Source organism: Manacus vitellinus, unplaced genomic scaffold (genome assembly GCF_001715985.3).
Source record: "Manacus vitellinus isolate BGI_N305 unplaced genomic scaffold, ASM171598v3 scaffold_3_pilon, whole genome shotgun sequence".
NCBI lineage: Eukaryota > Metazoa > Chordata > Aves > Passeriformes > Pipridae > Manacus > Manacus vitellinus.
Window position 1 is genome coordinate 25,737,677 of NW_021940535.1, and position 70,432 is coordinate 25,808,108.

Genomic DNA, 70,432 nt, shown 5'->3' on the forward strand with positions numbered 1-70,432 from the left:
CCATTTGACATGCAAGGTGTGCATTGAGCAGAAGAGGTGAGGTAGAGAGTGGACAGGTGGACTCTTGTGTAACAGGGAAGGAGAGTTTCCAGCCTCTTAACCCAGAAGGATCAGCAGGAATACAGCACTTATCCAGAAAAAACTTCATTGGCCAAACTTCTTAACTCTTAACATTAATTGTGTAATTTTATTTATTTAAAGGATGATCAGTGTATATTTATATGCTTCAGTATTTTAAGCTTGTTTTGGGAAAAATAATCAATCTAAACTTAGAGCAGTAAAAGCAAAATAGACTACGTAAAGTTCCTTTTAAAAAAATTTAAGAAAATCTCAAGAGTTTTCTTGTGAGTACTGCAGTAAATTGTTGTGTAGATTCACTACAATTATTTTTACATAGTCTGAAGTGGCAGTGGAGCTCAGGGTTTTGTTTTACTTTGCCCTTTTGGGCTAAGGAAGGAAAAAGGAGAAAGGATAAGAAGAAAGACGTTAAAAAGAGACCTTTAGTGATGTTAGGAAATCATAATATGCAGAACTCTTCAAAACCCTCTTTGACATGTCCTTCAGTTGATTGCTGTAACTTTTCCAGATGGGAGAAGGTAGCTACAGAGTTGTTGATGGTTTATTTTACAACTGTTAAATATTTCTCTGAGTACTGTAACATAACAATTTCTCTGGAGTGAAATTGGCACTCCAGTTGGTACAGCTTTCTAATTTTACTTGTCATGCTAGTGAAGAGACAGTAATTTGAAACCTAAAATAATGTTTTTAATCACTTGACAAAAATGACACTCACCTTAATTGTAGAAAGGTTTATATGTGAACATGCTCCATTTACACTCAAAATGGAAGTCAAATTAAAAGGCAGATGTGTAGAATTAACAAAATTAAACTTGACATCTACTTTATATGTAATCTCTGACAATTTTTTTTAATGTGAGCCCAGAGGAGGCATTAAATACATTTGGTATAGCATATTAGAAAAACTCTAATAGTTTCAACTACCCAAATGGAAAGCAGTGGTTTGATTATCAATGTCTTGTTTGGGACAGGTCAGCTACAGTAATTTTTAACGTACGAATGGACAAATGTAATTTGATGAACACAGTAAAGGAATTGTAAGCAAAGAAACATGTTTTTATTTTTAAATGACACTGTTCTTTCAAAGTTCAAATTATTTTGTTGGAACCATTACATTTGAAACCAGTCATAATCAGCAATCTTCCCAAGTGGTACAGGTCTGTCGGATGCTGCTGTAAGACTTAAGTAGTATTCTGCTGAAGCTTTAAGATTGACAAGTAGGTGATTCCACAGCCTGACTTTTCTGTATGGGTGTTCTTTATTTCCTCTTGTACTGCATCTCCAACCTTGGAACCACAGTTACTCTGAACATGTGGGGAAATTGTGAAGAGAGACAAGTGCTGGGAACAGCTTTTTGCTGGAGTGAGAGTACAGTGGCACCTGGAGCCTCGAGAGAAAACACGTGTGTCCGCTGTTTGGCGGCACCGAGGAGGACAGGAAGAACCTGTCATCTGGACTTCTGGAGTAGCACTTGTTTTGCACTAAACTAGAGACACTTGTATATCTTACTGCCAGTTGCAGGCTAAAATTGACAGCACTAGTTTAAATCCAAACAACAAACCTATGTTACCCTGGTGAATCATTTTAAGAGAAAGGTGTGTCAAGGCTGAGGATTTTGCTTAAAGATGGGAGAGAGGCAAAGGTCTGAAAGCTTTGTCAGCTGGATTAGGCAAACAAGAAACCTCCTGGAGCTACCTGTAAGATATAATTATGCTTTTTATGGGAATAAATAATTGGTGTTGTGGATTTATATAAGGTCCTGTGTGAATGGTCATGTTAAGTCACATAGTCAGTCTTAGCTTAGCACTGCTAGCCATAAGGGTATGCAGCTAAGACCATCAAAATGTTGCAGTGATTTGCTGGATTTCAAAATTTGGATATGAGAAAAAGAAAACTGCTAGGTTTAAACAAAAACCTTGGGCTGACAGAGACTGGGAAAAAACCTCCATCAAGATTTGTTAACCTGGGTTTTCCCTTGATGTCATCCCTGTGAAAACCCTTGTTTAGAATAAACCCAGACTCCTTATGAATATGCCACCATGAGTACCTCAGACCTAGAAAAATACCAGTTTTGTACGAATAAAAGCATTCCAGCTTCTTGCCTCCCTGAGATCATCTTAGTTTTATTGACCTCCGCAGTGGTTAGGAAGCAGGAACCAAAGAAAGAGAAAGCAGATGTATATAAGAAAGCAAATCTTAATGTACTACTTTTAGTAGTTGGCTGTATACTGTGGGAAAAGAGTTCAGTGCGAAAAACCTGGTAAAAAAAACCCAACTGGTGGTGTCATTAAGGTGATAGTCTTGTTGTCTCTAAAAGCTGAATCAAACACGTGTTAGTATTCACCTGTGTGTGTTTGTTCTCACCTGATAAGGCTCTGCAGTGCACTGTTTGAGCCTACAGACAACCCTTTACTTCAACTGCAATTTAATTTGCTAAACCAGTTCCATACTGTACAAAGTTACCGTGTGTGACCATGATGCTCCATTAGCCCACTGTATATATAACCTTAGTAATACACTGCAGAACTCTGTGAAATCTTAGACTTGAAAGCTAAGAAGTGGTGATGGTGGGGCAAACATACGGTATCTGTAGTGGTGGTAAGCAAAAATGGCTACAACTGGTGAGGTGGAACAGTTGTTCTGCAATAAAGATCCTTTATCCATGTGTGCATGTGTGTATGGACACGGTATGTACCTAAACATGCCTACCACGGGACTAAGGCTTGTGTACTTCTTTAGCCTTTAGGTAACTGTCCCTCCTTCCTTTAAAGTCAGTGAACAGCACTATGCCAGTTCAGCTTGAAAGTTTGCCCTTCCAACCTAGGGCATGTCAGCTTCTCTTAAAGGGTCTGCATGGCTGTGACTTAAATGCCAGCATTTATACCATTTATTCAGAAGACTGACTTGTTCTTTCTGTCAAGAGTAATAAGCAGTTAACTTTAGTAAGGCTAGACAGAGCTTTAGTAAATCTGTGAATCTTCTAAAAAAATAATATCATAAAACTGATTTGGAAATAAGTTGCAAGCGGAGTTTGAATTTAAATACCTGAACCTATTTTTATACTGATCAGCTGTGTAGTCATATTTGTGTAATGTTTAGATATTCTTTTATTAGTTGATTTTGATGTGTTTAAGGAACTTTACGCTAAGTTTTCATTTTTTTTCCTAGGAGTTATACTGCTGACGTGCCTTTTAGAAGTGTAAAGTTAGCAGAAGTTTTTTTTACAGTCAGCCAAAAGGGTACCATCCTGATGATTAAATCCCTTTGAATGTCTCAAAATCTGTAAGACTATAAACTACACATTTAGAGTATACAAAAATTGGGCCAGTATCTGTTGTACTTGCTGCAGTGTACCAAGTTGTATAATTTTAAGAAATCCTATTAAAATACCAAATGAGATTTGAATCTCTGTAGCCATATGCTAAATTGCAAAACTAGAGCAGAGGACAAAAGGTTACTGTTTTATTTGTTAGAGTTATAGAACTTTCTTTGTTAATTATGCATTCATCCAACTCTGAATATGCATCCTGCCATCTAGTTTAATTAAGTCATTTAGAGTGCTTACCCCATATTTAGAACTCAAACTTTTTAAAATGACACCATTAAGCATACTGGTTTTTTGACCAAAAAAAAGATCCTGATTAAATGTTATTTTCTGTGTGCATATCTTCCTTATCTTCCTGATGCTTGTAGTGTTCTGTAGAAGTTTTAAAATGTATTTCTGAGGGCATAATTAGGCAGAGCCTTCTTTTTATATTGAAATTTAGATGTACAGTGAGATCTTGTTTTCACTTTAATTGTTGCGTTACCCAGGTTGTTTTGGTTTTTTTGTTTGTTTGTTTTTGTAGATTGGCATGTCTCTCTTCTCTACCCTCCGAAGAGTTTATCATCAAATCATAGGATGGTTTAGGTTGGAAGGGACCTTGAAAATCATCTAGTTCTAAGCCCCTTGCAATGGGTAGGAACACATTCTACTAGACCAGATTGCTCAGAGCTGGTCCCTTAAATTAAGTGGATGGGGCGTTCACAACTTCTCTGGGCAACCTGTTCCAGTGCCTCACCACCCTCATAGTAAAGAATTTTTCCCTAATATCCAATCTAAACCTACTCACTTTCAGTTTGAATCCATTCCCCCTTGTCCTGTCATGGACACACTACATGCCCTTGTAAATAGTCTCTCTCCATCTTTCCTGTAGCCTCTCTTCAGGTACTGGAAGGACACAATTATCTACTGCATTTACTTATCCTGAGTCAACAAAACAACAAAATCTACTCAATCATGATCAAGATTTTTCTTTTTTTACTGTAGCACCAATTCAGTGTTTTAGCTGTGTGGATTGTATGGTTTATATCATCTAATAAAGCACTTTTTCAGCTTGAATAGAATTGAATAACTTGCAATGCAGTATTTTAATTGCAGCACTTTAATTACACTCATCTATGTACTTGTATGTTTAATTTTTCCCAGCCTCAAAACTAAGAAAAAAGCCAGTATAGATTATATCATTTGCTAAGAAACTTAACTAGGAAGAAAATAGAATTTCATCTCTATGTTCCATTAAACTTATAACTAGGAAGAATTAAATAATTCTGATTATTACAGTTTAGATTTGTGAAACAGTCTCTCCTCAGAGTGATTTTGCTTTTTGGTGTTGCTCTCAGAAATAATCAAAGCTGCTTTATGTCAGAGTCTTCGTTGTTCATAGGATTTTTAAAACTTTGTTTTGAAAAAGTTGATTTTTTTTTTTTTTTTAATCCTGTGAAATCTAAGTAGTCCTTGAGAGCAATGGGTTGTAGCGAAGCTTCCCCTGTCTTCCATATTAAAAGCTAAAAAACAGCTCTCTGCAAATATGGTGTTCAATCTCTGCTTGTTCTCTAAATGTCAAACTGCAAGACAAGTTTATTTAAATACTTCCTTAGTGTTACTTGTTGACATAGCAGTTGTCTGAGTTCCCATCAGGGTATCATTTGATCACTGTTAGGAAAGGTGTAAATTAGACAACAAAAAGAAAAAGAAGTTGAGAACCTTAGAACTGGAACGGTTTTGGTGGCCTATAAATACTTGTCATCATTGGTTTCACACTCTTGGGACTTGGCTGAAACATGCTTTCCAGATTGAGCTAGAGACTGGGTTGAATTAAATTTATGTAAGCTTTGTTGACTGCATTGCAACATTGTGAAGGTCTAAAAACTATTGTAGCTAAGATTGGTCAGGTTTTCCCTACTGTGGTTTTTTAGGTTACCCTGCCTATACGTATATGTATGTGCTTACACACATCTGTCTATGTAGATAGATCATGTGTGTATATATGTGCGTATATAAATGCACTTATACTGTAACCTGTATTGGCACAATAACCTGAATCTTGCTGCTTTTTTTTGTATTTCTGATAGCTCCACCAGTGCAGGTGAAGCACTGTTGCATTTATGCAAAATCCCACCAATCTCACAGATGTTCTTGTGGCTGGCTTTAAGTGCCCCATGGATTTTTCAAACAACCCTTGTCTCCCCACCCCTGCCAAAGTATTTAGTCCTGCCTGCTAAACCAGATCTCTTCTAGGAATGTGGTAATGCCTGTGTGGAAAAAGTGTTAATCTGGGATCTCTTTTGCCTTTTTTTTTGTTGTTGTTGTTGTTTTTATATATATATAAAATGTCCTGGTTTTAAAAGAAAATCATACTTGGATGTTTCAAAGGATTGTTTGAATGCCCTTAATTTCTGTGGTAGTAATAGTTAGAGGTAGTAATCACTTTCCTCCCTTTTGTTTACGGGGGAGAGTAAGAATATACTTGCATGAAATATTTGGAGCACCTGTTGACCCATCTGTGACTTTACTGGAGAAAGGGACACCATTTTAGTCTTGCAACTGCTTTGGTCTAGGGAAGGAATAGCACTGCTTGGTTGTAGAAAATAACATGTTTAGGTGTGTAAAACAATGTTGTATTCTGTCTCTTCCCGTTCTGTCACAAAACCTGCTTTTTTCTTGGAAATGTCAGTGAACTTTTCACGCGGAAGGAGAAGGGAGGGATCTCAAGGAACAAAAGTGCGCAAAATGAGGGTAGAGAAGAAAAAGAAATGACACCCTAAAGGGTGATAGTTGCATCCAAAATTAGAGATGAGTAACAGTATTTGAAAGAAAAATTCTCTAATTTTGGCTTAGCTGGACTACTAGCCCACAATATAACAGGGGCATATTTGATAGCAATATAGTCTTTAAAACAACGGTAATTTTTATTTCATCAAGCAAAACTTATTTCCTATCTAATTACAATGTATCAAGCTTTGTAGAAACTGCAAATATTGCTCTGGAGATTTAAAGTTGTATGAATTTCATATTAACTGTTCCTTTTCTATGTGTTCTTCATTACAGACCAGTCTTTCCATATGGGGATGGGGAAGTCTTGGCCTTGTGCTTTTTCTAGTAACTTTTGGACCCTTCGCTATATTTTACTTTGCATTTTATATCCTCTGCTTTGTGGGTGGGTAAGTATACTACTTAGTGTTTTGTGTAATTATCTATGAAAGTAAAATTTGAATGTGAATTTTAGCAAATAACTTGCTCTGAAGATCTGTAGTGGCTTTATGTAATTAATATTTCCACATTTGAGCAGCTTTTTATGAAAATTTTTTTTTCCTTGAAATCTCAGTTTGGCTATTTATAATGAGTGTTAGAGGACAAATGCTGATGTAAAACCAATGTTTATTTCAGTTCCTACTTTCTATTACTGTGTCAGTTCTTTTCCCGGGCACTTACTAAGTAATTATGCCTCCTTTTCTATCACAATCTCATTTCCTAAGACACTTGATTCATGAGGGAAGCTAGTGGATGCTTTCTTGGGTATTTGGAAATGATGCTACACTTTGAACAAGTAGATCAGGTCAGCAACTGTAGACATTTTGTACTTTATGTAGACAGAAAAGAAGCAAACAGGTGAAGTTTTTATAGTCTTTAGCACCATTATTACATTGTATATTATAGTGTCTGCCTTGTAACCATTAAAACTTTCATTTTCGATGCCAGGTCAAAATGTCTTAATGGGCTGTTCCTCCTTCTTCTCTCTCATAAGACTAATCTGCAGAATAACAACATTTCTAGGCTGTCCAAGACCTGCCTGAATTCTAATGGGGTGTGTGGGCTACCTTTAAGTATTTTTTCCCTTTCTTTGGAACACTCTTTTAACCTTCTTATTCAATACAGTATGGAATGTATGTATATTCCTGTATGTCTCATCAAAAATGTAATAAGAGTTTTGTAGCTAGGATTAGAGATGCTATGCCTGGGTTTCAACTGGATTAAGTTCGGCATTCCATCTCTGAGAAATCAGAATAGTCAGTCTTCTAGAATGAGGATTTAGTTAACGTAAAACTAACTCCAAGTAAATGCTTTTGTCTTGTTAAGTCTTGATGCATGTATGTTTATCATATTTTACTGGCTGTTTGTCCAGAGGAAAAAGCAAGGAGTCTGTCCAAAGGGCAAGATTTCCTCTGTTTACTGTTTTGTACTACCACTTCCTTAGTATTTGCAGTATGAAAAATAAGAGCTTCTTCTTCATTCTTGCTCAATTTCAGTAGCTTGGCTTTTCAAAGCTAACAGTCAAAGCAGTGTCTCATAGAGTGTGTCTGAAGCCAGCTACAATTTGCCACCATGAGAATGCCTGTGGTGCCTGTGCTCACTCATTCTCAAGTAAACTCTGTGGTTCTTCTGCTGCTTTGGTTAATTTTTGTAGCTAGTCAGTAAACCTTCATCTTATTAAGGATAAATTCATCTAGTGGTAGTGTATCTGTTAAAGCAGAATTTGTATCCATCTCCCTATGATGTGTTTACTTGACATAGATGTCAGGTCTCAGCCCTTCCAGTAGAATGTCATCACTTCATTACTTTAACATACGCATTTTGGCTCAGGCTGTGATCTGGCCATTTTTTACACTTAATCTTTTTCAGAGTGACACACGTTAACATTCAGCACACAGAAGCGTGAGTGCCAACTAGGTCAAACAGATTTATATCTAAATTATTCTTGCCTACTTTTTCCTTTTTTTGAATTAATTCCCTAGAAGTTTAGCCAAATTGTTCATCATATTTCTCTTATAAACAAATTAATGTTACAAAGTAACTTTTCCACTTACAATTTGCAATTTTATGTCGTAACATCATGTACATAAATTTGGAAAATAAAAATGTAGTTTTGTTCCTGATTATTATAGTGTCCATAATATTTATCATATCCTTTTCTGGAGCAAAATAACAATTTTGGATAGGGATTTTTTATGCTAGAATTTTATGGTTGAATTTTACGTTACTTCTAGGTTTTTATACTTTGTTCAAAAAAAGCAAAAGTGACCCGTATCAAAGGTTTCTGACTTTCTCTAACTGAAAGTCCAGCTGTTGTCCCATTTTGCAGTTTAAGCAAAAGAAAATGCTGAATCGTAGCTGGTTGCATTCTTAGCATTGACCTAAGCATTTAAATTATACACCAGTGGGCTATGCAGGAAAACAATGGTGATGCCATATCTGTATCAATATAATCAGTCTGTTTATACTGTTTAACTTCTATTATGTGCTAGTTATTTCTTTTTGATTTAATCTCAACTGTGTGTTTGCACAGATCACTTTTAGTAAACGTAGTATCAGTTTTTTGTGTACGTGGAAGAATACTGAAACCATTTGTATATATGAATAGAAGTTCTAAATCAAAATTTCTCCTTGTTTCATTTTGTTTCAAGGCTGATTTATGATAACCTTTTTCGATTCAGGATCTGGTAGCTCATCACATAGGGAACTGAGCTCTTTCCACCAAAAACAGGAGGCAAAATATAGTTATTGTTTCCTTAACCTGTGTGGAATATTACAGGGTGTTATTCTTCATGAAACACTTTTTGCCTCTTTTTCAAGTGTTGGTGCTGATCATTCAACCTGAATGCTGGGCCTGTTGGTTTCCATCTGCCTTCTCTTTCTACTAAGCATTAATTACCTTATTTTCTTTCTTTCTCTCTTTCAGTCCTAAGGAAGTAAAATAAAAATTATGTGAACTGTGGCTCTCCCACCAGGCTTGGGCTTCTGATGTTGCAAAAATTGAAATTTCTTGGATCATCAATTGCTTTGTCATTTGAGGGAATTTGCTCTGTCATCAAAACCCATAATAATTGATACTCAATCACATCCATATATATGTGATTGGCTGCCTATGTTGATGATTCTAACTGCTGACCAAATCAGGAATGGTTCTGAAGCTGCTTTTTGACTTTCACAAAGCATTCAGCTGAGTCTGTTACTTTTCAGACTTGAGGGGAAAATGATAAATCTGTCATCTTCACTTTTCTGTCTTTTACCTTTGTTCTGTTGTTACTCTGTCCTTGAGAAAAGCTGGCCTTCCAGTAATCTTTGGAAGAAATTTTAAAAAAACAAGTAAAATACAATCTTTTCCTTTTCCTGATCAATTCATTTAGAGAAAAATAAAATCATATCTCATTCACCATATTGAGAATCCTCTTGATGAATTAGATAAGCATTTACACTACAAGATTCTGCTTAGCTAATGGATGCCCTGAATCATGAGATTATGTATCCTTCTCTAAGGCACACAAGGTTTTAAATTAGAGAATTTCTGCATAGAAGCAGAAGCTCCTAGTATTTCTAGCTTAAAAGTGAAAATACTTAAAGGCATCTAAGAAGATGAGCATATTTTTAAACTATATTGGTGGTATTAGTGTTTTTGAATGAGTCATTAACTTTAAGAGTATCAAAACATTTGAGAAAAAACAGAGATATAATCTATAGTAGTTATTTCCAAGGCTTCAGTCCTTTTGAATGAAAGAAGAGAAGCAACTTGATGATAAATGTTTGAAGTTAAAACTGATTTTAGGCCAAATTTGAGTATACTGCTTTCTTTAAAAGACAGCTGAGGTTTCTAATAGAAAAGTCATAGATAATCAAAAGAAAATCCAAACTTTTTAATAATTAAAAACAAAACAACCAAATATTAGTGAAACTAATATTGAAATTTTTCTAAACAAGTTTTTGTCCTTGAACTGAATTATGATGCTACTAGCACCATTGGTGTTATGATTTAAAATTTATCTGGAGCAGAAGGACAATTAGACCTGCTTTTATTTTTTGCTGTCACTTGGCGGATAAAGACAGCTATAAGGAAATTAGGGTATCAAGTGAACTTTTCTTATGCATTGCCTAGTTACTGGTAATAATTTTCAGTAGCTTTTTTTTTTTTTTCTCCTTTCTGGAGTTGTTGAGGTATAAATGACCACCTCCCTACTTCTGAATTACTGACCCTCTGGGGGACTTAACAAGAACGGTTCCCATTTTGGAAATTAAAAACTTCAAATGTCATATTTTAGCTTGGATAGGAATTTTTCTCTAGTCTTGTGAGTATCATATATCAACAGCAATCTATATTAAAAGAATGTATTATTTCACCACATTTCAAGCCTAAATAGCTTTGTGAGGTCCTGTGGTCACAAATACTGGTCAGCTTACCTCTAAATTGAATGCTTTGAAATTTCTCTAAAAGGCTGTGCATGTTTAGCCATCCCCAGGCTAGTCTGAGCAGTAGTGACTTTTTTTTTTTCAATACACTTGATATTTCAAAAGCTAAGTACTTTGCTTATGCTATAATTGGCACAAAGGTTAGGTTTTCATCCCTTTCTTAGTAAAACTAGCTTTATGTTTATGTACTCTTGTGCCCTAGTGCTGTAAGCTGTAAATAAATTATTGCTGTTGTAGCAAGTTTGAGTGCAATCTTTAAACATACGCAATCAGTGGTTAGTTATGCTTACTACATCAGTTTATTTTTGGACTGTGCTTTTGTGGCTTATGCTACAGTGGAGTGGCCTAAACATATCACTAAAAAGTTTATTTCTTCATAGTGTCGAAGTAAAAGAATCTTTGTATAAATACCAAGGGAGCAACTTCTGTATGTACCACTCTCTCCATGTCCCCCTCTTTCATATTTGTGAGCATAGACAGTGTGTTATCACATGTTCTTCTCATGCAGCAGTCTCTGTAGTGTAAACTGTGCTTTACAGAGCTGCTATGTGATAAGAATATACGAAGACATGTAATACAAGACTGGGAAACTTCATACTCAGTATTGTGTCAGTTATTTTAAGCAGCACACTACACTGTGAAAGAGTAGGAGAGTAAGCAAACTGTCATATATTGTCATTCTGTAACTTTCTGTGAAATACTTTCTAGAAGTGGGGAAAGATGGCTGTTGTTGTAGCTGGTCTTTCTTTTTCCATTTTAGGGGTTTTGTGGTTACTCTTTTATTTGGAAAAAGCAACTCAGAAAAATACCTTGAACAGTGCGAACATTCATTTCTCCCTTGTACATCAGTTGGGATCCCTAAGGTAAGGAAGGTTTTCTGGTCTAACTTCTAGATCAGATTTTATAACTTGGGAAATTAGAATGACACTAATAATCAGTTTTAATCTAAAAATTGTGCCTTTTTCCACTTTTCAACTTTCCTTTTCTGAATTCTTAACAGATCATTTTGGTTAATGGACCTAAATTCACAGTTCCTCATTGGATAAATCTGCATCTGTTTAGTACAGAAAAAATTGTTAGTAGCCAAGAGGTAGAATTTCTAGGAATTCCTGGTTTATGAACCAATACATCTTGGTAGCTCAGAAGTTTAGATATATCTTGGCCTAATCCATTTACATGCATCAGAATAGAGAAAACAGTTTAACCCCAAGATTGCTAGTTATGTTAGATTTAGTCTTATAGCTGTTTTTACTCTAACATCCTGCTCTTTCTTAGCCATCAGGTAACTACACTTCATGTTGTGTATGAAAGGGCATGAATGTTCAACGTTATCAGTAGTAACACAGAAATTTATCTTGTGATTGAGCATTATGTTTTCTAATCACTGAACTTTTTTGTGACTGGTTGGTAAGTGGCCTTTTCACTTAAATTGTTGAAATAAATCTACAACTTAAGTATGTTCTAAACTGTAAAATAAGGTCAATGGTCCAAATGAAAAACAGTTAAGACTGAAAAAGGGAAAGTCAGCAATCAACTAATGATTCTGTTCCACTAATGAAACCTCATCTTACAGGACTAGTGTTCTTGGTGTGGTATAGAATTTAGTGCTTACATGGATTGTGGAGTGTTACTTATGTCATTCTGTTTTGAGAGAAGATTTAAAGAAGTTTTTCTGTCTTTTAAATTTCCAATACATAGATGAAAACTTTTTTAATATTAATGTTACTTTTTTTATCTCAGTGCATATGTGTGCTCTGGTTACTTTATAAAAGAATAAAATCTTTCGGAGGTTTTTGTGTAATCTTTGCAATTGCAGTAGTTTCACTTCTGATTTGAGTATGGATTATTGACACATCACTTTTCTCAACTGACCTGCCTTGACTAATCTCTGGATTTAAGTTTTGTAGTATCAAAGGTATTTATTTTTAGCTGACTTACAAAATGCTTTTTGGAGCTGTTCACCAACTAGAATCTGTCTTCTACAATAGTGTTTTGCATTTCTTTTTTGCCATTGTATTAAAATTGCATTAGATAGTGTAGCTGAGTTTTTCAGTAACAGTGCAAGAAGAGATGAGTCCTAACTGAAACCAAATTTGTAGTTTGCTTGTGATTCTTATTTGCTATTTCTGCATTAAATTTCTGCTGACTTATCTATATGGAAAGTAATATTTTTAACTTGAAATTGTTTTCATGTTTAAAACCATGGTGACCCTAAGTGGTCTTGAACTAGGAATATTTTTTCTAGTGGCTAGTCTATATAGGTTGTACTTCTTCCATGAACCAAATAGAAACTGAATTCACCTTAATATAAAATTTTTTTGTGTTACTCTGAGAAGTAATCTGAAATAAATAAGCAGCTCTTTTCAAGAAAGACAATCAGAACTTTATTGATTGTTTTGATTTTTTTTTTGTTATTTAGAGATTTTTTTAGATTAAGATAAATGTTCAAGTGCTTGATTTTACAGAAGTTATTTATAATACAGAGCACCAAAATTGTGGATGGAAATAATGTGTAGAATGTACTGTAAGTTACGACACAGGATTTGGTGCTAGTAGGTTTCCCTGATTGCTGCTTATTATACTTATTAGTGAATATATAACGAAAACTTCACATTAAGGAGAAATACTTAATGTACACTTGATGGAAGACCATATATCTTTCTGCTATTTTTTTTTGTTTGCACACACAGGGAGGCTTAAAAATTAGGATTGGACTTGCTTTTCTTTTTGCAAGCCTTACATAACTTTTGTGTCAGCAACATACTCAGTGATACTTCCCCTCAGTTCAGGAAGGATATTGAGGTGCTGGAGCAGGTCCAGAGAAGAGCAACAAGGCTGGTGAAGGGACTCGAGCACAAGTCCTATGAGGAGAGGCTGAGGGAGCTGGGGTTGTTTAGCCTGGAGAAAAGGAGGCTCAGGGGAGACCTCATCACTCTCTACAACTCCCTGAAAGGAGGTTGTAGCCAGGTGTGGGTTGGTCTCTTCTCCCAGGCAACTATCAGTAAGACAAGAGGGCATGGTCTTAAGCTGTGCCAGGGGAGGTTTAGGTTGGATATTAGGAAGAAATTTTTTACAGAAAGGGTAATCAGACATTGGAATGGGCTACCCAGGGAAGTGGTGGATTCTCTGTCCCTGGAGGTTTTTAAGACAAGACTGAATGTGGCCCTTAGTGCCATGGTCTAGTAACTGCTGTGGGAGTGGATCAAGGGTTGGACTTGATGATCTCAGAGGTCCCTTCCAACCTGGCTGATTCTATTATTCTATGATGCAATAATGTACTGGCTCTGCAAGATAAGTCTGAAGGCTTATATTAAAACCATGTTGAACAAAGGGCAAGTTCAGAGCCTTCTGAACTGTTAACTTGAATGCTCTTTTCAGTTAGAATTATAGATTCACTCCAAGTTTAACAGAAGTGCAGGATGTTTGGTTATTATCATAATTGATGTCTCTGTGCTTTGCCCAAAAGACAAGGAGTTTCTGTAGACTGAGTATAAGATTGCCAAATTACTGTTAGATAACAGTGAAAACAACTTCAAAGTGCGAGTTGCATATTTGGTCCCTGACTAGTTTCTGAATCTCTTTAAATCAGTGGGTCATATGCTATGTTATAGATTTGATGCAGATGAGTAAATGAGTGCCTTGTCTGCTCATGAAATCCTGTGACCGTGATTTGGGAAATAGTGGCACAGTACAAATTAAGCATATTTTGTATTTAACAATTACCTAACATAGTTTCAAAAAGGACTTAAAAAATATCTTTTAGTGTAGCAAAGCAAGTCTGAAGCTACTCACTCAGTGCAGTTATGTGCTTGTGGAGCCTAGGTTTCTTTACTCTGTACTACATGGAGTATATGTCTCACATTCCTTGTGAGTGCTTCCTACCTGCTTAAAATGAAGTAAGGAGGTGTCAAATTTAATAACAAGTGATGCTTGTTTTTCCTAAGTCATGATTTAATACTGGTAGAGTGCATCAGACTTACTGTGTGTGAAGTGACAGTTAAATAGAACAGTTGTTGTCATGTGTGTGTGGTCCTTCCTTTAAGTTCGTCTTCTATGTCCGTGTCTGGGAGGCAGCAATGCTTTCCAAGTGAGACTATGGTCAACTGTTGTACCTGTAATGGAATAAAAGCACATATTTGAAATTTTGGATGTCTTCAGACATACCAAAAGCAAATTAAATTATGCCGTGGGTACATAAATGTTTCACTGGAGAAGAATATGAAAAAATGGTCTAACCTTGTACTTAGCTCTGCTTTGAGCAGGAGGTTGGATAAGATGAATTCCTGAAGCTCCAGCCAAAACTTGGATCCTGTGAGCATATGAACATTTAGATTTTTACCTAATAATTTTGCATATTCTCTGTGTGTTCCTCTCTCTCTTTCTTGTGGCTGCTCCTTTTTTTGCTGCTGTTTTTCCTCTGTTTTCCAAATGTGGTTTTTTACAGATGCAGTCCATCAAAACTCTCTTTTAACAACTTTGTTTCACAACTTGAACTATGTTGTGCTTAGTAAAAGTATTTCAGTATTATTCAGTTCTGTATCATTTTGGTGTTTTTGAAACCATCAAGACAAAAATATTTCACAAATTCATGAGTATATAGCTGGGCTATTGTTTGAATGTGAATCAGCTTTATTCATATTAAAGTAGCAGTGAATGGTTCCCTTGTCTTGAAAGTTAAAAAATATAGAGAATTTTGCAACAAAATACTTTGGTGTTGTGATACATAGTTGGTTAAGTAGCAGGCTGATTTTTTTTCTGGTCTCAGGTATTTCACTGCTGTTCACTGTTAAGTGGTTTGGATGAGCGATACTTAGGGAGAGTCACACAGAACAGAAACACTGGATGTTTGGTTTATAATGTCTTCATTTATGGTTTTGGCAGTTCTTCTATGTTTCCAATAGAGTAAGAAATTTCTCTCTAGAACAAAAAAAATGATTGCTTATTTTGAACAGCAGTGTAAGTTGTTGCGTTGTTATTTCTGTGAAAATAGAGGTGTTTATTGCATATTTAATCAGAACTGTGTAGAAAGACACTGTATTTGTTCAACTTAGAGAAGCGCTGATAAAGGGTGTTCTTTTTCAATATGTCAACCTAAACTCAGCTGTGTTGAAGTCATTCTTGGAGTTAACTGCTCTGAGTTTCAAGTCCTTCTATAGAGTAATTTCTTTCCCCCCTCATCAACTACTTTCCAAAGATTCATCTGTCAAGTAGCAATGGTACAAAACAGTAATTTTTCTTCTGGCATATAGAATAAATTGAGATAGATAAAGAAATGAGAAAAACCCAACTGAACAATTACCTCCCTGAGATTTCACAATCAAGTAGGGAACTGGAGTCTTGCACAAAAACTATCTTGTGCTGCTGTTGTGTATCCCTCTTCCCTCCTTTTCTGACTATTTGTTTTATTTCCTTCTGATTTAGTATTTTAACAAACATTTGCTCTTTTTCAGTGAGCAAGAAGTAGGTTTTTAGGTTAGTTCCTCACCATTATTTACTATATAGTGAAAAATACAGATATTATTGTTGCTCAGGGAGGTGATGGATGCCCTATCCCTGGAAACATTCAAGGTCCAAGTGAGCAGGGGAATTGATTGGACTAGATGACCTTCTAACCCAAATCATTCTATGATTCTTTATTTTCTATAAATTATAGTAACAGGGAAAACGTTATCTAAAGTCATTACTGAAGGTATATGTATCATAAACAGTAGAACTATTTTTTAATTAGAGCTAAAATGTGCAAAGTTACATTTCCCAATCTCTTTCAAGTGCATAGAAGAAATGAGACGTGAAGCCAGACCTATTAAGATTGACAGAAGACTGACAGGTGCAAATATAATTGATGAGCCTTTGCAACAGGTAAGTTCTAACCAGTACTATTTAACCTTTTGTTTGTTGTTTTGGTTTTTTTTTTTTTTCAAATATTGACTATGTAATATATAAGTAGTTGAGCAACAAATAGAATTTTAAAAGTTTTATCATATTTGATATGAGAAAACCCTGAGGATGGGTGAGGATATTGGGCAATATTTGAGTATGTTTTCTGCATATTATATTCTGTCAATGTAGTGGTGATGATACATAGAAATGAGTATTAATAAGAGGTTTCAGTATGTGAATATATTGTTTCACTCACAATTTTATAATGGTAAGGGAGTATGGTTCACTGTGTTAACCATTTAAGATAAGTGCTCTTGCATTATCAGGCAGAAAAACCTGTTGTTTATTTTTTTAGTCCTTTTTCATTAGTTCATATTTATTTTTCTCCTTTCAATTTCAGGTAATCCAGTTTTCCCTGAGAGACTATGTGCAGTATTGGTATTATACACTAAGTGATGATGAATCATTTCTTCTGGAAATTAGGCAGGCTCTTCAGTATGCACTTGTTCAGTTTTCTGCCAGGTAAGATTATTTGTGTTTACATCAATACACTGTGGGTTTTATAGTAGTAGATAAGTGATTTAAGTTTATCAATTGCCATAGTTCAGTACATTTTACAGAAAGAATGTGTAAAATTTAAAGACTGTAATTTCAGAACGACAATCTTTTGCTGATCCCTTAAGGAAATAATGGAGATGATGATGTTTGTAGTCATGGTCTTTTGCAAAATGACCATTTCCAAATTCAGATTAATGTCTAAAATTACCGAATAGCCTTTTTTTTTTTTTTTGCAACTTAAGCACTGAGTTTGTGAATCATCACCTCTTTGTACTCAGGTCTGTTTCATTTAAGAGTAGGGCCACTCCCAAGGTAAGTCAACCTGAAAGTCTTGGATTCAACTTGTGTATCAACTCAGATAACTTTTAAAAGTGGTATTGCTTTTCAATATGTAAGAACAATGGGTATTTTTAAATGAATGGTAGTCTGGGGAATTAAATGGTATGTCACCTATGTAAATTATTTTTTATAATAGGGTTGATTCAGAACAAATGGATAGTTTATTAATTTCTCCATGTTTTTTCTGCTGTTTCCTGACTTCCCGCTACTTGATTAAGCAATTTGTCTGGGAAATTATTTACCTTCTTTAGTATGGCTGATTTCTCAGCCCAGGTATCACATGCCTTTAAATCCACCTACTTCTTTGTTAAGTTTTTATTTCAAGTATTCATCCGATTGGGCTGATTGTTTTCTCTTCAGAAGAGGCTGTGGGTCACCTAAATATAATTAACTTTTTAGCAATTTTAAGGTGTGCTACCCCTCTCTCTGTTGACTTGAAAATGTAGGTCAGTGTACTTTTCTGGCAAGAAGGGTTGAAGATGTAGATCTAGGTTTAATATGAAGAAAAATTCATTATAATATAATGTTACTGATTGTAGAATAATGGAAATCCTAGGAAACAGCGTTGAAAATAGTGAAAACTATGCTAAATAAACCATATGTTACAGCAACCAAACCTAGGGTTACATGAAATGGACCTGGCTACTCAGCTTCAATGCTTTTGTGTGTTGGGCGAAGTTACTTCATTGCACAGTATCAGTCACTGAGTTTGTGTCAAAGCAGGTCAAGTTATAACAGATTTATTTTTCTTTCCTACAGCACTATAGCTCTTCAAAACCAGGCACTGCTCCTGTAGGGTTTTGTTCCGCTGTACAAAGCAAATCGATTTCACAGGGCTGCAGCAGTTCTTCTGCACAGAAGATGATGTAGTGTATTTATAACGCCTGTAGCTGGATAGAGCTGAAACAGTTTAGATTAGCACCATCGCCACTAATTTCATATAGCCCTGTGAGCTTCTGGAGAGAATGAATACTGGGGGAATTTTCTTTTTTTCCATGAGCGGCGCACACTTGGGAGCCTGGTATAAGGCTGCCACCTAGTGGTTCTGTGCGGTTCGGTCACCGTGCGGTTTGTGGAGCAGGATTATCGACTGCCCTTTGGGACAGCTCTGCTTCTTATCCCCATCTAGATTTTGCAGTAGGCTTCCCTTTCTTCCAGAGTTCCTTATTCCTTTCGAGAGGGAAGAAAGAGAGGGCGAGGGAGCAAACACAAAAAAGGAAGTCTTGTAGAAGGATTCTGCTATAACAAAGTAGGTGTCTGAGAGAGTTCAGGTAGTAGAATACTTAGTTCAGGGAAGGACCACCACTAACATCAAGCTTCATTAAACCTATAATGCACAAGTGCATTTTGTGTTTGGCTAGTAAGGCACAGACATCATGAAAATATCTCTTATCTTTTTCATACTAATAAGGAAATAGTTTTATGCAAATGTAACAGTGACTGTATTCTGTTGTAAACCTATGGGCATTGTTGGAGGGCATGTTAATTACCTCATATAAGCTGTGGAATCAATTGTTGATAATATTAGATTACTTTTAGTTTCAAGTGAAATGTGTGTTTTCTCACTTGTGCATATACTGCAAATTCAGAAGAAAATTATTTTGTTTAGGTACCTTCCAAAATGGTAGAAAGTATGGCTGAAAAAGACCTGGAGAGTATTTTAATTCTAGGTTGTAAACTATTTATATCAGAATTTCTCACAGATATTTGGCAATGTCATGAATCAGAACACTATCCCAAATACTAATGCATAAATATTAATGTGGTGCAGAAGTGGTAGTTTAAAATACTTGGTTTGTTTCCGGTGAATAGGCAATTAGAAGACTGATTTATTTCTTTGCTTTACCGTGTTTACTATCAGTGTTGTTCTTGGCAGGGAGGAAAAAAAAGTAGAAATTTATTATTCTTTCTGTTCAGGATAAATTAATTCATTTTCTTGGATGTCCTTGTCTAATAGGTCAAAAGAAACAGATTGGCAGCCTTATTTCACAACACGACTTGTCGATGACTTTGGCACTCATCTTCGAGTTTTCAGAAAAGCTCAGCAGAGGATAGCAGAGAAAGGCGATCAGATGAAAGGTAACGTAAAATATTTTTTGATTTGAGTCTGAATAGGCCAGTATCTTACATGTGTGAAATATTTTATAACTGAAGTTTGCTTTCAAGTTTCTAATCTTTACAAAAGCATGTTTCTTTTTATTTTCGTTTCTATAGATCAAGCTGAGGAACTTGTAGATACATTCTTTGAGGTTGAAGTTGAAATGGAAAAAGAAGTCTGTCGTGATCTAGTCTGCACTTCTCCCAAAGATGAAGAAGGTCTCTTAATATTATCTTCTGAGTTAATATTTTAATATGGGAGACTAAATTAAAATACTAACAGTTGCGTATGCCATATGAAATATATTAAAATCTTAGCATGTGACTTTCACAGTGAGATTATCTACTACACACATATATTTACTCTAATTTGTACATACTATTGCTATAATTACGATGAAGTCTGTACATATGTAAGTCTTCCTCCTTTCACTGGAATAATTTTAAGATAGAAACATGTTTTCTGGGAGGCAGGGTATGGTTTTGTAGATTCTTACTGCTTTTTGTTAGATATGCCTTCCTTATCACTACTCTGTAGTCTTCATTAAAAAAAATCAGTTAATCCTTTTAGGCAAAGTGTTGAAGGAGCGGGGAAAAAAACCCTGTAAATATAAAGTAAGGAAAATATATTAGGGTTTGTTTTTTGTTTGTTTGTTTTTTTTTTTTAATCTTGGAATTTGGCTTTTGTTGTCTTGGTTTTTAGGTAGATCTCTCTCAATTAGGTTAACATCAGTGCTGCTTATATTCCATCTGAAAGGTGCTACTGTGATGCTTGGACTGTAAGATATATATGATTGTATCTTTGAAATTAAAATTAAGGATTTATCTATAGGATTTTATAACATCAGGTAAGATGTCAAATAATATAAAATTATTGTTCTTCTTCTCTAGGATTCCTAAGGGATCTGTGTGAGGTTTTACTGTATATATTGCTACCTCCTGGAGACTTCCAGAACAAGATCATGCGATACTTTGTCAGGGTAAATACAGATTCTAAACCCCATCCCAATTCTTTGGTTTAATCTCAAAAAATTTTAGATCTAATCTGCTACTCTTATTTTCTAAAATTGATCTAATTTAATATTAGGGTATTTTAACTGCAGTAGATTCTTGATAAGTATTTAGTAGCAGAGAGCAGTTTATGTGAAATGTCTTTGAAGGTTGTTTTAGCTCTAGCAACATTAGAAAAGCATAATAAAATGGATGTTGCTTTTCTTGAGGTATTAACATTCTGTAATGCTAACTAGAAGAGCATGTGCTAGTACCTATTAAATGTTTTCTGTAATTACAGTTTTTTATTTAGTTTCTACACAGTGATTTTTAAATTGTTGCAGATATATTAGCATTATGAATAAATGTATGAAATGATTTATTGTCCTTTGTTTTTCAGGAAATCCTCTCCCGAGGAATTCTTCTTCCATTAATAAACCAGCTCAGTGATCCTGATTATATTAATCAGTATGTCATATGGATGGTAAGATTTAAAATGTTTAAAATTAATGCTATTTCCAGAATATTTTCATATGAAGTTTTACCTGTATTCCCTTCAATCATGGCAGATAGATGTCTGGTATAAAAGTTACCAATGGATATATTGGCAGATAGTGAACTTAGGGCTGCTATATTAAATTTTATACACCCACACATACACTCACACTCTATCTATATTATCTGCACTCTTCGTTGTGATTGCTTGTCAAAAGTTGCCTGACTTAATACAAATGTATGACAAAGTGTAAAGTTGACTCCACTGACTGTTTTACTTGGCTCTTTAGGAAATACTGCAGTAACTGTGGAAGTTTTCCCTTGATTGTGTTTTCAATTTGTCCTTTAAAGCTTAAGAGGCCTCAAGAATGAAAAGTAGTAAGATTTATTTTTTGTTTTCTGCTAAGGAAATTTCAGGGCAATTGTTTTAGCACTATTTGTGGTAACCCTTAATAATATAACTGAATGGGAAGAAATAAAGCCTTTAACTCCCTAGTACACTTGCAAAAAAGCCCACACACTTTTAAAAATAGTATTATACAGTAAAGTTAACATAAAGAGAATATTCATGCTTTAATTAACATTACTGATTTTTTGCAAAGCAAGTTAAAAGTTGCTCTTATAGTTTATTATCCTTTAGAGTTCATGAATCAAATTTAATTTTTCTTTCCCCAAGTTATCTTTATTTTTATTCATGTATTTTAGTCTTATAGTGTACATTCAAATACTATGCTGAAAACACTCTTGCATTTCTAAGTTCTTATGTGTACAGAATTATGGAATGAAATCAAGTGTATGTGTACAATGTTCCTATGTTCCTTCACTCCAACCTCCTCCGTTTAATGTAAAAATTTACACACTGCTATTCTACAGGAACATAGCTTTAGTAAGAAAAAAAATTGCTCATGTGGATCAGACTTTTCAATTTTTGATTCCCCTTTCCTCCTTTGCATGTTCTTTATTTGTAACTTGTCCTTGTTCTTTATTTACTGAGCACTGCCCCTGGCTGCATCCAGAGATAGAATTCTGAGTTTTTTGTAAAGCTTTCTATTACCTGGGCCATGTCCCAAATATTAATTTTCAAACTTGCTTTTTGAGATGAGGAAGTAAATGTGCTGGGGGAAAGATAAGGAAAAATAAATGCTTTCAAAAATTTAATACAAGTCTTATGAAATGAAGATTGTTGCAGAAATTAAGGTCAGAAGTAGAGATGACTGAAATAAATCCTGGTTCCTTTTGGAACCTTTGACGTAAAATCAGATTTGAATAAAAAAATCAGTTTTTGAAAAAGAGAAGCTTAATTCCAGGTTTCTAGGCATACCAAGGTTTGATATTAATTCTCTTGCAATAAAATACAAAGCTTCAATATAAAATTAGAAGTTAATTCCAACTTTTCTCTTCACTGTGAAATTCACATTTTTACAATATGTTTGAAGTTCAAGTACTGCTTGTACTATTACTTCTAAAACCAGATTTCTATGGAGATTTTTCCATTAACTTTGATCAATGGTATCCGGTCTTCATTCTCTCTGCTTCGTGCAACTTATGTCAATGCACTTCTGTGGTACAGACCAAGTATTACATTTCCATATCAAAGTGAGCATTTATAAGAGATGTGGGTGAAGTGACTTTTTTGGGCTTCAGATAATAAAGACAACATTAGAACTTGACCCTCTGCACCTGCATGCACATGCTGTAAAGCTGCCAATCTTCCCCTGGTCTCCATGCTGCATTCACAACACAGTTTCCAGTGATCTTGGCAGCACAGCAGGCTTCCTTCGCTCACACAAATTCCTTTGAGTCCCTAGAGCAGGTTCACTCTATGCCAATAGAGGTAAAATAGTATGTATTGAAATAGCTTAGTAGTATTTGCAAGGCTATCAGAATTAGGGATCCAGAGAAGATATTAATTCAGTTATTTTCTTTTTTTTCCCCATGCCTCTCTAGGTTATGATTATATTATAGAATGTTTTAATTCTCTTTGTAATTCTGTATCTTAAGAAACTGTAATGTTGGGAGCCTGTACAATTGCAGGAGACCTTGGTAAAGCTGAACCTTTGCAGTGGTCTCACCACTTTCTGCCTACTTAGCTAAGGAGATAGGTAATAGCAGAATAAGGTTGATTGGGTTTTGGAGAAGGTCTTCATTAAGTAGGTTGATGGGCTTTCCATGTGTCTGTGTTTTACTTCTTGAAAAGAGAAAATGATGGTGTGAAATAGGTTTTGACTATGCATACTTTTTCCTTCTTAGTCAACGTAAAATTTCAGTATCAAAAGGAATGTTTAGAAGCATCAAAGAGCTTTCAAAATGCCACTTTGCAGTGCTGTATCAAAGTAATTCACTTAATGAAAAATCACGTTGTGTGCTTTTAGATGTTTTGCATAACTCACAGTGTAACACTTTGTGTTTCAGATTCGTGATTCCAACTGTAACTATGAGGCCTTTATGAATATTATTAAATTAAGTGATAATATAGGAGAGTTGGAAGCAGTGAAAGATAAAGCAAGTGAAGAACTGCAATATCTTCGATCTCTAGATACAGCGGGAGATGGTTAGTGCTGCATTGTTTTGTGAAATATGAAATGCATTTACCAGCATGAGCTGTGAAAAATATTCTAAAAATTTGGAAAATAAAAGCTCTGATGCAGTGTAGTATAAAATATTTTATTTAAAAAATAAATAAATTACCGGTGAAGTGTTAAAACTTAAATTTTCATAAGTGTTTCATTGATTGGTGTGTTTGATTGTTTGTTTTAAATATAGGCTATTTGGTTAGGTAAGTGCCTTTCTATTACATCGAAACTGCTTGACTAGTGATTCTGAATTTCAGTAATGCTTTAGATATCAATGGGTAGTCAGTTACCTATTAATCTGAAAAAGGGAAGAGAAAAGTATTTTTTGTTCACTTCCATCAGTAAGGTATTTAAACTGAAAAAAACCTCTTCGGAGGTGATGTGTTTTGTATGTGAATTGTCACTTTTTGAATGATATTTTTAGAGTATTTCAGAACAAGTGTTTATTTACTCACCTGCATTGCTTAATCCTCTTTGTTTTTGCTTTCAGATATCAACACTATAAAAAATCAAATAAACAGTTTATTATATGTTATAAAAGTATGTGATTCAAGAATTCAGAGATTGCAGTCAGGAAAAGTAAGTGTTCTAAAATTTTTTTTAGTTCCGAAAGAGTGAAGTTGCAAATGACCGACTAGTTGTTCTGTTTGCTTGTTCTGTAATTTAAGGCTGACAGAGTTGGTATGTTTGACTTCACTTAGTTTCTTGACTCTCTTAATTGGACCTAGATGTGGCTCCAAGATAATGTAATATTGGACATATTGACTGCTAAAATGATAAAGGATTCTACAACTGGACCCAGAAGCATTACTGTAGTATCAAGAAAGAAGAAAGTTGGACAGAGATGACTTTAAGTTGTGGTAATCTGGAGCCCATCAAATGCTGAAATTAAGTCTTCTTGTAAATTAATTTTCTGCTGGTGTCACTGTTGGTTAAATTGACCTGTATGGTATTACAAGAACAGTAGTGTTAACAGACAACTTCTCATGTAGCAGAATAACTGTAGCCTATGTTGAAGACAAATAGTTATGAGAACGTGACTTTATAATCTAGATCTTCACTTATTAGTGATTGTGAAAATAGCTAATCATTGAAAGGCTACTTTATTTTCTGTAAATTTTTTTTTAATCACGTTTGCTTTGTGGTAAGTAGTTTTAAAAGCTAATTAAAAAAATAAAACCTCTGAACATAATGAACTGTGTCTTACAGGAAATAGATACTGTGAAACTGGCAGCAAACTTTGGAAAACTTTGCACAGTCCCTCTGGACCATATTCTGGTAGACAATGTTGCACTACAATTTTTTATGGGTAAGTGTTAATTTATTTGTTCTGTTTTATTTATGAAGAGTATGCTAACTCACAGGACTGTATGGAATTGCTAAATGTCATTAATAAGAATATCCATGTTTGTGGTGATAATCCTTTTAATGCAGTAGATGGAAATACATTACAACAGTCCAGGAAGTTCGAGAAGTGTGTGGAAGATAACTCCTTGACACAGTTGGTGAGGCAGCCAACCTAGAAAGGTGCCAATCGGAACCTGTTGTTTGCGAAGAGGACTTGTGGGTGATGTTATAGTTGGAGACTGTCTTGGGCAAAATGATCATGAAATGAACACCCTCAGTCAGTTTGAAGATGACACTGAGTTAGCTGGGAGTGTTGATCTGCTGGAGGGTAGGAAGTCTCTGCAGAGGGATCAGGACAGGCTGGATCGATGGGCCAAGGCCAGTTGTATGAGGTTCAACAAGACTAAGTGCTAAGTCCTGCACTTGGGTCACAGCAACTCCACATAGTGCTACGGGCTGGGGGAAAATGGCTGGAAAGCTGCCCAATGGAAAAGGACCTGGGGATGCTGGTCAACAGCTGCTGAACATGAGCCAGCAGTGTGCTCAGGTGGCCAAGAAGGCCAATGGCATCCTGGCCTGTATCAGCAATAGCGTGGCCAACAGGACCAGGGCAGTAACCTGTGCTTGGCACTGGTGAGGCTGCACCTCGAATCCTGTGTTCAGTTTTGGAGCTGTCACTACAACAAAGACATTGAGGTGCTGTAGTGTATTCAGAGAAGGGCAATGGAGCTGGTGAGGGATCTAGAGCACGAGTCTTATGAGGAGCAGCTGAGGGAGCTGGAATTGTTTAGCTTCAAAAAAAAAGGAGACTCGGGGGGAGACCTTATCACTCCATTCAACTTCCTGAAAGGAGAGTGTAGTGAGGTAGGGGTTGGTCTCTTCTTCCAAGGAACAAGTGACAGGACAAGAGGAAATGGCCTCCATTTGTGCCTGGGGAGGTTTAGATTGGATATTAGAAAACATTTCTTCACCAGAAGGGCTGTCAAGCACTGGAACAGGCTGCCCATGGAAGTGGTGGAGTCACCATCTCTGGAGGTATTTAAAAAACATGTAGATCTTCACTTATTAGTGATTGTGAAAACAATCACTTTTGCAATCTTAGTGGCATGGCTTAGGGTCACAGTTTAGGGGTGGACTTGGCAGTGGTAGATTGATGGTCTTGAACATCTTTTCCAGCCTATTCTATGAACCTGATTTGTTAGAATTCCAGTTTGAACTTCCTCTTTGTATCATGCTGCACAAGCCTGTTAAACACACAGTAATGATGGATTCACTTTTTACATGTGTATTTGAGGATTCAGTGCTTAGTTCCTAGACTTTGCTCTCAGTTTTGTTTACTGATTATCACCAATCTGTATATAGTACTTTTTTTATTGACTCCGTATGACAACGATTCCAGATATATAACCAGATCCTGGAGTTCCATCCATGTGTAGTTAATGTCATAGAGAATTGTTATTCTAAGATACACAACAGTAACTACAGTTGTGTGGTGTCTCTTTTCTGTAGATTACATGCAGCAGACTGGTGGCCAAGCACATCTGTTTTTCTGGATGACAGTGGAAGGATACAGGGTTACGGCACAGCAACAGCTGGAGGTACTTCAAAGCCGGCAGAAAGATGGAAAACATCAGACTAATCAGACCAAGGGTCTATTAAGGGCAGCTGCATTTGGAGTTTATGAGCAATATTTATCAGAAAAGGTAGGAATAACTTATTTTTGCATTGTTTGGCATTTATTCTTTGTACAGATACTTCTTTGATAGTTACAGCTAAGTTAATATGAAATGGTTGTGATGCAGTTGTTTATGAATTACATGTGAGCTATTGTGTATCTTCTCTCTCTCTCCTTATGTCAAGCAGTAAGAAAATGCTGTCCTCTTTTTTCTTTTCTCCTTCTCCATTTAAAAGGCTCGTACTGCCACTGACTATCCTGTCAAATGCTCTGAATGTGTTCCTCAGAAGCTGACTTTCTAGAATAGACAAACTAGAGACAATGTGAAGACAGAGTAAAAAATACTGTCTCTTTTCATATGCTGCCCTTTCCCTTCCTTTAACTTTGCCCTCCAACCTTGCCTGTCCCCTTGGAGCCCAGTATTTGTCTAAACTTGGACTAAGATTGGGTTTTCAAATGAAATAACTTCCTGTGCCTCTCTACAATTGTCTGTGTAAATTGCTCAAATATCACCATTGGATATCTTCCAGTAGGCAGTAATGTATTCTTCTGTGAAAGGAACCGCTAGTGTTAACAAAGCGTCTTCATTCTAAATTTGTGTGTGCATAAAAATCACTTCTCGCTCAAAAGCTTCCTCAAGAAATTATCTCTCAAATATCTAGTAGCATTCTCTTTCCACGTAATTTCTTTTACTTTATTTTTTCACTTCAGTAGTCTATCATCATGGTGGTCTGTGCAGAACTTGCTCTTGAGTTGTCTGCTCACAAGTTTGAAGTCAGAAACCACCTAACACTAGATCTGTTCCAAGCTGATAAACTCAGCCTCTCAGCTATGCTATCAAGTAAGCTGTGCTGAGTCTGGTTCAGTGCTGGCTCTCCGTCTCTGTTACAGAAAATGGGGAAAGTGTGTGAATTTGGGCCCATCTAAAAGAATTCTTGATGGGCAGTGGTTTGAAATCTCATACCAAGGAATGTCTGGGAATCTCACAGATGATGCTTGCTACTAGCCTGCTCGTAGCTGTGATAGAGTCTGCATAAAAAGTTACTATGTTTACAGTAACCTCTCTGGAAATTGGCAGAGGTGAAAAACTGTTAGCCTTTCCTCAGACTTTTCAGGGCTTCATCCATTTACTTTCTTACTGGCTTGTTCTTGATTTCTGAATCTAGATCTTTCTATTCATAAATAAATAAAATCTGTTTTTAAGTCTTAGTAAATCTGGTTTAGATACTGCTTCAAAATAGTATGCATAAATTGTTTTTGAGGCAATTCTTAGTGTTTAATCTTGAGACTTCTAAGTTTATATACACACTCTGAAGTTAATTTGGGGGGGAGAATGGGATCTGACTCCTGTTGTATGTTCTACAGAGTTAATACAGATATTCATCAAGGAGAAATTTCATTACCTTTAAAGAATTGCAGCATTGGATTGGGTTTTTTTTTGTGAAAATAGAACTTTCTTATTTTCATGCTGCAAAAGTTGATTTAGATCTCTATGACAGGCATCTCCGAGAGTTAATATTGATGACAACTTAGTAGCAAAACTTGCAGAAACACTGAACCATGAGGATCCAACACCTGAAATCTTTGATGACATTCAGAGAAAGGTATACTCTATTCATCCTGTATTTTGTAAGAACTGTTAATAGTATAGAGTATTAGACATCTTTGCAGATACTGAAAAATAAGGAACTCAAATATCTAAAACATGTGCTACCATTTTTCTATTCTGTAAAAATTGTGTTCTAAACTGTCAACTTGTACTTAGCCCATGGTTTTCAAAGCAATAGACAGAAAGAGTAGGTATCCTGTATGAAATTAATTATGAAGCACAATTTAGAATTATGGTATTTTTATTTGTGTTTATGCACCAATTTAAGAAACATGCAACATGTAGAATAAATAAGAGGTACAGTTTTAGTTCAGTTTAGCTCTTGTTTTCAGAGGTTGATGTGGTGGTCCCGTGTTAAATTCTGTCTCTCTTTCCAGAAGTTAATTTGATTGGTCTGTTTCTGCAAACCTGCCCAGTGTAGGAGTCAGAAGCAGCAAGTGCTGAAGAAAAAACAGTATTTTTACAATTTGCATACATAGACTTTATCACTCAAGTCTAATAGATGTATTTAAAAAGGAAAAGTGAGTGCTTAATATTCTCACAGTAACTTCCATACCCAGTCTGAGAGGTTTTTACTTTAGGTCATTGATTTAGTGTTCTCATTCTTACTAAAAATTAGTGATTTGAGCTGTAGAACTTAGAATCACACTGTCGTACTTGAGGCCCACATGTAAGACTAATGGAAGCACCTTGTGAAATCTGTATCGTTCAAAGTAGGCTACAAGGACAAGTTATGCTGAAGAGCATAAATTTCTTGTGTTACCAAAGAAATGAACTTCCTCAGACCTGCATGAATTGTTTGTTGGTTTTTTTTTTCGTTCTTGCCAGGTGATAGCATTTAAACAGTGTTCCATGAAAAAAAAAAAAAAAATTAAAATATTCTAGACTTGACATGAGTATCCAAACATTATGAAATAATTTCTGCTATGTATAGGTACATGTGTATGTGTATATGCATATATACTACATAGGCTATGTAGTTACATATTTCGAAGTGGTGTTATTAAATCTTTTTGAGCGGGGTAGTACCATATTGACTAAAACTGGCAGTTGTCAGGAAGGAAGCATATGGTGTTTTCCTGCCCATCCGTTCCCTCTTCTCCCCTCTTGCCCTGAGTGTTTACAGGTCTATCTTTATAGTTTATCAACAAAGAAGGACTCAGAGATAACCTGTTATGAAATGGATAAAGACCAAATATGTTTATGGTGCAATTAGAAGAGTTAAGAGGAGAGGATGGAAGCATTTACAGCTATTGTGCTACTTCCCTTCCTATGTGTGCATGTCTCACTAGTGAGATATTTTCTGAGACTCTTATACTTCTGGCACAATTAGCTCTCATAACTTTTCCATTAAGAGTAATTCAGAGACACATATGCACAGATACCTGTTGTTCAAGTAGAATTTATGAAAAGTAGTCCAATTAATTAAAAAATGTTAAAAGTGTTTCTGAAGGTGGCATTTTTGTTTCAATAAGGTGTACGAGTTGATGTTGCGAGATGAAAGGTTCTACCCCTCGTTCAAACAGAATGTGTTGTATGTGCGTATGTTAGCTGAGCTGGATATGCTGAAGGATCCTAGTTTCAGAGGATCAGATGATGGTGAAGGAGGTGAGCTCTATATCTGTCAGGGCTATTTCCTGGGACTGTTCTTTTCTCTGCTTTAAAATGAAAACAAGAAAATTATCCACACTGTTTTTAAGAAATTAAGTTGTTCCTGTGGTGTCTCTGATATTTAAATTAGTTTCCTCCTTGTGCTTTTTTGCGTAAATTGTTTTGGGACTCAGATAGAGTTTTCTCTGTAGTAAGTTTATTAATCTCATGTAAAGTTTTTTCAGGTCTTGGTAACAAGTGTGTTGCTAAACTAAATATGCAACTCTTCCATTCTATTTTTTTATTACAAAATATTTCAGACTTTTCAATATGTTGGGTTGTTTTAATATATAACTATACTCTTCCTCTGGAAATAGAAATTGAAAGTATGTAGGAGATGTGGCTTTTAAAAGAAAATAAAATCATTGTTCTTGTAACTGAAGTACAAATACAATGGAAATTGTTTTAACTATGAAACTCACTCCTTAATGAAGCTATGTCATTGGGAGATACAAACTTAAAAAAATGTTACCTGGAGTATTTATTTAGTATCTATACCTCTATAATCTTGCATTTCTGTAGGTATCTTTATTGGAAACTTGAAACACTTATATGTTGGGTGCAACATTTTACCCAGTACCGCAGTTTTCCTTTATTTTCCATAATGTTTTGTCCATGCATTTTTATTTGTGTGTGGCCCTACAACAGGGAAAAAGCTTCTAACCTGTTTTTTCCTTTCCTCTTCTTCATTGCTCCCAGAATCTTTTAATGGGTCTCCTACTAGCAGCATAAATCTGGTAAGTACTTGGATTTTTTGAACTTTTTTTTCTCGTCAACAGCACAGAAAATGTTATAAAATAGTTTAACTTATGTACATTAGAGGTTTTACTTCACTGCAGTTTAATTTCTGAAAAAGTTCTTGAATCAAATTGAAAGACACAAGTTCTTAATTCCTCTGTAAGATAAAACTGTCCCTTTTTTTACTTTATGATGTTTAATGAAATTTTGCAGTGTTTCTCACAGAAACAGTTAATCTATGCAAAGCATACTTTCTTATCCCTGTTTGGTTTTCTTAAATAGAGATAAATTTGAAGTTAGGTGAAAACAAATCCTTTGAAACAGAAATCTCAAAGGATTAAATTCAAATAGACTGTCAAATGAGCCATTTAATTAGATTTTTGTAGGGTGGTGTTTGTTGGTTTTGTTTTTTTTTTGCATTAGAACTTGATTTGGAAACATGAAAGTATCCAGAGTTTATTCTGAAAATGTATCTTTGTTTTCTAATCTGACCAATTTCAAGTTCAACTTTTGGTATTTTTTTTTAAGTGATTCTTGACTGTGTCAACTGGCCAGAACTTTTTCTTTTAATGTACCAAACCCAAAAATCTTATACAGTTATTTAAAAAGAAAAATCATAAAAAATTTTATGTATATCCTATCCTTCCTGTCAGTTGTTTCTTCAGACTATGTGTAGCTGAGCCATAAGGTATGCAAGGTTCAATTAAGCATATGAGAGTATGTTTCCAGACCCTTTAGTTTTATAAAAATTTACATAAAGATTTACAATCTGCGTGCAATTTCCTGGCTTATGTGATTCATAGGCTCTTATAGTTCATTCTTGGAAAATGCTGTAGCTCCTTTGGAGTTCCACTGCATTGATTAGATCATGCTTACATGCAGAGGAATAAGAGTGTATTTTTTAAAGGAGTGCACTTAACATTAATGTAAATGTGTTTCCGTGTGGAGTTTATTTCTTTGTGGGGTTTAGTTTTTTGTGTTCGTTGGGGTCTTTGTTGTTTTGATTTGTTTGTTTGTTTGTTTTAATTTAAACTGGGATCTTTTTTCCTACTATTTTCCTCTTGTTTATGTTTTGAAATGCAAAAAAAAAAAAGGGGAGTTCATTAGCTGGTACAATAATAGCTGATACAATTTATGCAAACTCCTGGTAGATGCAGAAGAAAACTTAATTTGGCCATATTTTTTATAAATTTGCATACAATTCTGGTAACATTTCACAAGAGAGTCTTTTAATTGACTGATCTCTTAAAAAGATCTTTGAAATATCTCTTAGGTACTTCTTCTAGTAATGTTCTGATCTATCAGAGTTATATTTTATTGATGGGGATTTGTCACTGTGGTGGCTTATCTAGCTAGTAGTTATCTGCTGCTTAGTTTCATGTGGCTTTCTCAGCTAAGCTAGAAAGTCTTAAAGCCTTTATCAAGCACTCTTGCAATACAAATAGGTATTTACATGGGACACTTCCAAGTCTTGAATTTTGTTTCTGTTGTGAAAAGGGTATTTATAGAATACTACATCTATTATTTTTATTAAGAGTGAATAACATTCTAGCAGCAATGCATAATAAATTTCTATTTATGCAGAACTACTTTTCTGTAGTTTATATCATTCAGGGTCTTCAGTGCTTTTACAGGTGCTTGAGTAGTGGTAGATTAGTTTTTCCTGGCTGAATTCCATGTCAAGAGTAAATTTCTGTACACATAGTTTAGCTCCCTTGTGTTAGTCTGTTACATGAAGAAAAATAGACCTTGGAGAGGTTACTTCAAAGGTCAGGGAATTTCTGTACTTGTAGCTAATGACAATGTATTAAATAAGATTGAGTTGTGATGTGATATTTTTGGGTTTTTAATTAACTTGTGTTCCTGTGAATATACCTAATGGCAAAGATATTAGATCATATTAAATGTCTGTGTGTTGTGTTATCTGTTCAGGTTTCAACCTTTTCATTTGCTTGTATTAATTGTTGCTGTATAGGGCCTTGCCACAGCAGTCAAGTGTTTCCTAAAGTTTGTATTATAAAATACCTCACCTGCAGTTTATACTTTCACTGGAAGAATTTGGAAGAGCGGCTTAAAACAATTTTGAGGAACAGTTATTTTACAAAGATATCTTAATTTCTGCCTCTTAATTTGGCACATTAGTCTACTGGATTAAACCAGTAGGGCACATTTTGAGGGTATGTAACCATTGTAATATTTATAGACTCTTGCAGATTTCCTCTAAATGGATCCATAATGGGAGCTTTACAGATTGTTTTTGCATTGAGTAAACAGAAGGAGTTACACGGGTGTTACCTCTCAAAGACCTTGAAGAGCAGAAATGGCTGGGTTGAACTTCTGGCACTCATTACCATATGTCAGTTTGAACCCCGTTCAGTTATCACAAAGAAAACTGAACTTGAGTGACAATGAGGAGAAGCAGGAAAACAAGAAGTAATGATGCTTTTTAAAAAAATATAACACTACCTTAATGTTGGTATTTTGTAGCAAAGAAAATATTTGAGCAGTTGACTGTTACTTGACTTCTTTTATAGCATCCTTTCCATCTTACTGTTTATCAAATCCTAGAGCTTTCAGAATGCCAAACACTTATCCAAGCTTCCACAAATGCCTGCTGTTTGCCAGTCTCAGGTGATGCTCTGCTCCTAAATTTGGACCCTGCAGTATAGTGCACCTCACCTTACAGCATCATTGCTGTTCAAGGGTGACTTGCTTGAGAATGGACTAGGTTGGAGAAGGTCTAGTCCTATGTCCAACAATGGCCAAAAGCAAGGGTAAAGATTAAAGGAACAGCCCACTTATGGTGATACTTTACCAGAATATTCTCCAGTATCCAATAACTTATAGATTTGGGAATTCTTGAGGTAAGATGATGTCTGCTATCAGAGTAGTTTTGAATGAATTCGTCTGTTCTACCATTCAAGAGACATAAACTTTTAGCACAGTAGCATGCAGTGGCAAAACAGATTTCCCAAATAAGCTTTCTTTTCTTCTACCTTTTCTCAGTCTGGGACTTCAGTGGTGTAAGTCTACAAGGTGAATGATACCCAGGAGACTCTTTACTGCAATATATATTAAAGCATAGTTTCTGTGTTCAGACTCTTAATTTTAATTAAATTCAGTATCTAGACTTTATAACAGAAATGTTACATACCTTGCCTTCCATAGTGAAGGCTTAGGCAGAGGCTGATTGAGATGGTTGAGGCAGAGAAGAGCCATTCCCTGCAGAGACCTAGAGGAGGAAGGAGTGGAGTATTGTGTTGGGGTATTGTGGAGTTGATAAAGATTCAGATGTAGGAGGGGCAAGAATAGAGTCTTTACATAATTTATGTTTTCAAGTCAAACCTATCTTTTAATTGTAATTACATAGATTGTTTTATGTTTAAGGAAACAGGAGTTTTGGAAACTGGATTGATGTAGGTTGAGGTTTTAGTTTGACATAGGCATGGCACTGCTACTCTGTAATTCCCATTGTAGGTAACTTTTTGTGCCAAGTCACTGTTAAACTGGCTTGGTTAAATGATAAAAGATAGCTATATTCTTTCTGAATGTGTTTCTTTGGAGAATTTTAGAATTTGAGGGTAAAATATATAAAGGAGCTGGGATCTCAGTGTCTGTGTATTCTACTTAAACAGCTCCAACTGGTAATTTAAGATTAGGATCACATGTGTAGTGGCCCATTCAACAAACTTGAAGAGCTTTATTATGTTAAATCTTAGTAGCCAGATATAATAATTTTATATAATAGCAAAGCTTCTCTAAAAGACCCATTGGGCTTTTTTTGATCCCAGCAATTACTGAATATGGAAACGGGGCATTAGCCAACTGAGAATGTACCTGTTCATTTTTTACAACAGAAAACATTCCTGAGAAGAATGTTTGCTGGATTTTTTACATACAGCAGAGAACCTATTCAAGTTCTACTGCAGTGTAACTTTTATGTAGTGTTTTAAATCATTTGAAAGAAAACAGAATGGTGTAAAAATAAAACCAAAAGGTCTGTTATACAACGTCTCTATCTCCCCAGTTGTTTGGGACATTTTTTGGGTTTTTTGCTTAATGCTCAGTAAAAGACTATCTGTAGCCATACTTCCATTAGAGTTGAGATATCAAACTAAAGTGGAAAATATGTTTGATCAAATATGAGCGATCACAAAACTTTGTGTGAAAATGATAAGGGAAATGAAGAGCCTTACACTCTGTAAAATAAAGGCTTTGGTAACCAGGCAGTACAAACACTTATTTGCGTTGTTACAGTGCATTAATCTATTCTATTAGAGTAGTGAACTGAAAGTTTGAAAACTAAGTAGACTAATCAAACACATCTCAAATTAAATGTGTCTCAGATCTAATTTTTTGGCCCATTTTTTCCTTCTTCCCTTTCTCCCCCACCCTGCAGTCCTTAGATGACCTTTCAAATGTCCCTTCTGATGAGACAGTTCAGCTCCATGCATACATCTCAGATACTGGTAAGTGAATCTGTTATGATGCCTGCTTACTTGTTTTCCACCATTTATTTTGAGTTTTTTAATATTACAGGCCCTTGAAATCCTAATCCTCTCATTTTTTTTGACCTCATAAAACATTTGAATTCATATTTTTCATTAAGTCCTTGTAAGGGAAATCTTTACAGTATTTGTGCTGTAGGTGATCGACCTAGATAGTATATTTGTACTTAAAAATTGATTTAATTTTTGTTGTTTATCGTACTAGTATTATTATTACTACTTCTGTCTCTGGAGAATCATTCATTAAACTTAATATTGAGTAGTATTTATTTTAGCAATTGCTTAAAGAAATTCTGGAAGCCATCTCTTTCTAGTCATGCAATTATAATTCTTGACTGTTTACTTCCCTTACTACGATATTTTTCCCCTAATTTCCGTGTTTCCTTATTGCCATAGCTTAATTTAAGAAAATTACTTCAGTCTTTATAGTGGTGGCATTTTTAGTTATCTTTTAAAAAAATCTCAGATAATATTTGCAAATATTCTAGTTAAATGAGATTGGGTAATTAAATTGAGCTTCATATATTTTTTTGGGTAGATTTTACTATGCAATAGGCTTTTAAATATGTGTATTTATATAGTGGACACATGAACTGTGAGGGAGAATTCAGCTACTCAACATATTAATTAAACTGTTATTCCAATCCAGTGTGAGAACACTGTGCAATCCAAGTGTCACTGTGTCATTGTAGTCCTTAGAGAAAGAGGAAAATAATGTGAAAGTTAAGAATCACATTTTGCTTTTTTGTTACAATGGTATGTGATACCTTTTTCAGAGTTAAACTTTGAAGTTTCTATGTTTTGACCTAAGAAAAAGAGGTAAACTTAGAACCACATGAATGGTAAAATTTATAGTCTTGATGACAGCATGTATTGATAACTATCAACTTGACTCTGTATATCCATAATACCTCAGTTGAAACAGGGAATATGTACAGGTTTGTATTGTAAGATAGTATTAAACTGGGTATAATCTTCTGCACTTCATGTTTGGCAGTAGGTGTATCTTGCATCTGTGAGCAGGCTCTTTTCCTCTGCCAATTATTATCCTTTACTGTGCTTGTGGGCTGTATACAAACAGGATTTACCTCCATGTGTTTCAGGACTCACACTGTCTTGTGTTGCAAAATAAATACTGATTAAGAGACTATGACATAAGGGGCAGCAGGACAACTTCTTTCCTTTTCTGTTGCTCCTGTCCTGAAGCAGTTTTCCTAAAGGTGCAGCTTAGCAGTGCCCCTGAGATGTGGTCTGGTGGCTGCACAGCAAAGTGGTCAATGTGAATGCAGAGGATAGGGCTTGTGCAGCATCTATGGGGCTGGGATTTCCTGGCTCCGTTCTCTGGGCAATCTTGGCACCATCCTGACTGCTTACTCTTTCCTCTTGGGTTTCAGCACTCGATATTCTTCTTCTAGAGGGTAGATGTCAGACAAGATGATACTCTGTGCTCACTGTGCACCTTTCTAGTGTATAATTCTGGCACTGTCAGCAGCTGTCACTGTCCTATAGGTGCTCCCTGGCTGCTTAGACATAAGCATTACACTTCAGAGAGGTCAAGACTTGAAGCACCACAGATGATGATTTGTCAGGAAAAGTATATTTTTTGGAGCGTGACTGCCTTGAAAAATTCACAGACTTTGATTAAAAAGTATTTTCATCTAGCCACGGGAAGATTGTGGGTACTGGATATTGGTTCAATAATTAGAGATACAATATGTTGCCAATTTAAAAGGTGCACATTGTAAACAATATTGGTTCTAGGTTATTCTCTAGACTAGATGAAAAGTTTTGAAACAAACTATAGTGGGAAAATTCTGTGAAGGAGGAATGTCCAAGAGGACTTCAGTATTAATGAAGATCAAAAAGGTGCTTGTGTTTCTTTCAGACAACTGTCTGTATTCTTTTCATTTATAAATTGACTTTTCCATAAAATGTGTGTATGCACACAGAGAATATATTGTATACATATATGTAGAGTTATGTGTCTGTATATATAGTTTCTGTTGACTAAAATAGTGAGGGGAGTGTTTTTTATCTTAGAGTTAATAGCCAACTGCCAAGTTAATAACAAACTGCTGATGCTAATAACAAAACTGAAGGCTTGCAGCTTGCTATAATTGTCTTGTATTTATAGATTTTTTTTTGATGGGCAGACTTTTGCAATATGATTGGACTACTTTGCAGACTGGAATTTTCTTCTGGTTTCACAGTTGTTTTTCATCCCCATCTTGAGTTCTTTAGGTTCAAATACTTTTTAAAAGATCTGTTCATTATTTTAAAGTTGAAATTTTTTCTGTTTGTTTATGTTTTGCATGTCAGTGAAACATCTAACTTTTGAAGCTGCTTAATCTCTGTTTAAGTTTACATAATAAGTTTTTGGAGAGTGTCACTTATACAGTATTTTGGATAAAAGGATAGCTTACTCTTCTTCTTGCATGTCCATTTTTGTCTTTCAAGTCTGTCATTCCAGACATTTCTTCACTTCACGTTTGTGTCCTTTCGTCTTCCTTCTTTCTGTTTGTTCCTTTTTTATTTTTGTTTTTAAAACTACTAGTCTATGCTGACTCTGACCCATATGCTGTGGCAGGAGTGTGTAATGATCATGGCAAGACATATGCCCTGTATGCCATCACAGTCCATCGGCGAAATCCAAATAGTGAAGAGATGTGGAAGACATATCGACGCTACAGTGACTTCCATGACTTTCACATGAGGATCACTGAGCAGGTAATTAATCTCATAAAAATCTTTATAGGTGCATGTTTCTATAGTTTAATAAGCAATGACTGTATAATTGCTCCATCAAAAGGAAATGGAACTTAGAAAGTTTCCCCCCCCCACCTTCCTACTTAATTTTACTTTAAAATATTTGTGTGGAAGTTGTATTGGTCTCAAACAATTATGTATTAGAGATTAAGAAGTAAAAACTGAGCTTGGGAAATAGGTATTTAGGTTTTAAGTGAAGTGTTAAGAATTAGTGGGGTCCCAAAAGGGAGAGCTACCCCAAAAGGGTAGCACTTCACTACTGCTAGACAATCTACCTTTTACTGCTGTACTTGTATTCTCAGCCTTTTAACCCTCCTAAAATGAAAAAAGGAAGAAATAGAGAGTTGTAATTTACCAGCTGGTACAAAGTAGAACCTGCTGATATGAAAAAAATGACGAAACTACAGTGCTTTTAAAAGGAGGCTGAAGTACTTTTAAACCAAGCCTTTGGAGAAGTCAGATTTGACTGCATAACCTTTGAACTAGTCAGAAGTGTCAGTTTATATCCCTTTACTCTGTTATTAATAAAGAGACATAGAGAACAAATTCTGTGCAGGTAGGTTAGCATTTAAAAGTCACAGCAGTAATAAAAATGGAAAAAGCTTTATTGAAAAAGCAAATGCGTTGAATATTTGGATTAATTATAAACGAAGTCTGACTTTCCTTTGAATTTGTGATGGTCTTAGAGTGCTGTCAATAAATTTGAAATACCAACTTTTGCACTCCTTCAAATTGATTCTTTTTTTTAAACTAATTCACTGTTTTGAAGAATTCTGGGTCTTATAGTGAGTTAATGTTCTGCTGATATGGGGCAGTCATTTAAAACTAACCTAACTGCAAATGACTAGAAAGAAATGGCAAAAGCGAAAATGTTCAAAATATGAAGACTCAGTGTTTGTTGTTGCTAAATCTGATTTCTTTGGATTTCCAGAGAATAGAAACATTATCCTAGAACACTAAGATTGCAAAAAGTAAACAAATTCCTGTGATTCTCTGTAGCAAAACTTCCAACGGTTTTGCTTTATCTTGACAATAAAATAGACATCCTTACTGTCTTATGTGCTTGTCTGAGGCATTTTAAGGGTAAGGGTTAGAATCACTGATTTAATAGGAAGGGCAGGGATTGTTTAGGTTCTTCAGAGAAAACAGATAGTTGATCCAAAATGGAATTGGAGTTAGCTGTGTATAGAATCCATATGAGTTTTTTTCCTTGAAGTACTGAATAAATTCACACCAGTGATTTTAGTCAGTCATTTGGAGTAGATACCTGTATTTAAAATAGAGACCATTAATTGCTTACCTTGCTTCTGCTTACATACAAGTCTCCAATTAAAAACTAGACCATCTTCTGTTCAGTTATTTTCCCACATGACCTACTTGCAAGGGAATGGGATTTGCGAAATTGGAAGGAGTTATTTTTTGGTGCTTCCTACAGACCATAAATTTTATATGAGCTTTGTAACCTTACAAAGTTTAATGATGCAGGAAGAGATCTTGCAGGGACTGAATGGAATCCATCTCATTAGACTGTAATTTTGTGGTCTTTTCTGGAGAGAAAAGGATGCAATCTGTTTCGGGTTGTTTCTTAAATCCTAGATACTCTATGTTTCTCTCTTTACCACCTTAAGAATATTATTTATTAATTACAGGAAATCTGGATATGTGGATAGTCCTGATTCTTCAAGCTTTGTTCTTGTCACTTTTTTATTTTTGTGCATTGTGCCAATTATACTCAGCCTTCTTAAGTGTTAGGGCCTCTTCTTTCCCTGCTGCTTCCCCAGAACTGCCATTCTTTCTGCAAAACTGGAACATGTCAACCAGTGCCAATCACCATCATTCCCTGTAGAAAAGGCACAGATGATGCCACACTGAGTATGGTATGATAACCTATGTGTAAGCTGGGTGCTGCCATGTCTCCAGGGATGAAAACTTAATAATTCCTTAGTAGGCTTGATCAGAATAGGAAAGGGAAGAGATTTTAGAAAGATTTACAAGTTCCCTTGATGTAGTCTCGTAACTCTATTAACTTCAGCCCAAATAATAATAATAAATCTTGAGCCTAAGCCTTTTGCACACTGTATGAGTCTGTATGTCAAAAGTGAGTATCACATGTGAGTTCAGAAATTAAATTTTGCTCTTGATAATCTCCTGGGAGTTTTCATACATTTGTTGACAGAGTACCTTTCATTTTGGCTTCTCTGAGGATTCTGAGTGCCAGGCATGATGCAGAAAATTTTTTTTCAGATGTTCTATGGTTGAATAGGTGAATATAATGGCCTTATATGGAGATTTGAAACTCTTGAAAACAGAACAAAAAAAAATCTTCTCTTTTTTCTAGTTTGAAAACCTTGCAAATATACTGAAACTTCCTGGCAAAAAAACATTTAACAATATGGACAGAGAATTTTTGGAAAAGAGGAAAAAAGATTTAAATGCTTATTTGCAGGTAAGCTGTTACTTTTTTTGGCTCTGTGCTTGGTTGGAATTACTAAAAAAAAAAAAAAACCCTGTGTTGTAGGTGGTATACAGTCCTTAATAAATATATCGTAAGAACTTGATATTGTCTAATAGGTTTACCTTTTCTTTGCTCTTTTGGTTTGTTCTCAGCCAGTTCTGTCACAACTTTTCTGAGCTGTTGAGGTTCCAGCTGTGTTGATTTTGAGCTTTACACCACTGACTTTCTTCATTAACACACATGTCTGTGGTCACTTTCTCTTGTGCTGTTGCATATGGATTTCTGTGGCACCCACTTTGGTGGTGTAGGAAACCACACAGCTTCTTCATTCACATAAGACCTATGTCAGCTCAAGCAAAGGAATTCAGTTGTCTTACTTCATAGGGACTTCCTGGTCATTTTGCATTAAAGTCTGTTGACCAACTCAGTGGACACATTAACAATAAATAATGAAGATGAGTAAAATATTGTTAAATGACAGTTTGAGTGTTCATAAAGGTGTGAGATGCCATAATGAACATAGGGGTTAAAGTTATGGGAATTACCAAGAAGCCCATTACTTCAATCTTGAGAATAGTGTAATGTTGGAATAAAATTGAGGAATGAATGAAAAAAATACATTGCAAGATGCAGTGTCTTTGATTGTGTCTTGTTCATTATTTATTAAAATAACTTTTAAAACTTATTTTGCTCAGCTCTTGTTAAATCCTGAAATGATGAAAGCTTCTCCAGCCTTAGCCCATTATGTGTATGACTTCCTGGAGAATAAAGCCTACAGCAAAGGGAAGGGGGATTTTGCACGGAAGGTAAGAATGTTTTGCACCGTCAAGGGAACTTCAGAGCATTCGTTTGTGCAATGATTGCATTAAACAGACAAGTTGAATTGATATTAAGCAGCTATATAGCACTTCGAAAGCAGCTTGCGAGTTGCTTTAATACTTTTGAGTGGCAAAGTATCCAAGGACCTGTGGAACCAAAAATTAACATTTTTATAATAAGTAAATTTTTTTTGTATGACAAGGAAATAAAATTTTCAAATTGGACTTAACACCAAGATGACAAGTGTGTTTGTTGCAAGTTGCTTTCAGTCAGACATCTGTGATTTATTTTTTTTTGTGGTCTCGTTCCTTCTGGTTTCTTTTTTCAGTTCTTTACTCTGTATTTGCTGCTGTTACCATGCTTTTCACTCTTCAGCCCAAAAGATATGTGCTTCCCTTCAGAAGCACCTGTTATGTACTTAGGTGTTGTAACCATCTAGAGTCATTGGTCAAATTCAGAGCTCTGGCCTGTGCATCCTCTTTGTTAAGCCACCAGAACTCTCTTTAGGCAAGTGATTCTTTGTTCAGTTGACCAGTTTGTGCGGGCATCTGCTTTGCAAATGCAGTCATTTCTAAACTTTTAGTTATTTTGGTATAAAAAGCATCTGTGAGACTGTTGTCACTTGTGATTTCCAGCTTATGAGACTCTTTATAGCTTAACTCTTTTTAAGGGCATCACACTAATATTTGTGTCTCTTTTGGACTGAATTTAGAGAATATACTGAAAGAAAAATTTCAGTAACAGTTTCTATGGAACTACTTTATGGTTTTAATTATACTGAAGCATATTACTCCAGTGCTGTTTAAAAGAGGCATGTTTCAAAGACGAAAAGTTGAAAGCAGAAGTGAAACATCTGTAACTAGAAAACTTGGAAGGGAGAAATGGTATTGAATGGAGAAGAAAAGGAAAATAAATTCAAGCTAAGAAAAGCCAAGGGATGGGAAGTGGAAATGACTCAGGAGAACATCTGTTGAAAGATGTAGATAGCTACAGTGGGGCTGTAAGGAATGAGAAATATAGATGGAAGTGAAGCTAAAACTTTATTCTGCATTCTGTAATGAAGTTAAATAATTTGAGTTTTCTTTTATGTTATTGGTCTCTGGAACAGTGTGATACTTCTCATAGTGTATTAATTTACTGGTGCCCTCATAGATTATGCAATTCTGGTTAAACATCTTCCCCTTCAGATGGACACATTTGTAAACCCACTGCGTAACTCTATGAGAAACGTATCAAATGCAGTCAAGTCTATCCCTGACAGCCTGGCAGAGGGAATGACTAAAATGTCAGACAACATGGGTAAAATGTCAGAGAGATTGGGACAAGACATAAAGCAATCATTTTTCAAGGTAAGAAAATATTGATAGTTAATACATACAAGTAAATTAATAGAGGATTCACTATTGACTCACTTAAACCAATGTTATATACTACAGAGTCAAGTCATTAAACAGAAAACCAATCTGTTTTTTACCTGCACCTTTTTAATAAGGTTCAGCAGTCATTATAGTACAGATATGGAGTTCTCTTTGTTATTAAGTAAATTCTTTTAAGATGGCATCTACACACTGTTACAGTGATCCTTCACTTGATTCAGTGTAGCCACTTGAGAAGAACATGAGATTCACTGATTTTCATATTTTTTTAATGAACCGTTCTCATAAAGCTAATTTCCTGCATCTGCTGCATTCATGAGGAAAAAAACCCACCATATATTTTGAAACTTAGAACAGGGAGATAGCCTCTCTTCTGCTTACTCCTTGCTGAATTCTGATTTAAATTAAGTTTTCTTTCTGTTTTTCTAGCCATCTTTCCTCATCTCTTACATTTCTAAAATATGATAGCTTAGAGGTGGGGAATCAGTAGCATGGCACACCATCTAGAAGTCCTGTAATAACATCTTCATCTTCCCTTCGTTTTTCTTGCCTTCCTCTTTCTGTGTGTAGCTGTGAGGTCTGGTCAGGGATTGTCCCATTTTGTGTTACCAAAGCAGTTAGATGTGGCAGATGTAAAACAGCAACTGAGATGAGTGAGTTAACCCTTAAACCATGAAAGGGAATAATAAATCAGTAACTGGGGGCGGTTGGTGGGTTTTTTTTGTTTTGTTTTTGGTTTTCTAAATTCTTGTGGGATAAAATGACTGTCTCTGGACTTTCTCATTGCTGGTAACTTCCCTGGTGTGTGACCAGCAGTATATCTGCAGTTATACTCATGGGGAAGTCCGTGACTAGGCAGGACTTAAGATCAATAGGAAATGCCAGAAGCAGTATCGGGCTCATATGAGTTTTTAGGTGGGTTTCAGTTGAAGCATTGGACACTTGAGGAATTATGTGGATTGTCTTAAAGATGTTGATAACTTTGATAGCTATAGGAGAATATCTACATGTTTGATTTTTGGTTTTGGAAGTGAAAGGACTGCTGTATATTTATCTTTTGGACTTTTGACCAAAATGTTTTAGTTTCATAACCAAATTGTTTATGAAAAATTATCTGATTTATTCATACTCCAAAGTATTTTTCCTTCATAAACATAATCTTTTTTATTATAGGTGCCACCTCTGATCCAGAAAACCTACTCAGATCCTGACCACTGCCGTGTTGCAGCACCAATTGATGACAACGTGAGTCTGACATTTGTCCTTTCAAAGTTGATTCCTCTGAAAGCGAAGGAATGAATTATTTGTTCTATGTTAAACTATACTTTTTATTGTTTTCTGACATTATTATTACAAATAGTTCTTAAATTTATAAAAGGAAACTTAAATACTTGTAAAATTAACATCTTTGTTAGTACTGAAATGGTTTGCACAATGTGGAAGAACTGTGAGAGTGTACATACTACTGCTTCTGTGTTTTGTGTTTGGGGGGGGTTGTTTTGTTGGTTTTTTTTCACTCCTCCCTCCAGTTTCTGTCTGTTAAAGATAGTGTGGTACCAGACTGTTAGCATAATTTCAGCTGACATTTTATGGATCTGATTTCTGATGGGACCTTTTAAAGAACATTTGTTTAGTGGATCAAAAGAAGTGTTTGCTATGTTATTGTGAAGCAACCTTCAGAATGTGTTTCTGAATAATAAACTTTTAGTGTGAAGTAGTAATATTAGCAACTTGAAAATGAAGTTTAAGCTCCTGGTGTTATCATAAGCTATGGTATTTTGTTATTGTTTTGATTGAAACATTGATCATATATGTGCAAACAATTGGGGGAAAAACCTTTTATCTCTAAGTAGGACAGAAAAGCCATAAGATTACCAGTGATTATATGCAATTTGCTATGGTCATAAATCTGCACCTGCTCTTCATGGGCACCTGCCCTTCATGTTTTGAGTTCTTTGGTCACATCACAGCATTTCAGTTTGTCTTCCTGTACATAACTGCTATGAAGGCTTGGTAGATGTATTTTCCTCAACTAACATAGCCTTGAGTTCTTCTGGATTTTCTTCTTCCGCATTATTTTTCACAAAATAAGAGTACCCCCAAGTTTGTAATTACAGTTGGAATTAAACATCTTTGATACTCCTGGAACTTTTGTTTTGCACAGGCAAAACAAAATAATATAATTCAAGTATATGAGCAGCTTCTCTATAGGTGTTTCATTGATCTTCTGATTAGAAGCTACAGTTCTTGATAGTTTCTAAGTTAACATATCAAATGTTACTTAAAGGCAGATTTCAGATATTTTAAAACTTTTCAACTCTCAGCTTCTCTTCTAAGATGCTTTGCTGACAACTTCCAGTCACTAAGTTAGACAAAAATATGGCAGTTGGAATGGAATTTTACATGGAGAAGCAGTACTGTAAAAGCGAGCTATGGATCTATACAATCTCCAGCTGGGTTATGAACCCACTGTCTGTGTTCCAGGTTTATCTAAAGATGTAGTTGTGTGGTCCACCAAAATAATAATACTAATGTGTTTTTTGTAAACTAATCTGTGTAACGTCATCTATTAAATAATAAAATTATGATCCTTTTCTTAATCTCCGAACATCAAACCACTTGATAGCTAAGCAGGTTAGAACAATACCTAAAAAAAAGGCACTTCGTTGTAATGAAATGTGGTTGTTTTTAACATCCATAAGAAAATGATGCCACGGAAAAGAAAAGCTCTTTCCAGAGTTTTCATGTTCAGCTCTTTCCAGAGCTGGAAGCATGGCAACCAAAGGAAGAGGTTAGGAACCAGCTCTCTCTCTAGGACATGTATTAATTTTACTCAACTTTTTTGATAACTGTAGACTTTTGAAATAATTATTTCTTCTTATTTTAAAAATTCGGTGTATATAAGTTTATCTTTAGTTTTCAATCTTTCTTTTCTATTAATGGTGTTACAGATGATTTAGGGAAGATTTCACATTGTTGTGCTTATACTGAGCTACTAAAACTGTAGCTTTCTTGAAATGAAATAAAAGTTTACTGATTTTTTTTTTTTCTTGGTGACCAGGTGGATGACAATATTCCACTGAGAGTAATGCTCCTTCTTATGGATGAAGTCTTTGATTTAAAGGAAAGAAATCAGTGGTTAAGAAGAAATATAAAAAATCTACTTCAGCAACTTATTAGAGCAACATATGGTGACACAATTAATAGGTACTGCTTTTCTTATATTGAATAGTGTGTGAGTGAAACTATGTAGTCTGTGTCTATAAATTCTTCTTGGTATTATTAAATTATTGTGGTTTGAATGTGCATATATTCCCCTTTGAAGATATTCAGTAAGCCAAGAACAAATGTGCAAAATGGAGATAAACACAAAACATCGCTGTAACTCTTAGTAACTCTTATGTGCTGGAGAACTTACAAAAGAGCTTTTGCATACCAACAAGAATTCAAATTTCTGTGAACGTCACTTAATACTGATGCTTTTTGCCCTGTGTTTTACACTACACTTTTTGTTAATAATATTATTTATTACTTTTGGCACTATTTCTGCTTACATCTCTTTCATGCTACAAATGATACACTGACACTATCAAATTATGTGAACTATACTGAGTTGCTATGTAAAGTTTCTGCTCTCACACTTTAGAAGATGCAAGGGGGCAAGGAAAAGGACTGCTATGGGGTCTGTTCTGCCCCCTCCATTTGCTCTGTAATTCACATGTACCCTCATTCATGCAAATGCAAAACCCGTTAATAATGCTTAATAAGTAATGTTTCTTGCCTTCAGTTTAGAGGTATGCAGTTTCCAGGACTGGCCTTCTAATAATTTGTTTCTGAAATATAAAAAAAATCTAGAACAAAAAAAAATTCTAGGTGCAGATTTAGCACTGCCTTGTCGCTTTGGATTTAGTACCACTAACCAAAAACTTAATTTCTAGCAGGTGAGAAGTAGTTTCCTATTACTTTTTATCATAATATTCCTAGCTGTATCATTACTTTTTACCCTTCACAAGTATATTTGTGACATTTTCATTATCACTGTTAAACATATAGACTTGTGGTACCAGTAGGGATGTAACCATGTAATAAAATGGCACTTGGTCTTTCTCAAATAATGCCTCTTGGCCAGGTGACAACTAGCTTGAAACCTGTACTTCCAAGAAAATGCTGCCCTGTTGAATGACTCTGAATACTTTTTGCTGTTTCCAGACTGTAGAATAAGTAGCAGAGTTTATGCACAGCATGCTGCTTTCTTATTGGAGAGATGGCTGCAGTACTGTTTTGCTTCTGCATTTGGAGTCATTCTAGATACTCATGGCTTCACCTGCTTCAGCAGTCATACCTTGTACTGGCAAGTTCTTGGGGTGTAATGGCATTCTGCAGCAAAGTTGTGGTTTTTACTTCTTAGAAAACTAAATTCATATTGTGGTTAGGGAAACAGTCCCAGGATTATGGTGATATACTGATGCATATATCATTTCTATAAGCATCCTAGATTTGGATATAGAACTGTGTGTATGTGCTGATGAAGGAAGGTCTGATGAATGATCCATCTATATCTCCTATTAAGGGTTATGAGGTAACTGCATACATAAGTATGATATTTTGAGATTCTGAATAGGTCCTTTGCTTACAGAAGCAGAACTTTGAGTGCTCCATGAAGAGGAGTACTCTACGAGCAAACCAGTTATCTAATGCTGATGGGAGATGCAACACCATTTTTTTCCACCCAGCTTCATCATCATACACATACTGAAAAAGAAAAAAGCTTCAACTTTAGGGAGTGATCAGTGAGCTTATATTTTTATCTTGAGAATCACAGTTTGCCTTGCCTATCATAGAACCTACTTATGAAATTTGAGAAAGATGAAGTTTTAGTTTGTCTGTCCTAGAGCGCTCTTCAAAGTGCCTCATTTATATGTTCTCTGTTCTAAAAATTAAATGAAGGTCTTTGTTGCTTTGATTTTAGAAAAATAGTTGATCATGTTGATTGGATGACGTCTCCTGAGCAAGTAGCAGATGCAGTGAAACGCTTCAGGTATGTCTTTTATCATAGATGTTAAATGTGAAGTACTTGCCAATTGATGTCTAATATCTGTGTATCCTTTCTATTCTTCTTACACAAGGAAATTATTATCACTCCAAAGAAGACCAGTTGGATCATACAAATCATACACTGCTTTTTACCTATGTTAAGTGAGAGAAAGTAATTGTCATATGAAGAAGAGTATTTTTGAGTTTTCTCCTCTACCTTAAAAAACTTGTTAACCAGTCTAGAAGAGTTAGAATACAGGTATAGTTAGGAATTTCATCATTCATCCCTACTGGATATAGTGTCTTGTTTGGATCGATGAAGGCATGTACATGCCTTGCTTTTAAAGGATAACAATTAGTACTAAAAGAGCCCTAGTTCTAAGATAATACATTTCACATTGAGCAGGTACAACAGAACTGAAGTTTGAATTTGAAAGTATCAAAGGCTCTGTCTTTCAATTTCCTAAAAGTCTTAATGGCTTCTAGATTGTTATTGAGAGTTACCCACCATTTGTTTTCCTATAGTTTACTGTTTTGTTTTTTTTTGTTGGGGTGAAAGTCATAAAGTAGTGTGGTGTATTCGCCAAAGGGTCATACTTTGAGTATTCTGATATTCTTTAATTAAACTGAGTAAGAAAGTACACTTTTTATTCAGTATAGTGCTTAGGTCTATTTTGTGTAAGAACTATATGGTATTTGAATGGTTTTGGTGTGTAATATTTTATTACAATTTTATTTCATCTGATTCTTGTACTAAAAAGTATATGGTTTACTGATAGGTTGAGTGTGTTGTACTACTTGCTTTTGATTTCTTCTTCGCCTTTTCTTTTTCCTCTTCTAATATTTGAAGTGTATGTTAGGTTGTGTGCAAATTACTTTCTTGTATGTATTTTATGAGGTAGCTTTGAGGGATTTGAAAGAGCCTTTCACTTGATAAAATGTTAATGTATTTTGACAGATTTGCTTTTGTTACAGAGATGCTTTCTGGCCCAACGGCATTTTAGCAGAGACTGTTCCACGAAGGGACAAAGCTATTAGAATGAGAACAAGAGTGGCAGGGAAGACCAAATTACTGGAAGTAATGCCAGGTGAGTGAGTCTGGGATTGAAGCCTAATAATCCTTACTATATGTTGTTACTGAAATTAATGTCAATATTCTTCTTAATTGTTTTAAGTATCGAAAAGAAATACTGAACATATGAACTGTATTTAAATCAAGAGATTTCTAATTATTAAAGCATTGGACATTTTCACATGTATTGTGAATTTGCAACTGTAATTCTCTTACACCCAACCCAGTATTTAGCTCCACTAGAGGATTTAAGTTTAGTGTGTGAAATATATTCCAATACAGTATGATTTCTTGTAAACTAACATGGTTTTCATGTATATAGGGTAAAAGTGAAGTAATTTTCAGAAATCCTTTCTGCTCTAAGAGAACTTTTAATTTAATCAAGATGTGTATAATAGAGGCACTGTGATTTCAAATTTCGGGCTACATAGTTTGAAAGACTTAACATTCAGTTAATGTTTGTTAATATGTAGAATTTAGTTTAAACTTCTGGCTAACTACTATTTTTGTAGATGAACTGAAGCACATCATAGGCGCTGAGACTACGCGGAAAGGCATTCTTCGGGTCTTTGAAATGTTCCAACATAGTCAACTGAATAAGAGAATGGTGTACGTGTTTCTGGAGAGATTCCTAGAAACCTTATTTCCACAAAATAAGTTCCCTGAGCTCTTCAACAAACTGCATTCACGGTCAAAGCAGATGCAGAGATATAAGCAGAGACTACACTCTACTCAAGCGCCTTCCTTACAGAAAAGGTGACACTTCAAACCTATTAAGCTGGTGTATGTTTGTCCAGGACTAATTACTTGGGCATATTCTCTGGGGCTTCAAACTCACATGCTGTCATTTCTGCACCAGTCTTCTAGTGTCACATATTAGATTATTAATGCATCTGTAAGACCTGTGGATCTTCTCATCTTCACTTGTAATTCAACCACTACCAGAAAGGTTTGTGTGTCTTAAATGATTTGGTGCGTCTTCATGCAACATTGAGAAGAAAACTGGCCCAATATACAAGAATGCTGATCCCTTCCGTTCCTGAGTCGATGTTTTGCCAGCAGTGAAAAGTGCCAGACTGTTCAAGTAAAGCACAACTATGGTGATACAATTGAAGAAAAGGGTGTTTTGGCACTGGGAGATAGTGCAATGTGTGAGAGTCAGGTGGAATTGTTCTACATTAAGACTGTTGAGGCTCTGTAGGGCTATTTTAACATTCCTGTAAAGGCTGAGCTAACAGGAAAAGCAGTCTCTGGAATAGTAGGTTCATAGGAGAAGGGAGAAATAGCTATAGCCCCATCATAAAAGTACATTTATTAAAGGAAGGTTGAGGTAATTGGCTTTTATGCCACATTTATGTCACCTTTCATATTTCGAAAATTAAACTAACATTATATCTAATGGGGGTTTTAGTAAAGGCAGAGGTGCAGTAGAAACAAACCCTTTATTCTGAGTATTCTGTAGCTTTAAGGGCCATATGCTGCTCTTACAGCACCTGGCATACATTTTGCATGTAACTTCAGTGGAGAAGGAGCATCATATTTATGTTCAATTGGTCTATATGAACATATGTCAAGTTGATAGTTGTAGAAGGAAGGGGGTATATGTTTCAAAGAGAATGGATGTTGTGTTAGAAGCTGAGGAAATTGCACTAAGACACAGTTTACACACAACTCCCCATTAAAATCTGGAACACTTTTGGGATGTAAAAGACTATGTCCTACTTAATTGGAAGATTCCTTACCTTTTAGTGTGTAAACCTCATATGGAAAAATGTTAGAATTAGTTGGTTCCTCACAGGTAAAAGATTTCATTTGTCATATGCAAACACTTGGAAATTTCTGAACGCATATCAGTGTATATATGAAAATAAAAAGGAGATAAAACTACAATATTTTTTTAAATAATTTTTTTATTTTTTGCATAGTGTAAAATTTTAATACAAATTTGACATCAAGGCCCCACATCCATCTGTTTAGTTTCAGTGAAGAAGTTCTGTCCAATTAAAAATACAGTAACAACAAATCTTGTTTGGCCACAGCATATCTCAGTTTGTGTTTTCTTTTTCATGGTCCCCAACTGTTTGACCATCACTATCTTGAGTGAACAGAAAGTAATCTCATAGAGTCCCTTTTTTTCCTGAATGCTAAACACAGGGTAAGATACAGCTATGGACCAAGGATCCCAAGGATCCTTGGAGTAATTTGTGTCTTAATGGGAACAAATGGTCCTTTTATGCGAGAGAGGAACATAGACCTTTTATGAAAGCATTCTAAGAGAAGATAGAAGGCTCTCGAAGGACCTAGTTAAATTGACTGAAGCCTCTATATAGATCATTTTTTCTCATGGACTCTATTAATGAAATGTAGCCTTTTATCATACTACTTAATGATGATCATATTGTACTGTTAACATTCTCATACAGTATGCATGGGCTCAAGTGCACTTGTTTTTTTCTTTATTGCAGAACTAAATGCTGTAAATTAAATCCCTTTCTTTTGTAATCCTTAGGAAGACAACTTCGTAAATATGTAAGAACCCCTCTCCCTTCCTCTCTGCAGATTCTGTAAAAGTGTGACGGTTAAATGCTTTTGAATTTAACAAAATCCTTGAGTTCTGTGTGAAGTAAACAACATAGCCAGCTCCTATTGTTTACATGCCTATACCTTCCTCTAATGTCAGGGTGCTCAAGCATAACTGATATCTGACTGATGACAGATCATTCAGCAGTTGTTCTTGGTGATACAGTAAATATCTCATTAATCCTACAAAATCTAATTTATGTCTTTTAAGTCACCGATTTGTTATTCAGTATGAAAGTGGGAAGTTCAAATACTGTTTTGTCAAATCTGTGGAACCTTTTATCTATCTGTAGGTACCATGAAAAATTTCAAGAGGATAGTGATAATATACAAATTTGGGATTTTTTTTTTTTAATTATCTGGTACATTTCTGTACAAAAATAAAATAATATCTCTAGGAATGTGAACTGAACATAATACACCGTGCTTTTTATTTGTTTTACCTAATGAATTTATTACATACATATACCTATACACACATTTATATACGCATGTGTGCATATGTATATATGTATTGAAGTTTAGTCTTCTGTATTTAATTATGGAATATTCCTAATTCAGTGGTGCCTGTTGGCTGGCAAGAACCATCAGAAATGAATACTTTCTGTTAAATTGAGTTTGTATGTATCTTCATTTAAATGGTTTTCCTGTCGATGATTTAAAATACCTACCCTGTCAACCCATGCAGCCTATTTATCCTAGAAAGTTTCCAAAACTGAATGTTAATATACAGCACTTAAGTGTCTGGATGTATCTTCTGGCCTTTGGGTGCTGTGACTGGCCGCTGAAAATTGTGCCATTGTCAACAAATGCACTTGTTTTTTAGCCTTAATTATTTTTAAGAGAAAATGAGCAATTTTTCATTTGGTTCATCCTCAAGCTTGTGCTGCTGGTGTTTGCTAGAACTAAACAGTAAATTTTAAGTTCTACCAGAATGTGTACCAAAATAAAACTATATAAATTCCACAATCTAAATTTTAATTTTGTGCAATATTTTCATTTAATGCATGTGTATTTGAATAGCTGTAAAATAAATGAATTTTTAATGTTCTGAAGTCTAGGTTAAACATGTCTTCTCAGCTGAGCAATTTTTGCATTCTGTTGTTGCGTTAGTTTATTTAAGGACTTGTTTTAAAAGTCTTATTTGTTACTCTTTTGTTAATTCCTTTGTTCTCAATGATCTTTGCTCACCTGAGCAAAGCTCATATATTACAAAGGAAGAATCTGAAGAACACATCTCATAAATAGAACTGTTATAAATTACTTGTGCATATCATTGTACAGTGTGTCAGCTGTGTGCCTAATTGTTCTATTGATGCTTTTCCCCTCCCTTCCCCCTCCTCTCGTTTCTGTAACAAAGATTGAACATGAAACAGGCTGCCATGGTCACTTCTACTGAATGGCAGAGGACTCTGAATTTTTTTTGGAGTTTGCATTTATGTTCTGTCCAATAGAAAGCTAAAAAATTACACTAATAAAGTATTAACAGGATTGTTATGAGTCTTTGTTTATTTTTAAAATAACTTTCTCACTAGCAGGTACAAATATTTTACAAGTCTGGAGAAAAATCACTGAAGATAAAACTGTTGCTATTTAAATAAAGCAATGATTCCTTGATTTATTTTTTGTTTAATGTTTTATAAACTGATTTTACTTTTAACAAATTAATCTCTATGTTCATTTTTTACCAGTGTTTGCAAAGAGTCCTGTATTTTAAAAGGACTTACACAGAAACAGTGGGACTGTGTGATGTACAGGGTTTTTTTACTCTTTCTTTTTTCCCCCGGGTTTATTTTTGCAGCAGCTGGATGTACCATGGGACCACAATTGTTACCCTTGATATATTTATTCCAGCTGTTTCACATTCATCAAAAAGATGTCCTGAGCTACAGAGATGTTAGTTCTTTGACCCTTGAGTGAAGTGCTTACCACTCTCTCTAGCTTTCACGCTCTTGCTACAGGATATAGACACATCTCAGGAATTTCACTAGTAGATTACAAGTTCTTATTAGTTGAAGCTGTTATCCTAGGGTGATTTCATTGCAAAAAATATACTCCATAATAAGCTTGTTTTTAGAAAAGTCATAAAAATATCTGCCATTTGCTAACTGAGGTTTATATTTGTCTGTGGCTTCTTTAACTCTTCAGTCTATCACATTATGTTTAATTTTGGTTTTGATGTCTAGTGCATGTGTGAGAATTGCTAAAGTTTTGTGAAGCTGAGTAGTCAGCATCACTCTGCATTGTCTTTACAAATTTCATAAAATTTATCTCTTGGAAGAAAGGACATTATATTGTGAAAACAGTAATTTACTTATATATTTCAAAAGAAATTGAGCTTTTATTTCATTAAATGCTTGAAACATCTATGCCACTATAGGTGGACTCTTAACTCGACAGTATTGGGGACAGGAGTTAAATTCATGGGTGATGCTGTAGAGGATATTAAGTGGCATTCTTTCCAAATAAAGTGGTAACTTACTGAAGTAAGAATACATGAACAATTACTTGAATAGTCATATGTTTTCTGAAGTTAAATACAGATTATCAGTAGCTTGTATGGACTAGAGTGCAGGTGGGTACTAGACAGGAAAACATTTGTTGAATTTTCTTGTGACTGAGGTGGGAAAAGAAAACCTACTGCATTCTGTGTCCATTCTGGTGATGTCTGTATGCAAAGAGAGAAGGCACTCGTTATGCTCTTAACTCTAAATGGCATATGAAAATGTGATTGAGTTTTATTTTATATACGAGATCATCTATTAAATTCATAGTTGAGAAACCTGGATTGCTAATTCATATCTAAATGACAGTCACAGCTTCAGCTATCTGTGTTGATGAAAATCAGGTGAAATATTTGTTTTCGGTGCATATAAGATGGTGACATTCTGTGGCCATCATAGCCTTTTTCTTTTAGTATTGTGGACTAGAACTAAAAAGAATCCATGAGAAGCTACCATTTAATTTTAAAAGTTACTTTAACTGAAAACTTTTGTATTGATTATTTATTTGATGCCAGGTCAAGTGAATGTTTAGTAAACTGAGAGAAGTGCTCTCATAATGGGTCCATTAAGACCATTCTGTTTTCTTAGAAAACAGTAAAATTTTGTACACAGAATTTAGAAACAGCATGTGCAGTACAATAGTCTCACTAACTTAGTTCATTAACTTAGAGGATTGAATAAACTGAAAATAAAGCACTGCAGAAGAAAAACTGAGGTGGCTCAGAAATATCTCTCAACTTCTGATTTATTTTAAAAGCTAAAGAAACCCCCCACCAACCTCCCTTCCATCCCAATACTTTAAACTTTCACCCTGCTCAAACAAATTAGACTGTAAATAATTGAATTTTGCAGGTCTATTAAAATTTTCATGCATCTCTAATATTGTGTGCATATGTGGTTCTGACACTTAAACATTTTGCATTAAGTGTTTCACACCAGAAAAATACTATTTCACAAGCAGTACTCATTTCCTTTCCCATTAGCTATTTGTAGGTTTTATCACAGATCGAGAGAAGCACTCTCCAAATAAACTGCCTAGTGTTTGCAAACTGCTTTTTGTTGATCACATCAAAATTAGTTAAATCTGCATTGACCAGTCAGCTCAGCTAGAGAATATTTCTCTTTTTAAGACAAAAAAGACCAAGTACCATCACTAGGAATTGCCAGAGGTAATGTCGACTTTTTCTCTGATTGTTTTTTTAATCAATCAGCAAATCATATTTTCCTTCTTCTAAGAAAACCTGAAACAAGGAAGTCTAAAATACACATCTGTAACCACTTTTGATAACATTAGGTTGTAAATACTTACATAAGTGTATGTGTGTGTTGCAAAGCATTAGGTACATTAAGCATTAGTATTGCGTACAAGCCTCCTTCAGTCCATTTTTGTGGAACTTTGCAATTTTAAAATTGTGTGTAGAGAAACAAAATTATGCTTTTGATTTTTTTTAGTTTAAAAATATGACAAGCTTAACACTTGTTTTGAAGAATTCTTTTTGGTTGATTATTTTCTTTTTTTAATCTAATCAGTACTTTTATACTAGTTATAATCCCTCACATCAAAGTGGTGAAGGAAAAAAAAGAGAGAAAGGACTGGCATACATTTGCATATATTCTTCAGGAACATGGAGTGTTTTCAGCTACTTCAAGTTTTTCATGAAGTTTCTCTTAAAATATGAACAGTGTAAACACCTTTACTCTGAGTGATGCCATGCATTGCTTAAACAGCAGTGGGACTAGCTTAAAGGTAGAGGGGTTGTGTCTGTAGAGAATATGTGGGCAAAGAATTGTGTTTTGTGGGCATTACAGATGTTCAGAGCATGGAAATACCTGAGTTGTTAAACAGTACTTTTTCAATATAAATGCAGAGTGAAATTTTGACTAGCAGAAGCTGATTACAAAATAGTAATGCGCATACTGGTCGAGCACTGGAACAGGCTCCCCAGGGCAGTGGTCACAGCACCAAGCCTGCCAGAGTTCAAGAAGCGTTTGGACAACACTCTCAGGCATATGTTGTGACTCTTGGTGTTGTGCTGTGCAGAACCAGGAGCTGGACTCAATCCTTGTGGCTTCTTTCGAACTCAGGATATTCTGTTGTATGATTCCTGAATTGCTGTCTGAGCCTGTTTTGACCATGTAGCCTTTTGCCTTCTACATGGTGGCCATTCCCTTAAGTTAAATGAGAAAGAAACCACATTTTGGACTTCTGTTTCTGTGCCTGTTTTTTATGGGCCTGGAAAAATTTCATTTAAAGGAATCTTCTCTTTCCTATTAACAATTCCACATATAAGTTAAAATCTGTTTTAATAGCCTGCTACATCTTTTAGGTCATTTCAATTCACAAGTTTTAAGAAGAAAATAATGCAAGGATAACTACCTGAGATTTCCCATATTTGCTTTCAACATCAAATTAAAAAAATTCTACTCTTGATTTTATTTTAAGTTATGTTTGAAGTAATCCAGGCAATTCTTTTACTGTGGGTGCTCAGTAGGTTTTGCAGCAGCAATTGTTTAATCAGTGGGGGAATATCTTTGAAAGACTGTTTTTTGTTAAACTAACTTAAAAAAGAAGTAAAATATTTCCAAATAAATTTAACCAGATAAAGCACTTTTTAAAATGTGCTCTATTTCAACGATATAGTCAAAAGTTAACAATTTTTTTATTCCTCAAATTGTTTTGTTATAAACACAAGCAGGGGATAGTATGTTTCTAAAAGCAAATATATTTTGAAGGAGATTGCATAGTGCACGTGTAGAGTTGAATGATGCATGTGACAAGGTACTCGTGAACAGGCAGTGAAGTTACTGACTGCAGCTAGGAAGAAGTGGAGTAGAGGAGCTGATACTCCCTTGAGTTGTACAGGTTAAAAAGAGGTCAGGCAGTGGAGTTCTTGGATCTACACCCCTTCTTGTCTATCCTTCCCGCTCCCTGCAGAGTGTTTTGTTTATGCTTTATGGCTTCAAAATTCAAGGAGCTTGTCTCCTGGCTTGATTTGCTGCAGACATTTCACAAGAATAATTGGTCGTATGAGATGAAAATAAATACTTTAGAAATATTTATGAATTTCCATCCAAAACTTCATGGCAGCAAGTTCCAGACCTCTGTTCTCATTTATTCTAGCCCTGAATCACGTTCCCAGTCTACATTCCTCTCTCTTCACAAAGTGTTTTATGTGCTGTGGTTTTTATCAGTGTGTGATAGTGCCTGAGATCTGCAGGGTATAAAGAAAGTGATTGTGTATGATCTGTACATGTGGTAAGGGAGCTGCAGTGGGGGAAAACTGACACACAGCAGGTGTGCAAGAAATAAGCAAAAACATTTTACTATGATAAAGATCATGAAACCGAAGGCCAGAGAATGTGAACTATTCCTAAGACCCCTGACATTTTCATAAAGTGGTCTTATGGTACATGCTTGCCATCATCTGTTCAGCTGTGGAAGGTTTTGGGAAAAAAATGTTAATTCAATGCTGCTGTCTTTGACAAGAGTTTTGAAACTTCATGCTATCACACAAAAGTCTGTAAGCTTAATTAGTGGAAGGTGTAGCTTGAAGTATTTTCCCCCCTAGCACTCAGTCTTTGGGCATTGCAGCATGTTTGAGGTTGTATGTGGGTGGATTATGGCTGCAGTTTGGTTTCAGGGGGGCAGGAGGGAGTGAGTCTGTTTCTGAGCCCGACAAGATAGGGCTGAATTTTTGCTGCAGCCAGGCATGATGCAGGATGGGCATATCCTCGCACAGACAGAAGTAAGTTCCACCAAAGGCATTTGTTCTGATAGTTCTGGTGCTTTTGTGAAGAGGGAAAGGTCTGTTTTGAAAGTTGCACTGTGTCCACAGACCCTACTGAAGTTCTCTGATCCCAAAGACCTGCCGATCCTTTTGTCAGAGAAGACTTTTCTGAAGTTACCAGGACTGAGGATGTACAAGGAGGTTGTCCTGGATTTAGCATTTAAATCTAGCATGTCATCTACTTAACATTATCCTACCAGAAGGTTGGTTTAGAGTTAGGGACCTCCTTGACATCTGAATCACATCAAGAGAGATGATGGTGTGTTTGCAGGTCCAATTGCTGAAAATCTGCTGTAGTTTCTCTGCTAGGAGAGAGGCTGAGGGTAGGAGCAGGTTTTGTGGAGTCTGCACTGAGCAGAAGCCGCTAGAAACCTCTGGTGAGTCCTCCAGCTGAGAGTGGGCCAGGCTCAGTGCCGAGCCCACAGGAGCCTCCATGTTTTAACAGAAGACACTGCCCAGGCAGTGAAAGGAGAGTTTTGGATCCCAACATGTGACATGAGCAGCTATAGCTCCAGTGGAGGAATGGTGCTCAGGTGTAGTGGTATTGGGATGATTTCCTATGCCTTCCCAGGTAAACCCTTTCTTTCCTGGAGCCCCAAATGGCACTTATACAAAATTAAAGTTCTACTTTCAGAGGCATAGAAAGAGCATGAGGCTCTGCAGGGAACAACTTGGCTCGTTGCTTTTGACTTTGGTCCTTCCCAAGAACTTCAGGATGGTCCTCATAAGTTTCAGCTTATTCTCAGAAAAATAACTAGGAAGACAGTCTTGAATGATTCGGATAAATAAATCCATGACTTTGCCAGCCTGGTACTACTTTAAAGCCTATGTTTAGTGCTACTTCTTTAAAAAGTAAAATTTAATCCAGTTGTAGTCACCAAGCATATACACCTATTTTTGCCTTGGTCAATCCAACTTCACAGTAGTTGGCACTTTTACCCTCTTAGAAAAAACTTTCTGGCTACAGGTGTTTTTCTTTTCCCATAGAGGGGTTCTAGAAGGTCACAGAAGCATGAAATCTACCCTAATTCAGCTTAGCTGCTAATCACATAGAGAGAAAGGAAAGTGTGACTGAGCATTGAGTAAATGTCAGTTGGCACCTGTTTTCACAATCTCAATTTGTTTTTCTTCTCACACCATATTACACCTCTTAATTTAATTTGTGACTGGCCTTTTCTCCTCCCAGCTGTCCGGGGCTGCAGGGCACACGTTCCAGCTGGTGTTACCAGGGACTTTGCTCAGCCCAAGGACTGAGCTGAGCAAATTACCCAAGTCCTGCAGCCACCCGGGATGTGGGTGCTCTCTTACTGCCTTATCTCACTTACAGGCTGGTAACTTGATTCCCTGGACCCGAAATGGAGTATACATATTTCAAATACCTTTGAAAAGTCTTTCCCATCCTAACTATGTTGTTTTGGGATTAAAATGGACTTTAGGTAACAGAGTGGCCCATTCATCAGCTTTGCAGTAATTACGGTGCTAATGTTGATTTAAGTTTGTTTTTTTGAACAAAAAGATTCCTAATGGTATTTGCAGAAGGGTAGGCTGCCTGGCAGTTGTACTGTGAGTGTGTCACATGTACAGGCTGCATTCTCCTTCCCTCCCGTGTGAAAGCACAGAAAAAGCAGCAGGGCTGGAGAAATCCAACATCCCACCCCTGTGCCCCAGAAAAGTTTAAGGCAGTCCCAAAGTGACATTCAGAGAAGTAGCAAATTTAATTTCTTTGACCTCAGGCTATGATAGCTTAATCCTTCCTCTCCAGAGCAGCTATCTTCAAAAATAAGATGCATGGCTGTCTGGCAAAATTAACAGACAGACTGAAAGATGATGAATTTGTAGGATACAGAAGCCAGTTTTATCTCCAGAGCTTCTCTTTGTGGAGGATCTTGGTGCTGCAGGTCAAGAAGGAAGAAAATTGCCAGCCCTGTTCTCCTTGAGCAAATATTTCTTGTCTTCTGTCAGCTCTGTGAATTTCTAAAAGTTGGTGTGTGCATGTCATGGTGCATATTATTAAATAGGCTGTTAATTTGCTCTACAGAAGCTAATCTGTTTTCTGACTACCACTGAAACCTGTTAGCTCAGGATACTTCTATCCTGATAAGCTCATTGCTTTACAAAACTCATTGTCACAATTACTGTGACTGCCGTTACTAAGTTTTCCTGTTTTAATTTGGGAAAAGTCCTGTGTAGTATAAAACAGTCCTGAATAGCACTAAGCATAGGGTTTTAAAGTAGCACCTGTATAGTAGTACATTCTCTATGTAAAATGATACTGCTCCTTTTTCTCCCAAAAGAGCTGTTCCGAAGAGTGAATATGGTAGCAGTTTGTCTTTGAATAAGTAGTTAGATTGAAAACATATTCCTGAAAATAGGTCCTAAACTGAGAAGCTGCATGAAGGTTGTTTGGTCAGTTTTGTTTGTGGTTTTGTTTGTTTTATGTTATTGTTGTTTATTTTAGTTTGGTTAGGAGTTTTTTATTTTGGTTTTTTTGTTGGGTTTTTTTAGGGGGGGGTTATATTTGTGACTTCGTGGGGAAAAAACCACCAAAATTTAAATTAACAAAGTTTTGTTCAGCACAGGCTGTGGTTGCAGTTGGTGGTGGCAGAGCAGGCATCAGACACATGATCTTGTAGGTGGAAAGGGCAAAGACCTGGATGGAAGTGGCTGTCAACCCTGCCAGCTCGCAGAGGCTGTGTAAGGAAGCTCTAGAAACTCTTATTTTCCCCAAACCCAAAACAATTGCATTGTTTGTATTAATACTTAGTACTTAGTTTCAGCAGATCATTCTCTGTTGCCCTTCTCTATTACTTTCTTGCCTCTGTGCATTTGTAAAAGCTCCTGGTGGGCAAAGGATCTGACATCCATTGAAATGTTACCCCCGTTCTGCATGTATTTCATGGATGGGGGATGGATATTTGAGAAGAAACAATCTTTCAGTCTTCAGGTTTTGATTTTTAGTAAATCTCTGCTCGCACATGATGACTAAAGAGGAATTTTTAGAAAAGTCACTCTTGTCACAGCCGGTGACTGCTTGAAGCTTGAAATTTAACACGTGTCAAGGCTATCATCATATAGGTTATTGCAGCTTGCTTTTTCCCTCAGCCTTGGCAAGTGCAATCTTACTTCTCCAGAGCACTATCACAAAGACCATATTTTTAACTTGGGCTATTATGATTTTCTGCTTTTCCTGCTGTAGTTGTTTTCAGAGTAGATGGCCTTTTTAGTCCCCCAGAACCTGTAGAAGTAGTAGCAGGAAAAATTAAGCTGCAGAGAGATCCCATACAAAAGTCAGAAAAAAGTCCTTTTTGGCATTTTTAGCAAATGATATTTAAAAAAACCCTCCACATGCTCATTTTGATTTGCAATAGACTTCTCACACCTCCCTTCAAGAAACTGTCCCAGCTGTACTACTTTATAGTTCTCTTAGACCTATTTTCTGTGTATGGCAAATGCACCTCAAGCAAATGTGGAGCAGAGATTCTGGTTTCCTGGTGCAGTCAGGTGGCTGCTGCAGCAGCTGGTAGGAGACCTGGGTCTGCTCTTTCTAGCTAAACTCAGAAAGTAGGTTTGTATAAAATGTTGGAAGAGATTTATGGCAGGCTGGCAGTCTTCCCTCTCTCTTGCCTCACTTTTCCTTGTTTACTTTAACCCTTACATTAAACCCTGCCCTTTCAAAAAGGTATCATAAGGCTGATATGGCAAATAATGTTACTTGTGTGCCTATTGCTGATTACAGAAATGTCAGATAAAACTTCAGCATGTACAGGTTAATCTGTAGAAGCTGCTGAATTTCTCTTCCATTCTTTCTAATGAAGGGTGATACTGCCTAAGATTGTCACACTGAGACAGAGAAAATAAAAGTGAAGCTTGGAAGAGAAGTAAACACTGGGAAAATATATTTGATTAATTAGCCCTTGTGGGAGCAGACTGGATTGAACTTCCTAAGATCATTCTATGTCCTGGTGAACTTTTATTTTTCTAAGTACAGAGAAATTCCCTAACCAAAAACAAAGACTAAGGTACTTGGCTCTAAAGTAGGACCACTTAAAAAGAAGTTTTCTCCTTTTCCTGCAGTAAAAGTTGCTATTCAGAGTATTTCAGCCCCAGCACATCTTGAAAAGTTATGAGGAGTAACATCCAAACAAAGTCTGTAAGAAGTGGTGCATCCTTTTTCTGCAAGGGATGGGGAGGAAGAGGCTTCTTTTGAGAGGAGCCATATGTTCAGAAAGAAAGTTTCCCAGTTGAAAGTGCAGCAAGATTCTGTACAGAAGAAAATACAGAGGTATATTTTATCAGCTCTGCATAGTTGACTCAAATCTATAAAATGAGACTTCTAGAATAATTACCTTTCTGTTTTAGCAGGTCCCTACTGCATGGGTACTGTAGTGTCTATATGACTTTTTTCTCTCAGACCAGAACTCTTGCCCTGTGTCTCTTAAATTGTTCATACACAGCTCCACTGCCCACCCCAGACTGGTGGGGGAAGAAGGCAGTAGACCTTTTACCATGCAGCAAAAGAAGAGCAACGCAGCTGATGAAGGGTCTGCAGCACAAATCCTATGAGGAGTGGATGAGGGAGCTGGAGTTGTTTAGCCTGGAGAAAAGGAGGCTCAGGGGAGACCTTATTGGTCTCTACAACTACCCGAAAGGAGGTTGTAGCAAGGTGAGGGTCAGTCTCCTCTCCCATGTAACAAGCGACAGGACAAGAGGAAATGGCTTCAAGTTGTGCCAGGGGAGGTTCAGATTGGATATTAGGACAAATTTATTGTCTGAAAATGTTGGCAAGTACTGGAACAGGCTGCCCAGTAGAGCTGCTGTTCCTGGAGGTATTTACAAGATGCGTAGATGTGGTGCTTAGGGATGTGATTTAGTGATGGACTTGGTTAGTGACTGGACTTGATTGTCTTAAAGATCTTTTCAACCTAAATGATTCTGTGTTTCTCTGAAAATTATCTGAAGCCTCTGCTGCTGGAAGGAGATGGCATGGGCTCTCCCTGGTTATTCTTGTCCTGTTCTCTGCCTGAAGGGCAATATGGAGGACTCCAGTCATGTAGCACCTGTGCTATTTCACTGCGTCAACCATCTGTGTTCACTTGGATCTTTTAGCATGGCTGAGAATTAAAATTGGTGTTTAAGGTCTTTTGATGGCAGCTCTTAATAACTGATAGGTGCTGTTTGTTCAAGCTACCTTTATAGCTTGCCTCTTACTGTTCAGGTTTTGTAAAAATGCAGTTTTAGGTTAGACATGCTTCATTACCAAATCTACTCATTAAAAGAAACTTTACTTCCTCAGGTTTTTATGGCTGACTACCTTAACTTAAGCACAGGTGCAGGTTTCCCTGAAAGAACGTCTTTTCCAAAGGAATTGTGACTTTGCTTTTGGCTGCTGACTCCTGTAACAGTATCATGGTGTATAACTAAGGTAGGAAATACATGCCTATAGTTGTTGCCTGTCTTGTACTTCCCCTTGTTACTGGCAAGCTCTCAGACAAATGAAATGTTTGGAGAAGAACATTTGGCAATGTTCATTGCCAAATCACAGTTCAAGAAACTGGTAATATTTGTGTGCCTTCAAACAGGAACCTGTTCTGTCCCTATTCAACTGAAAGTTCAATTAACAACTGTAACTGCACTTATTTTAAAAATTAATATTTTAGATAAAGAACTTCTGAAGTAATAGTTAAACTAATGGATATCTAGCATTTACTGAAAGGTGACCAAGGCTTTGCATATGCAACTCTACCTAATCTAAGGCACTGAAATAGAACAATGTGCAGATAATGTATGTATCCCATACTGCAAGCTAGTAATTGCCTTGGAAATCATACATACCTCATTTTATAGATGAAATGCTGGATCTTGCAAAGATTTGCCTGGTTGTCTAACTTGATGCTTTCAATCTCTTTCATGATATAACATCACCTTTCCTTTTGTGCAACCCCAAACTCCACAGAGTTAAGGGAAATGAGAAGTGATAGTTATACAAAATTTTGCAAGAAATGTACACTGTCACCATATATTCTAGATCATGCCTTTTGTCTTCCTTCTCACTGTTTTTTTCTAAGGCTCTGCTGGGCTTTGGGTGCACTGCCACCAGTGTCCCAGCCTGTGCTGTACCCTCTGTGCCCTGGCAGGTCTCCTGTTTCACATGTACCACAGTCCCAGGGTGAGACAGAACTGCCAGGGGTGACCTGGGCTCTGGGGTGTCCCTTTGACCCCCATGCATGGACTGACGGGCAGCACAGCTCTGCATAGGGAGCACTTTGAAATGAGAGTGGGGCAGCAGTTCTCTCAGCTAAAGTTAATGAGGGGAGAACTGTTCTCAGGCCCAGAGATGTTTTCGTGATCCGTTTCCAACTCCTCTGTAAATGTGAGTTGTGCTGTGTTCACTTCTGAGGACTCATGGAAAACGGTCAGAAATATTTCTCCATCCCCTCTCTGCAGCCTGTGATACTCTTCTATCAGCAAGACGAGGGACAGCTTCTGTCACGCTGTTTTATTTAAGTGTCTATGTGACATAATCTAAGTTCAAGGGGAGAAATTTTATTGTCTGTTTTGCAAGGCTTAGCACAATGGTGGTGCCCCCCAACAATTTCCCTCGCAGAGGGATGACTGAAGGGCTTTCTGACTGTGCAGAAAGAAGTATGCTGCTGCTTTTTTCTTTTCTTATATTTACCGAGAAGGAGGGGTGCTAGCAGCAACCGTAACAAACTTGAGCAGAGGGCAATTTCCAATGAACTGATGACTGACTGGTTTTAATGACCCTCAGCTTTTCTCTGGGTCATTAACTCTCCTAGGTAGTTATTAATCCCCAGGAAACATCCTGGGTCTCAATGTTCAGTGCTTAAAGACAAGACAGTCTCTTGCAGATATTTTTCCTACAAAGCATCCAAAACACACATTCAACTAAATCTTTTTCTTTTCTTTTTTTTTTTTTTTTTTTTTTTTTTTTTTTTTTTTGCTTTCCAGATGTTCCAGTGCTTTTCAGCCTTCTGGAGGAATCTTCTCTTATCTTAGTGATTTATTTTAGTCTTCTGTTGAGTTGGCATGCAGTTAGTGTAAGTCTGCAGATTGAAGACTTCCACACACTTTGGTCTTGGGGCCTTCACTCTCACTTCATTAAGTGAACTGCAAATATCTGTGCACAACATAATGTTTGTTGTGCTTTGGAATATGTAATTTACTGGCCTAATTCTTGCTTTTTGTCCTTTACAGTCACCATGCTGTACTGATGCCCAGAACAGCAGCCACTTGCAGAGGATGAAGAGACTGATGCTCTTAGAGGCACAAAGCTGTCCTCTGAAAGTAAATATTAATCAAGTACTTTCAGAGCCAGAGGATGAGGGCCTCTGTGCTTCAGCAGCTACAGCATAGCTCAAATGGATGGTGACTCAAAGAACCAGAAATACTTTTATTTTACTCTTCTGTGCTCGTATTTCTTTTAAAATAGGACTGCCTAAAGTATTAGGAAAGTTCTTTGATAAAATTTACATGATTAAAAAAGCATCTGCTGCAAGGCACAGCTGAGCCTCAGAGAAAACAGCCCATTTCAGCTGCTGTCGTGGTAGGTGCAGCCATGCATTGATGCACCAAAAGCCTGACTTAGCATGTGTCTAAAGTACAGTGGCAGGAAATCCTGACACTGAGCACATTTCTGGACTCTGCTGAGAAGCCTGGTTTCCGGGTGCTGTTTGTGGATGAGCTCTTCTTTAGCATGAAATGTTTTGAAATCTATAACATCTGAAATGAAATAGTTTATTGCTACCTGATTAGACCTCTGCAGAGACTGATCTCGGGGTTTTACGCACAGCTTGCAAGAGGGAGTTCTTTTCTCCAAACTGAGGACTTGGAGTATTTCTGGGGTGCAAAATACCAAAGTGTGTCAAGTATTGTTTGTGTTACAGTAATCCCTTCAGAGAGCAGAAGTACAGCTGCCATGCCTGTAGAAGTTCTGAGTAAAAGTGTTCTCTGTGATACACTTCTGTCTCTTGGCTTGTCTCTGTCTACATGCAGCACCTTGGAAAGGCAGAATGGCCAAACTTTCCCAAAATGCACAGAAACGCTGTGGGAGAAGAGTAGAACTGGGGAGTGAAAAATCATCACAGACTTGGGTTTCCTCCAGTTCAGTAGTGATCATGGACTTTGCCATGGTAAATCTCCCATTTCTTTCACTGGGTAAGGTGTGGCAGGTGGGAGTAGGCCCTGTGTAAGAAGTAACTCCTTCCCCTTTATTTGTGGGAAATTATTTTAATTTTCTCTGCAAACCAGGGCTGAATTGTTTAGTAGTGTATGCGTGTTTTTTTCTGAATACCTATTCAAATAACCTTTTTGTGTGTTCAGACACCTATTAATTTTTTATTACTCCAGGTTCTTCCAGGAAGCAAAATTTACATCTTTCCCATACAGAGCTCCTCTGTGTTCATTTTGTGAGGAAGGCAAACCATACCTCCAGTAAAGAAAGAAAAGCTTTCCATTGCACCTACTTCCACTTTAAAAGTTCTACCTATAAAATAGGCCCATGATCAGTGTCTCAGCCCTAAATATAATTATAAGTAAAAGACCAGATGCAAAATAATTCTACCTACCAAGAGCAACTTTAAAAAATTATATTATTTTCAGTTGAAAGGCTCAGCGTCAGAATATCTTTATCTCTAGAGATGAGGGGGTTTCTTCCTTTTCTTTTTGTGTTGTACCTATAATAAGATTGTAGCTGCCAGTTTAAAATTGAGTTAGTTTTCACCATTTATTCTGCAGGCACACAGGTCCCAGTCCTGCTACTGGAGTCTGGCTGGAAACAGCAAAATATGAAGCAAGATTGCCACCTCCTGGTTGGAAACTGAGCTAAATTGGATGCATTGCAATAAGGGATATTTTTGTTAAACAGATTTTAGATGACAATATTAATGCCTGCTTTTCTGACTGTCTGCCAGCTGCATGGCCAGTCAAAGACTGAGTTCCCGCATTGTGAGGAGTCTGTGATATCAGAGGAGAGGAGTATCAGGGAAACCACTACCATCACTAGGAGGATGTTTATCACTTTTAGTCATCTCTGTGGCCCCTTTCAAGCCCTAGAATCCAGGGGGGCATACATAATAAAAAAAAATAAAGGTATTAAATAATTATAGCTCTGGGAAATGCAACCAGTTAGAGCTATCTTTGCCACCTTAAAAATGGAAAAACAATTGTAGTAGCTGCTTGTTCCTGTGGGGATAAGAAAGGCAAAATATTTCATATTTGATCTCTTTAAACTATCTCTTGGAAAAACTTGGATGTTTACCAGTAACACTTTTTTTTTCAGAATTTCTTGTAATTCTTCAACTTAAGCAATGAAGCTAGCAAATGTTGTTTCAAGCACTGTAATAATATCTCTATTCAATGTATGACTGTATGGGTAAACACTCGCAGTCCTACTCAGCTCCAAACTGAGAGTGACTTCCTTGAAAAGTAGGAACAGCAGTATCAGGACTGAACCACTTCACCAGTGAAGCAAACAATGTTACATTTACCTTCTACTGCAGATACTGGTTTTAAAGTTGGCATAAGTCAGCCTGAAGAGGGAGGTGCTACAGACCTTATGACACAGTATTTTATAAACAAATTACATCTCTAACGATTTTAAAGGGAGTATTTTTCAAAACTGCCTGGCTGGGACCACTGTGGGTGGAGAGCCCTGCTGTGGATCCCCTGTCTTGGCAGGTGCCTTTGCCTTGGCCACGTGCATGGGTGACAGTGGCCAGTCCTCTTCCCAGCTGCCAAGTTATGCTTGTGCTGTTTTTTGGCTACTGGTTCTTTCTGACTGATCTGTCCCTCAGGGCACTAATAACAGAGAATAGCAACGTTTGTCTCTTTGCACAGTTTGCATTAAAACATAATTTAGTCCTCTTGCCCTGCTGTGTTGAAGGGTCACACTCACTGTCAGCTCTTTTCTGCCATCCAAATGCTGCCTGGAGTGGCACTTTTGCTATACCATGATAATTAAAAATTATTTATGAAATTGCTTTCCTGACCTTTTTGCAGCTGTAAGGGAAGAGCAGACAGACTGTATGGAAGTTGTATAGACATACATCCAAACTAAGGATGAACCCAATTATCCAAAATGTATGAGAAGTGTGTAAATGCTCTCTCATCCAAAAAAAACTAGGTAAACTCCTTTTACTAACCTCTGAATATGTTAGTGCATTGTATTTAATTTTTATGTCATGCATTTAGTGCACAAGTACAAATAATTATATATGGCTGTAGGTTACAATACCTCTTCTCTGGTGAATAGAACTCAGATCTACTACATACAGCCTACTGAAATTCTCTTACGTTGTTATCAGGAAATAAGGAAACGCCACAGAAGAAAACCTACTCATGAAAGAAAATTTTTCAGTGTGTATTTTGTTAATGGAGTCCAGAAAACCGAGGTAGAAATAGTACTGAGGGTGCTAATTACTTATTATTACTACTTATTATTGCTTATTGATGAAACAGAAAAAAAGAAAATTCCTAGGCTTTTAAAAACTAGACCCTTCCAGTGCTCAAAGGTGACTCTGGTTTTGTCCAGCATTATTTCTGAAAACTGAAATAGTCTCCTGCAGTGCAGATAATGTGGAAGATCCCAGGTAACATGCTGTCTGAAAGTACCCTTGGTGTTGAGGAGTTGGGCATAATACTCTAAAATATGTTTAAAATGATGCATGTTGGAGACTGTTAATGCTCTTGGGTGGTTTGTGTGACAGGGACATCCAGTCTCACTGTGTCTGCAAGGTCTCAGTTACCGGGTTAACCTCATGCTCATTGCAGTACAGAGTCCTGCTGGTTGTGTGCAGCTACAGCAGGACAAGGCTCACAGCCATTATTTCCTTCCCCAAGCTGGGTAAATAGCTGAAGCGTAGATGTGTTTGCTGTTATTTATCTGCTGGGAGTTGGACTGAACCAACTGACTCGCTTAGTGGAGGTCATTTACTAGCACTGTGCAGCTGTCTCAGTCGCATTGCTGAAAGGAAGACTGTAGACTCTCAGCCATGAAGCACTTGCAAAGTAATGCGTTAACTCCTATTAAATTCAGTGCTTGTTCTTCCTTTTTCAGGATTTGCTTGATGAAACAGCAAAATGAAAGTGTATGCCTGGAAACAGACCTATAGCACTAAGCATTGCTGCTGAAAATTTGAGGAGAGCTGCCAACTAATTAACACATCCAAGCAGCTTAACTCTCCTGCTGAGTTACAGCTGCCGAGGGACTATTGAAGGAGTTGGCTGAGAGCACAGTAGCGCTCTGTGCCTTTTTCTGAACTTCTGATATGTGAGCAAGTGACAAACTGAAAGAAGAAAAACATTCAAATAAATACTTTTAAAGGACCTCAGGAATTACTCAGAAGCACACATTCCTGTGAACAGTAACATATGATTTTAAAAAAATGCCCTGCATGGAAACACTAGAAATAGGCTTGATGCAGAAGGGTTGTTTTAACAGGGATTTTCATTCCTCATATTTATGCTTCTGACAGCTTCTAAGAGTCAGATTTATCCCATCTCCTATTTCATCACCTGAGATCCAGATTTTCAGAAGTAGTCAAACTGGTAAGTGCATTTGAAAACATAATTCTAAAGGGCTCTTGGTCATTTGGAAACCTGCTACATGATTTATTCTCTGAGTGAGGCTGGAGTTTGTCCTGTGGGAAGTCTGGAACTTCCACATGTGAATGGTTCTCTCTCTTACGTGACCACCAATTAGATATGAATTGTGGCCTTCATAAGCCCTTGCAAGAGCTTGTATACCTGTCCCCTGGGTACCTGTCAGACCTACCCTGGCATCCTGGTTTCTCCTTTCTAGGTCTCACCTACAGCAGCGTCTGCCATTAGCTCTGTTTCATAGCTAGACCACAGACCACTTAAAAACTGTTGCTCATGCATGTAGATCATTTCTCCTGTGGAATTGGAAAGGAGCTTTATAGCAGAACCTGTCCATGACCTTTACAGCAAGGAAATGACTCCCAAGGGGAGCGGGCGCTGTCCTTTCATGGGCAACCACTGGGTCTTCACTTTGACAGAGCAGTGTCACAACTATTTCTTATTTTGGCTTTACTTTGCTTTTCCTCTCCATGGACTGGTACTGGACAGAGACCATGGTGGCTCCCAGCTGAACCCACCATGTCCACAGCCTGTGGAGAGAAAAGCTGTAGGGGTCTCCAGAAAAAGTAATCCACCAAGGGTACTGGAGAAACAGCACAGGTATGAGCAGGGACTGCTGCTTTCCTTTGCTATCACAGCAAAATCAGCTTTTGCTTTCCATCTTTCTCTTTGTAATCAGCCTTGTGAATGGTTGACTTTCTGACCAAAATAGTGTTAGAAATCAGCCCAGGTTTTGGGGGATTTAACTGCTTCTTCAGTCTCTCCATGGTTTTGTAAGAAACCCTTGGGTTTCTGCCATCCTTGATAATGAACAGTCCTCAGTAGGGCATTGTCTCATGTTATTAGCATTTCAGTTTAAGAAAAGTCAGAGTCTAACTTCAATTCCCCTCATTTTCACATTGTTTTCTCAATAAAGGTCAGTGAACCTACTACATGGGCTATTAGTTTGAGTTTTAGGAATCAAGAACTAAATGGAGACAAACAAAATATGTGCTATTATTATTATTATTATTATTCAGACTCCTTAATGGAACGTTTAGAAATGTCAAATTTCAGACACAAATTAGTTGTTTCTTTCTCCTCCCATGCTAGATCTTTCAGTCTGTGTGCTTATATCACCATTCAGAATATTATAAATGCAAAGTAATATATTTACATGCTACATTTTGGGACTTTAATTTCTCTTTGAAAAATTGTTTTCCTGCTTAACATGAAAAAACATTAAGCTAAACCCAGAAGAGTGCTTAAAGAAGGCTTTAGAACATAACAGTGCTTTTCAGACAGACAGCTGCAACAGCTAGAGGAGAAAATACTGATGAACTTTAAGTTCATTAGCGAAGGACTGATGGACTCGTAGTGCCACCTAGTGAATAAGGAAGAGTTA

General features: G+C 36.3%; 1 protein-coding gene across 3 annotated transcripts; it reads left to right on the forward strand.

Annotated features, from left to right (window-relative positions):
• The first annotated feature begins 6,448 nt into the window (after positions 1-6,448).
• On the forward strand, positions 6,449-52,631 carry SNX13 (sorting nexin 13). 3 transcript variants are annotated; one of them, XM_025895393.1, is made up of 25 exons: positions 6,449-6,561; positions 11,340-11,442; positions 16,349-16,438; positions 16,860-16,981; positions 19,314-19,435; positions 19,571-19,672; positions 20,345-20,433; positions 20,844-20,927; positions 23,351-23,489; positions 24,002-24,090; positions 24,721-24,820; positions 26,368-26,561; positions 28,033-28,137; positions 29,618-29,750; positions 30,492-30,529; positions 34,930-34,999; positions 37,593-37,765; positions 40,143-40,250; positions 40,955-41,065; positions 42,266-42,427; positions 43,628-43,699; positions 45,516-45,661; positions 47,424-47,492; positions 48,464-48,576; positions 49,073-52,631. In XM_025895393.1, exons 3-25 carry the CDS (start codon positions 16,361-16,363, stop codon positions 49,318-49,320), a joined length of 2,667 nt encoding a protein of 888 aa, XP_025751178.1. In that variant the 5' UTR covers positions 6,449-6,561; positions 11,340-11,442; positions 16,349-16,360; the 3' UTR covers positions 49,321-52,631. The 3 variants fall into 3 exon arrangements, with proteins under 3 accessions (XP_025751178.1, XP_025751179.1, XP_025751177.1); XM_025895394.1 differs by having other exon boundaries at positions 37,626-37,765; XM_025895392.1 differs by lacking the exon at positions 42,266-42,427 and having other exon boundaries at positions 6,455-6,561.
• Positions 52,632-70,432: the final 17,801 nt, after the last annotated feature.

Coding starts and splice junctions, on each gene's coding strand:
- SNX13 (XM_025895393.1), top strand. CDS start 16,361: ATGAGACGTGAAGCCAGACCTATTAAGATTGACAGAAGACTGACAGGT. Junction 16,982..19,313: donor CTTGTTCAGTTTTCTGCCAG/GTAAGATTATTT, acceptor CTTGTCTAATAG/GTCAAAAGAAACAGATTGGC. Junction 35,000..37,592: donor TGCATACATCTCAGATACTG/GTAAGTGAATCT, acceptor TAAAACTACTAG/TCTATGCTGACTCTGACCCA.